This window comes from Pseudophryne corroboree, chromosome 7 (assembly GCF_028390025.1).
Source record: "Pseudophryne corroboree isolate aPseCor3 chromosome 7, aPseCor3.hap2, whole genome shotgun sequence".
In the NCBI taxonomy this organism is placed as follows: domain Eukaryota; kingdom Metazoa; phylum Chordata; class Amphibia; order Anura; family Myobatrachidae; genus Pseudophryne; species Pseudophryne corroboree.
In genome coordinates this window covers 207,694,062-207,766,150 of record NC_086450.1, presented here as the reverse complement: position 1 = coordinate 207,766,150, position 72,089 = coordinate 207,694,062, and positions in this window count along the sequence as shown.

The following is a 72,089-nucleotide window of genomic DNA, read 5'->3' as shown; positions in this document are numbered from 1 at the left end:
CACTTATATATAGCAACAGATGTGGTGCATTTTGATAATACGGCATTGAGTAGCACCGCAGGCAGGGGCACAATGCACACATGCAACTTGGTGCAGGTTGATGGAACCGGGACCCATCTTCTTACCCCAAGTTGCATGTGTGCATTGTGCCCCTGCCTGCGGTGCCACTCAACGTTGTAGTATCAAAATGCACCACATCTGTTGCAGTATATATAGCATTTTTCTTTTCATTTAATACATGTAATGATGCACATGTTGTGCATCATGAAAACTTAATATTTGCTGACATCTAGCCATGTCGGCCACATATGTCTTGAAATAAAAAGAACATATTTTTTCAAAGCAATTTCATGCGCTTCATCATGAAAAATTTATACTGTTTGCAAAAGTTCAGCCATGTTGGCTGCATATTTTAAAAAAGGTATAGGCATTTTTAGACATTTCTCAAATGGGAATGCTGACCTTGATATATATTGCAACAGATGTGGTGCATTTTGATACTACAACGTTGAGTGGCACCGCAGGCAGGGGCACAATGCACACATGCAACTTGGTGCAGGTTGATGGAACCGGGGACCCATCTTCCTACCTCAAGTTGCATGTGTGCATTGTGCCCCTCCTGGCGGTGCCACTCAATGTTGTAGTATCAAAATGTACCACATTAGTTGGTTATATATATAGCATTTTTTTTCTTTTAATACATGTAATGGTGCACATGTGGTGCATCATGAAAACTTAATAATATTTGCTGACGTTGGCATGTTGACCACATACAAATATGTCTTGAAATAAAAAGAACATATATTTTCAAAGCCATTTCATGTGCTTCATCATGAAAACTTTATACTGTTTGCAAAAGTTCAGCCATGTTGGCTGCATATTTAAAATAAAGTTATAGGCATTTTTATACGTTTCTCAAATGGGAATGCTGACCTTGATATATATAGCAACAGATGTGGTGCATTGTGAGGGGCACAATGCACACATGCAACTTGGGGTAGGAAGATGGGTCCCCGGTTCCATCAACCTGCACCAAGTTGCATGTGTGCATTGTGCCCCTGCCTACGGTGCCACTCAGCGGTGTAGTATCACAATGCACCACATCTGTTGCTATATATGGCATTTTGTTATCATGTCCGAATGCATAATGCATGATGCATAATGAAACCTTTATTTTGTTGTTAAAAAGTTCAGCCATGTTGGCTGCATATACAAATCAGTAGCGGATCTTGCCACGGGCAAGCAGGACTTTTGCCCGGGGCGCCGCCTTCCGGAGGGTGCAGGGCGCCATCCGGAGGGCGCAGCACCAGGGCAAGATCCGCTGCTGCTGTGTGCCCCCCGCTCCTGCTGGCCACTGCCCACCTGCAGCCGCTGTGGAGGGAAACTAGACGCGTACGCGTCTAGTTTCCCTTCGTGGAGAGGTCCTTTACTGAGCGGTGCGCGATGACGTCATCGCGCACCGCACATCATTTCAGTCTGTACAGGGGGCGTAAATGACCACGCCCCCTGTATGAAGCCACGCCCCCTATTGCCGCCCGGGGCGCATAGAGCCCCAGAACCGGCCCTGATACAAATAAAATATTTTGTTATATGACAAGCAATGTGTGGTGTCATTTTCTTACCTTGCAGTACTTATACTGAAGCACTTTGATAATAGCCTTGCAGGTTTCAGGTATGATGTGTTCCAAAGCCTGCGCAGAGATACGGGTCCCAAACTTCAGCTCCTCAAACGACTGTCCAGTAGCAAGGAACCGCAGGGTTGCCCTGAGCATCTCCTCAGCAGGGATAGGAACCCGCCATTTGGTATCCCGCTTCTGTATGAGGGGGGTCACCAGGCGCAGCAACTCCTGGAAGGTGTCGTCATCCATGCGCAGGAAGTTGCGGTAGTCATCCTGGTTGTTCGCCCTGATCTCATCCAGGAGGGGCATGTAGGAGCGAGTAGGCCGCTTAAGCAGCAACTCCTTGGTCCAGCAAGGTCTCTCCTTCTGCCTTTGCTGGGCCCTCTCCCTGTCTGCCCTCACCTTCAGCACAGAGTAGCACATGAGAGCCTGATAGTGAGTAGAATCCATCTCTACACACACACACAGCAGTATAGAAACACTTTGTAATGCAAGGCAGAACAAAGCAGTGCACGGTAGCTAGCAATGTGGAACGAGCAGCAGGTATAAACCAAACTTCTCTAGTCACAGAGCAAACAGGAGTGCACAGACTAGAAAATGGCTGCTTGTTTATATATCCCCCATATAGGCCAGCCCACTATTTAAATTTTTCCTTATCTGGCAGATAAATCTGGTGTGCTTTTAGTCAGCATGAGATGCGCTCGAATTCGATCATCCGATACCACCCGATTTCCGGTCATAAGGGGCATGAGATAAATCTCAGGATTGTATGCATATCGAATGCACTAAAAATGCACTTTCGATGAGATTTGTCTCAAGGTGAGCTTCAATGGAATCGGGACCGATCTCGCGCCAAAAGCAATCGCACAAGTGTATGGGTAGCATAACAGTGACGTGCGGTGGGGTGAGGCAGGTGAGGCAGAGCCTTTCTTGTCATACTTACGTTTAAACCAGAGTTTTGACTGAATAAAGTATATGAAAAAATAAGATTTTACTTACCGGTAAATCTATTTCTCATAGTCCGTAGTGGATGCTGGGGACTCCGTAAGGACCATGGGGAATAGACGGGCTCCGCAGGAGACATGGGCACTTTAAGAAAGAATTTAGATTCTGGTGTGCTCTGGCTCCTCCCTCTATGTCCCTCCTCCAGACCTCAGTTAGAGAAGTGCCCAGAAGAGCTGACAGTACAAGGAAAGGATTTTGGTAATCCAGGGCAAGATTCATACCAGTCACACCGTATAACTTGAGATAAACATACCCAGTCAACAGTATGAACAAGTGTGAGAGGTGCGGCTGCGGGGTGCGTGTGGTGCCTGCTGCCGTGCAGGTGTAGACTCTGTACTCACCAGGCACCGCTCTCTCTCACCTTCAGGTACCGGAACATTCAACGGACCTGGCAACTCTTCCGTCGGACCCGGACACGACGACCTAGGAGGAAAGAGATTGCTGAGTGCCGTCCTCCTACCTGTGGACCGAAACTAGAGATGAGCGCCGGAAATTTTTCGGGTTTTGTGTTTTGGTTTTGGGTTCGGTTCCGCGGCCGTGTTTTGGGTTCGACCGCGTTTTGGCAAAACCTCACCGAATTTTTTTTGTCGGATTCGGGTGTGTTTTGGATTCGGGTGTTTTTTTCAAAAAACCCTAAAAAACAGCTTAAATCATAGAATTTGGGGGTCATTTTGATCCCAAAGTATTATTAACCTCAAAAACCATAATTTACACTCATTTTCAGTCTATTCTGAATACCTCACACCTCACAATATTATTTTTAGTCCTAAAATTTGCACCGAGGTCGCTGTGTGAGTAAGATAAGCGACCCTAGTGGCCGACACAAACACCGGGCCCATCTAGGAGTGGCACTGCAGTGTCACGCAGGATGTCCCTTCCAAAAAACCCTCCCCAAACAGCACATGACGCAAAGAAAAAAAGAGGCGCAATGAGGTAGCTGTGTGAGTAAGATAAGCGACCCTAGTGGCCGACACAAACACCGGGCCCATCTAGGAGTGGCACTGCAGTGTCACGCAGGATGGCCCTTCCAAAAAACCCTCCCCAAACAGCACATGACGCAAAGAAAAAAAGAGGCGCAATGAGGTAGCTGACTGTGTGAGTAAGATAAGCGACCCTAGTGGCCGACACAAACACCGGGCCCATCTAGGAGTGGCACTGCAGTGTCACGCAGGATGGCCCTTCCAAAAAACCCTCCCCAAACAGCACATGACGCAAAGAAAAAAAGAGGCGCAATGAGGTAGCTGACTGTGTGAGTAAGATAAGCGACCCTAGTGGCCGACACAAACACCGGGCCCATCTAGGAGTGGCACTGCAGTGTCACGCAGGATGGCCCTTCCAAAAAACCCTCCCCAAACAGCACATGACGCAAAGAAAAAAAGAGGCGCAATGAGGTAGCTGTGTGAGTAAGATAAGCGACCCTAGTGGCCGACACAAACACCGGGCCCATCTAGGAGTGGCACTGCAGTGTCACGCAGGATGGCCCTTCCAAAAAACACTCCCCAAACAGCACATGACGCAAAGAAAAATTAAAGAAAAAAGAGGTGCAAGATGGAATTGTCCTTAGGCCCTCCCACCCACCCTTATGTTGTATAAACAGGACATGCACACTTTAACCAACCCATCATTTCAGTGACAGGGTCTGCCACACGACTGTGACTGATATGACGGGTTGGTTTGGACCCCCCCCAAAAAAGAAGCAATTAATCTCTCCTTGCACAAACTGGCTCTACAGAGGCAAGATGTCCACCTCATCATCATCCTCCGATATATCACCGTGTACATCCCCCTCCTCACAGATTATCAATTCGTCCCCACTGGAATCCACCATCTCAGCTCCCTGTGTACTTTGTGGAGGCAATTGCTGCTGGTCAATGTCTCCGCGGAGGAATTGATTATAATTCATTTTAATGAACATCATCTTCTCCACATTTTCTGGATGTAACCTCGTACGCCGATTGCTGACAAGGTGAGCGGCGGCACTAAACACTCTTTCGGAGTACACACTTGTGGGAGGGCAACTTAGGTAGAATAAAGCCAGTTTGTGCAAGGGCCTCCAAATTGCCTCTTTTTCCTGCCAGTATAAGTACGGACTGTGTGACGTGCCTACTTGGATGCGGTCACTCATATAATCCTCCACCATTCTTTCAATGTTGAGAGAATCATATGCAGTGACAGTAGACGACATGTCCGTAATCGTTGTCAGGTCCTTCAGTCCGGACCAGATGTCAGCATCAGCAGTCGCTCCAGACTGCCCTGCATCACCGCCAGCGGGTGGGCTCGGAATTCTGAGCCTTTTCCTCGCACCCCCAGTTGCGGGAGAATGTGAAGGAGGAGATGTTGACAGGTCGCGTTCCGCTTGACTTGACAATTTTCTCACCAGCAGGTCTTTCAACCCCAGCAGACTTGTGTCTGCCGGAAAGAGAGATCCAAGGTAGGTTTTAAATCTAGGATCGAGCACGGTGGCCAAAATGTAGTGCTCTGATTTCAACAGATTGACCACCCGTGAATCCTTGTTAAGCGAATTAAGGGCTCCATCCACAAGTCCCACATGCCTAGCGGAATCGCTCCGTGTTAGCTCCTCCTTCAATGTCTCCAGCTTCTTCTGCAAAAGCCTGATGAGGGGAATGACCTGACTCAGGCTGGCAGTGTCTGAACTGACTTCACGTGTGGCAAGTTCAAAGGGCATCAGAACCTTGCACAACGTTGAAATCATTCTCCACTGCACTTGAGACAGGTGCATTCCACCTCCTATATCGTGCTCAATTGTATAGGCTTGAATGGCCTTTTGCTGCTCCTCCAACCTCTGAAGCATATAGAGGGTTGAATTCCACCTCGTTACCACTTCTTGCTTCAGATGATGGCAGGGCAGGTTCAGTAGTTTTTGGTGGTGCTCCAGTCTTCTGTACGTGGTGCCTGTACGCCGAAAGTGTCCCGCAATTCTTCTGGCCACCGACAGCATCTCTTGCACGCCCCTGTCGTTTTTAAAAAAATTCTGCACCACCAAATTCAAGGTATGTGCAAAACATGGGACGTGCTGGAATTTGCCCATATTTAATGCACACACAATATTGCTGGCGTTGTCCGATGCCTCAAATCCACAGGAGAGTCCAATTGGGGTAAGCCATTCTGCGATGATCTTCCTCAGTTGCCGTAAGAGGTTTTTAGCTGTGTGCGTATTCTGGAAAGCGGTGATACAAAGCGTAGCCTGCCTAGGAAAGAGTTGGCGTTTGCGAGATGCTGCTACTGGTGCCGCCGCTGCTGTTCTTGCGGCGGGAGTCCATACATCTACCCAGTGGGCTGTCACAGTCATATAGTCCTGACCCTGCCCTGCTCCACTTGTCCACATGTCCGTGGTTAAGTGGACATTGGGTACAACTGCATTTTTTAGGACACTGGTGAGTCTTTTTCTGACGTCCGTGTACATTCTCGGTATCGCCTGCCTACAGAAGTGGAACCTAGATGGTATTTGGTAACGGGGGCACACTGCCTCAATAAATTGTCTAGTTCCCTGTGAACTAACGGCGGATACCGGACGCACGTCTAACACCAACATAGTTGTCAAGGCCTCAGTTATCCGCTTTGCAGCAGGATGACTGCTGTGATATTTCATCTTCCTCGCAAAGGACTGTTGGACAGTCAATTGCTTACTGGAAGTAGTACAAGTGGGCTTACGACTTCCCCTCTGGGATGACCATCGACTCCCAGCAGCAACAACAGCAGCGCCAGCAGCAGTAGGCGTTACACGCAAGGATGCATCGGAGGAATCCCAGGCAGGAGAGGACTCGTCAGAATTGCCAGTGACATGGCCTGCAGGACTATTGGCATTCCTGGGGAAGGAGGAAATTGACACTGAGGGAGTTGGTGGTAGAGATGAGCGGGTTCGGTTCCTCGGAATCCGAACCCGCCCGAACTTCATGTTTTTTTTCACGGGTCCGAGCGACTCGGATCTTCCCGCCTTGCTCGGTTAACCCGAGCGCGCCCGAACGTCATCATGACGCTGTCGGATTCTCGCGAGACTCGGATTCTATATAAGGAGCCGCGCGTCGCCGCCATTTTCACACGTGCATTGAGATTGATAGGGAGAGGACGTGGCTGGCGTCCTCTCCATTTAGATTAGAAGAGAGAGAGTGAGATTGATTTGAGACAGAGACACTTGATTTACTGGAGCTTAGGAGTACTGTAGAGAGTGCAGAGTTTAGTAGTGACTGACCACAGTGACCACCAGACAGTGCAGTTTTATTTAATATAATCCGTTCTCTGCCTGAAAAAAACGATACACAGTGACTCAGTCACATACCATATCTGTGTGCACTGCTCAGCCCAGTGTGCTGCATCATCTATGTATATATCTGACTGTGCTCACACAGCTTATAATTGTGGGGGAGACTGGGGAGCAGTGCCAGTTATAGGTTATAGCAGGAGCCAGGAGTACATATTATTAAAATTAAACAGTGCACACTTTTGCTGCAGGAGTGCCACTGCCAGTGTGACTGACCAGTGACCTGACCACACTGACCACCAGTATAGTTAGTAGTATACTATATTGTGATTGCCTGAAAAAGTTAAACACTCGTCGTGTGACTTGTGTGGTGTTTTTTTTTTTATTCTATAAAAAACTCATTCTGCTGACAGACAGTGTCCAGCAGGTCCGTCATTATATAATATATACCTGTCCGGCTGCAGTAGTGATATATATATATTTTTTATATCATTATTTATCATCCAGTCGCAGCAGACACAGTACGGTAGTTCACGGCTGTAGCTACCTCTGTGTCGGCACTCGGCAGTCCATCCATAATTGTATACCACCTACCCGTGGTTTTTTTTTCTTTCTTCTTTATACATACATACTACATCTCTTTATCAACCAGTCTATATTAGCAGCAGACACAGTACAGTAGTCCACGGCTGTAGCTACCTCTGTGTCGGCACTCGGCAGTCCATCCATAATTGTATACCACCTACCCGTGGTTTTTTTTTCTTTCTTCTTTATACATACATACTACATCTCTTTATCAACCAGTCTATATTAGCAGCAGACACAGTACAGTACGGTAGTCCACGGCTGTAGCTACCTCTGTGTCGGCACTCGGCAGTCCGTCCATAATTGTATACCACCTACCCGTGGTTTTTTTTCTTTCTTCTTTATACATACATACTACATCTCTTTATCAACCAGTCTATATTAGCAGCAGACACAGTACAGTAGTCCACGGCTGTAGCTACCTCTGTGTCGGCACTCGGCAGTCCATCCATAATTGTATACCACCTACCCGTGGTTTTTTTTTTCTTTCTTCTTTATACATACATACTACATCTCTTTATCAACCAGTCTATATTAGCAGCAGACACAGTACAGTACGGTAGTCCACGGCTGTAGCTACCTCTGTGTCGGCACTCGGCAGTCCGTCCATAATTGTATACCACCTACCCGTGGTTTTTTTTTCTTTCTTCTTTATACATACATACTACATCTCTTTATCATCCAGTCTATATTAGCAGCAGACACAGTACAGTAGTCCACGGCTGTAGCTACCTCTGTGTCGGCACTCGGCAGTCCATCCATAATTGTATACCACCTACCCGTGGTTTTTTTTTCTTTCTTCTTTATACATACATACTACATCTCTTTATCAACCAGTCTATATTAGCAGCAGACACAGTACAGTACGGTAGTCCACGGCTGTAGCTACCTCTGTGTCGGCACTCGGCAGTCCGTCCATAATTGTATACCACCTACCCGTGGTTTTTTTTTCTTTCTTCTTTATACATACATACTACATCTCTTTATCAACCAGTCTATATTAGCAGCAGACACAGTACAGTAGTCCACGGCTGTAGCTACCTCTGTGTCGGCACTCGGCAGTCCATCCATAATTGTATACCACCTACCCGTGGTTTTTTTTTTCTTTCTTCTTTATACATACTACATCTCATTATCAACCAGTCTATATTAGCAGCAGACACAGTACGGTAGTCCACGGCTGTAGCTACCTCTGTGTCGGCACTCGGCAGTCCGTCCATAATTGTATACCACCTACCCGTGGTTTTTCTTTCTTTCTTCTTTATACATACTACATCTCATTATCAACCAGTCTATATTAGCAGCAGACACAGTACGGTAGTCCACGGCTGTAGCTACCTCTGTGTCGGCACTCGGCAGTCCATCCATAATTGTATACCACCTACCCGTGGTTTTTTTTTCTTTCTTCTTTATACATACTACATCTCATTATCATCCAGTCTATATTAGCAGCAGACACAGTACAGTACGGTAGTCCACGGCTGTAGCTACCTCTGTGTCGGCACCCGGCAGTCCGTCCATAATTGTATACCACCTACCCGTGGTTTTTTTTCTTTCTTCTTTATACATACTACATCTCATTATCAACCAGTCTATATTAGCAGCAGACACAGTACGGTAGTCCACGGCTGTAGCTACCTCTGTGTCGGCACTCGGCAGTCCATCCATAATTGTATACCACCTACCCGTGGTTTTTTTTCTTTCTTCTTTATACATACATACTACATCTCTTTATCAACCAGTCTATATTAGCAGCAGACACAGTACAGTAGTCCACGGCTGTAGCTACCTCTGTGTCGGCACTCGGCAGTCCATCCATAATTGTATACCACCTACCCGTGGTTTTTTTTTCTTTCTTCTTTATACATACATACTACATCTCATTATCATCCAGTCTATATTAGCAGCAGACACAGTACAGTACAATAGTCCACGGCTGTAGCTACCTCTGTGTCGGCACTCGGCAGTCCATCCATAATTGTATACTAGTATCCATCCATCTCCATTGTTTACCTGAGGTGCCTTTTAGTTGTGCCTATTAAAATATGGAGAACAAAAATGTTGAGGTTCCAAAATTAGGGAAAGATCAAGATCCACTTCCACCTCGTGCTGAAGCTGCTGCCACTAGTCATGGCCGAGACGATGAAATGCCAGCAACGTCGTCTGCCAAGGCCGATGCCCAATGTCATAGTACAGAGCATGTCAAATCCAAAACACCAAATATCAGTAAAAAAAGGACTCCAAAACCTAAAATAAAATTGTCGGAGGAGAAGCGTAAACTTGCCAATATGCCATTTACCACACGGAGTGGCAAGGAACGGCTGAGGCCCTGGCCTATGTTCATGGCTAGTGGTTCAGCTTCACATGAGGATGGAAGCACTCAGCCTCTCGCTAGAAAACTGAAAAGACTCAAGGTGGCAAAAGCACCGCAAAGAACTGTGCGTTCTTCGAAATCCCAAATCCACAAGGAGAGTCCAATTGTGTCGGTTGCGATGCCTGACCTTCCCAACACTGGACGTGAAGAGCCTGCGCCTTCCACCATTTGCACGCCCCCTGCAAGTGCTGGAAGGAGCACCCGCAGTCCAGTTCCTGATAGTCAGATTGAAGATGTCAGTGTTGAAGTACACCAGGATGAGGAGGATATGGGTGTTGCTGGCGCTGGGGAGGAAATTGACCAGGAGGATTCTGATGGTGAGGTGGTTTGTTTAAGTCAGGCACCCGGGGAGACACCTGTTGTCCGTGGGAGGAATATGGCCGTTGACATGCCTGGTGAAAATACCAAAAAAATCAGCTCTTCAGTGTGGAAGTATTTCACCAGAAATGCGGACAACATTTGTCAAGCCGTGTGTTCCCTTTGTCAAGCTGTAATAAGTAGGGGTAAGGACGTTAACCACCTCGGAACATCCTCCCTTATACGTCACCTGCAGCGCATTCATAATAAGTCAGTGACAAGTTCAAAAACTTTGGGCGACAGCGGAAGCAGTCCACTGACCAGTAAATCCCTTCCTCTTGTAACCAAGCTCACGCAAACCACCCCACCAACTCCCTCAGTGTCAATTTCCTCCTTCCCCAGGAATGCCAATAGTCCTGCAGGCCATGTCACTGGCAATTCTGACGAGTCCTCTCCTGCCTGGGATTCCTCCGATGCATCCTTGCGTGTAACGCCTACTGCTGCTGGCGCTGCTGTTGTTGCTGCTGGGAGTCGATGGTCATCCCAGAGGGGAAGTCGTAAGCCCACTTGTACTACTTCCAGTAAGCAATTGACTGTCCAACAGTCCTTTGCGAGGAAGATGAAATATCACAGCAGTCATCCTGCTGCAAAGCGGATAACTGAGGCCTTGACAACTATGTTGGTGTTAGACGTGCGTCCGGTATCCGCCGTTAGTTCACAGGGAACTAGACAATTTATTGAGGCAGTGTGCCCCCGTTACCAAATACCATCTAGGTTCCACTTCTGTAGGCAGGCGATACCGAGAATGTACACGGACGTCAGAAAAAGACTCACCAGTGTCCTAAAAAATGCAGTTGTACCCAATGTCCACTTAACCACGGACATGTGGACAAGTGGAGCAGGGCAGGGTCAGGACTATATGACTGTGACAGCCCACTGGGTAGATGTATGGACTCCCGCCGCAAGAACAGCAGCGGCGGCACCAGTAGCAGCATCTCGCAAACGCCAACTCTTTCCTAGGCAGGCTACGCTTTGTATCACCGCTTTCCAGAATACGCACACAGCTAAAAACCTCTTACGGCAACTGAGGAAGATCATCGCAGAATGGCTTACCCCAATTGGACTCTCCTGTGGATTTGTGGCATCGGACAACGCCAGCAATATTGTGTGTGCATTAAATATGGGCAAATTCCAGCACGTCCCATGTTTTGCACATACCTTGAATTTGGTGGTGCAGAATTTTTTAAAAAATGACAGGGGCGTGCAAGAGATGCTGTCGGTGGCCAGAAGAATTGCGGGACACTTTCGGCGTACAGGCACCACGTACAGAAGACTGGAGCACCACCAAAAACTACTGAACCTGCCCTGCCATCATCTGAAGCAAGAAGTGGTAACGAGGTGGAATTCAACCCTCTATATGCTTCAGAGGTTGGAGGAGCAGCAAAAGGCCATTCAAGCCTATACAATTGAGCACGATATAGGAGGTGGAATGCACCTGTCTCAAGTGCAGTGGAGAATGATTTCAACGTTGTGCAAGGTTCTGATGCCCTTTGAACTTGCCACACGTGAAGTCAGTTCAGACACTGCCAGCCTGAGTCAGGTCATTCCCCTCATCAGGCTTTTGCAGAAGAAGCTGGAGACATTGAAGGAGGAGCTAACACGGAGCGATTCCGCTAGGCATGTGGGACTTGTGGATGGAGCCCTTAATTCGCTTAACAAGGATTCACGGGTGGTCAATCTGTTGAAATCAGAGCACTACATTTTGGCCACCGTGCTCGATCCTAGATTTAAAACCTACCTTGGATCTCTCTTTCCGGCAGACACAAGTCTGCTGGGGTTGAAAGACCTGCTGGTGAGAAAATTGTCAAGTCAAGCGGAACGCGACCTGTCAACATCTCCTCCTTCACATTCTCCCGCAACTGGGGGTGCGAGGAAAAGGCTCAGAATTCTGAGCCCACCCGCTGGCGGTGATGCAGGGCAGTCTGGAGCGACTGCTGATGCTGACATCTGGTCCGGACTGAAGGACCTGACAACGATTACGGACATGTCGTCTACTGTCACTGCATATGATTCTCTCAACATTGAAAGAATGGTGGAGGATTATATGAGTGACCGCATCCAAGTAGGCACGTCACACAGTCCGTACTTATACTGGCAGGAAAAAGAGGCAATTTGGAGGCCCTTGCACAAACTGGCTTTATTCTACCTAAGTTGCCCTCCCACAAGTGTGTACTCCGAAAGAGTGTTTAGTGCCGCCGCTCACCTTGTCAGCAATCGGCGTACGAGGTTACATCCAGAAAATGTGGAGAAGATGATGTTCATTAAAATGAATTATAATCAATTCCTCCGCGGAGACATTGACCAGCAGCAATTGCCTCCACAAAGTACACAGGGAGCTGAGATGGTGGATTCCAGTGGGGACGAATTGATAATCTGTGAGGAGGGGGATGTACACGGTGATATATCGGAGGATGATGATGAGGTGGACATCTTGCCTCTGTAGAGCCAGTTTGTGCAAGGAGAGATTAATTGCTTCTTTTTTTGGGGGGGTCCAAACCAACCCGTCATATCAGTCACAGTCGTGTGGCAGACCCTGTCACTGAAATGATGGGTTGGTTAAAGTGTGCATGTCCTGTTTATACAACATAAGGGTGGGTGGGAGGGCCCAAGGACAATTCCATCTTGCACCTCTTTTTTCTTTTATTTTTCTTTGCGTCATGTGCTGTTTGGGGAGGGTTTTTTGGAAGGGCCATCCTGCGTGACACTGCAGTGCCACTCCTAGATGGGCCCGGTGTTTGTGTCGGCCACTAGGGTCGCTTATCTTACTCACACAGTCAGCTACCTCATTGCGCCTCTTTTTTTCTTTGCGTCATGTGCTGTTTGGGGAGGGTTTTTTGGAAGGGCCATCCTGCGTGACACTGCAGTGCCACTCCTAGATGGGCCCAGTGTTTGTGTCGGCCACTAGGGTCGCTTATCTTACTCACACAGTCAGCTACCTCATTGCGCCTCTTTTTTTCTTTGCGTCATGTGCTGTTTGGGGAGGGTTTTTTGGAAGGGCCATCCTGCGTGACACTGCAGTGCCACTCCTAGATGGGCCCGGTGTTTGTGTCGGCCACTAGGGTCGCTTATCTTACTCACACAGTCAGCTACCTCATTGCGCCTCTTTTTTTCTTTGCGTCATGTGCTGTTTGGGGGTTTTTTTTTGGAAGGGCCATCCTGCGTGACACTGCAGTGCCACTCCTAGATGGGCCCGGTGTTTGTGTCGGCCACTAGGGTCGCTTATCTTACTCACACAGTCAGCTACCTCATTGCGCCTCTTTTTTTCTTTGCGTCATGTGCTGTTTGGGGAGGGTTTTTTGGAAGGGACATCCTGCGTGACACTGCAGTGCCACTCCTAGATGGGCCCGGTGTTTGTGTCGGCCACTAGGGTCGCTTATCTTACTCACACAGCTACCTCATTGCGCCTCTTTTTTTCTTTGCGTCATGTGCTGTTTGGGGAGGGTTTTTTGGAAGGGACATCCTGCGTGACACTGCAGTGCCACTCCTAGATGGGCCCGGTGTTTGTGTCGGCCACTAGGGTCGCTTATCTTACTCACACAGCGACCTCGGTGCAAATTTTAGGACTAAAAATAATATTGTGAGGTGTGAGGTATTCAGAATAGACTGAAAATGAGTGTAAATTATGGTTTTTGAGGTTAATAATACTTTGGGATCAAAATGACCCCCAAATTCTATGATTTAAGCTGTTTTTTAGGGTTTTTTGAAAAAAACACCCGAATCCAAAACACACCCGAATCCGACAAAAAAAATTTGGTGAGGTTTTGCCAAAACGCGGTCGAACCCAAAACACGGCCGCGGAACCGAACCCAAAACCAAAACACAAAACCCGAAAAATTTCCGGCCCTCATCTCTAGTTGGTGGGGTGGTTTGCGTGAGCTTGGTTACAAGAGGAAGGGATTTACTGGTCAGTGGACTGCTTCCGCTGTCGCCCAAAGTTTTTTAGCTTGTCACTGACTTATTATGAATGCGCTGCAGGTGACGTATAAGGGAGGATGTTCCGAGGTGGTTAACGTCCTTACCCCTACTTATTACAGCTTGACAAAGGGAACACACGGCTTGACAAATGTTGTCCGCATTTCTGGTGAAATACTTCCACACCGAAGAGCTGATTTTTTTGGTATTTTCACCAGGCATGTCAACGGCCATATTCCTCCCACGGACAACAGGTGTCTCCCCGGGTGCCTGACTTAAACAAACCACCTCACCATCAGAATCCTCCTGGTCAATTTCCTCCCCAGCGCCAGCAACACCCATATCCTCCTCATCCTGGTGTACTTCAACACTGACATCTTCAATCTGACTATCAGGAACTGGACTGCGGGTGCTCCTTCCAGCACTTGCAGGGGGCGTGCAAATGGTGGAAGGCGCAGGCTCTTCACGTCCAGTCTTGGGAAGGTCAGGCATTGCAACCGACACAATTGGACTCTCCTTGTGGATTTGGGATTTCGAAGAACGCACAGTTCTTTGCGGTGCTTTTGCCAGCTTGAGTCTTTTCAGTTTTCTAGCGAGAGGCTGAGTGCTTCCATCCTCATGTGAAGCTGAACCACTAGCCATGAACATAGGCCAGGGCCTCAGCCGTTCCTTGCCACTCCGTGTGGTAAATGGCATATTGGCAAGTTTACGCTTCTCCTCCGACAATTTTATTTTAGGTTTTGGAGTCCTTTTTTTACTGATATTTGGTGTTTTGGATTTGACATGCTCTGTACTATGACATTGGGCATCGGCCTTGGCAGACGACGTTGCTGGCATTTCATCGTCTCGGCCATGACTAGTGGCAGCAGCTTCAGCACGAGGTGGAAGTGGATCTTGATCTTTCCCTAATTTTGGAACCTCAACATTTTTGTTCTCCATATTTTAATAGGCACAACTAAAAGGCACCTCAGGTAAACAATGGAGATGGATGGATACTAGTATACAATTATGGATGGACTGCCGAGTGCCGACACAGAGGTAGCTACAGCCGTGGACTATTGTACTGTACTGTGTCTGCTGCTAATATAGACTGGATGATAATGAGATGTAGTATGTATGTGTAAAGAAGAAAGAAAAAAAACCACGGGTAGGTGGTATACAATTATGGATGGACTGCCGAGTGCCGACACAGAGGTAGCTACAGCCGTGGACTACTGTACTGTGTCTGCTGCTAATATAGACTGGTTGATAAAGAGATGTAGTATGTATGTATAAAGAAGAAAGAAAAAAAAACCACGGGTAGGTGGTATACAATTATGGATGGACTGCCGAGTGCCGACACAGAGGTAGCTACAGCCGTGGACTACCGTACTGTGTCTGCTGCTAATATAGACTGGTTGATAATGAGATGTAGTATGTATAAAGAAGAAAGAAAAAAAAAACCACGGGTAGGTGGTATACAATTATGGACGGACTGCCGAGTGCCGACACAGAGGTAGCTACAGCCGTGGACTACCGTACTGTACTGTGTCTGCTGCTAATATAGACTGGATGATAATGAGATGTAGTATGTATAAAGAAGAAAGAAAAAAAAACCACGGGTAGGTGGTATACAATTATGGATGGACTGCCGAGTGCTGACACAGAGGTAGCTACAGCCGTGGACTACTGTACTGTGTCTGCTGCTAATATAGACTGGTTGATAAAGAGATGTAGTATGTATGTATAAAGAAGAAAGAAAAAAAAAACACGGGTAGGTGGTATACAATTATGGACGGACTGCCGAGTGCCGACACAGAGGTAGCTACAGCCGTGGACTACCGTACTGTACTGTGTCTGCTGCTAATATAGACTGGTTGATAAAGAGATGTAGTATGTATGTATAAAGAAGAAAGAAAAAAAAAACACGGGTAGGTGGTATACAATTATGGATGGACTGCCGAGTGCCGACACAGAGGTAGCTACAGCCGTGGACTACTGTACTGTGTCTGCTGCTAATATAGACTGGTTGATAAAGAGATGTAGTATGTATGTATAAAGAAGAAAGAAAAAAAAACCACGGGTAGGTGGTATACAATTATGGACGGACTGCCGAGTGCCGACACAGAGGTAGCTACAGCCGTGGACTACCGTACTGTACTGTGTCTGCTGCTAATATAGACTGGTTGATAAAGAGATGTAGTATGTATGTATAAAGAAGAAAGAAAAAAAAACCACTGGTAGGTGGTATACAATTATGGATGGACTGCCGAGTGCCGACACAGAGGTAGCTACAGCCGTGGACTACTGTACTGTGTCTGCTGCTAATATAGACTGGTTGATAAAGAGATGTAGTATGTATGTATAAAGAAGAAAGAAAAAAAAACCACGGGTAGGTGGTATACAATTATGGACGGACTGCCGAGTGCCGACACAGAGGTAGCTACAGCCGTGGACTACCGTACTGTACTGTGTCTGCTGCTAATATAGACTGGTTGATAAAGAGATGTAGTATGTATGTATAAAGAAGAAAGAAAAAAAAACCACGGGTAGGTGGTATACAATTATGGATGGACTGCCGAGTGCCGACACAGAGGTAGCTACAGCCGTGGACTACTGTACTGTGTCTGCTGCTAATATAGACTGGTTGATAAAGAGATGTAGTATGTATGTATAAAGAAGAAAGAAAAAAAAACCACGGGTAGGTGGTATACAATTATGGATGGACTGCCGAGTGCCGACACAGAGGTAGCTACAGCCGTGAACTACCGTACTGTGTCTGCTGCGACTGGATGATAAATAATGATATAAAAAATATATATATATCACTACTGCAGCCGGACAGGTATATATTATATAATGACGGACCTGCTGGACACTGTCTGTCAGCAGAATGAGTTTTTTATAGAATAAAAAAAAAAACACCACACAAGTCACACGACGAGTGTTTAACTTTTTCAGGCAATCACAATATAGTATACTACTAACTATACTGGTGGTCAGTGTGGTCAGGTCACTGGTCAGTCACACTGGCAGTGGCACTCCTGCAGCAAAAGTGTGCACTGTTTAATTTTAATAATATGTACTCCTGGCTCCTGCTATAACCTATAACTGGCACTGCTCCCCAGTCTCCCCCACAATTATAAGCTGTGTGAGCACAGTCAGATATATACATAGATGATGCAGCACACTGGGCTGAGCAGTGCACACAGATATGGTATGTGACTGAGTCACTGTGTATCGTTTTTTTCAGGCAGAGAACGGATTATATTAAATAAAACTGCACTGTCTGGTGGTCACTTTGGTCAGTCACTACTAAACTCTGCACTCTCTACAGTACTCCTAAGCTCCAGTAAATCAAGTGTCTCTGTCTCAAATCAATCTCACTCTCTCTCTTCTAATCTAAATGGAGAGGACGCCAGCCACGTCCTCTCCCTATCAATCTCAATGCACGTGTGAAAATGGCGGCAACGCGCGGCTCCTTATATAGAATCCGAGCCTCGCGAGAATCCGACAGCGTCATGATGACGTTCGGGCGCGCTCGGGTTAACCGAGCAAGGCGGGAAGATCCGAGTCGCTCGGACCCGTGAAAAAAAACATGAAGTTCGGGCGGGTTCGGATTCCGAGGAACCGAACCCGCTCATCTCTAACCGAAACGCCCTCCGACCTCTAGAAAAATAGTGCTTTCGGGCTAGGTGGGGGTCATCATTGGCGTCCGCCTCAGAGCCCGAATTTCACCTATCGGCACTTTCGCACCAGGTGGAAATTCCGCCTTGCACAGCGGTGCAAGGCTCACCGTTGCCCTGAAGGAAGGGAGATAGAAAGAAACACAACCAAACACTCAGACCGTGGTTACTCACCGTCTTACACTCCGGTACTCCGATCTTCTCCAGTACAGGTCCCTGTAAGGAGGCAAAAGAAAGAAACAGCCGTGCAGGGCCTAACTAGACCTAGTGTCACACCTTATACTAACTATAACGGCAGAGCCCTCAAACTAGCTCTGTGGGTGTGGTGCGACATAACTATGCACAACTTAAACAACACATACACTTTGCCCTGCACGGTAACAACATACATCACACTATCGGAATACAAGACCACACGGTGTTGTCCCTTTAAGTCCCTACCTGCCGCTGGAAGGGGGTGGGCACCGCACGGCCTACCCACCTCCTGCGCCTTCCCTCATGTGGGCCTCAGCTCTGCCTTCCTAAATACCTCGGGGTGGCCTGGGCCTAGTGCCCAGGGCCACCTGTACTCACCTCGGGGGCTCTTATTCACTGGGCCTAGCGCCCCCTAACTGCACACAGGCTGGAGGCCTGACTTCGCCCACGGGCCTAGCGCCCGCCTAACTTGCCGCCCGTTGGGTGACCTGGGCCTTGTGCCCAGGGTCACCTTAATACTCCCTAATTGGCCAAAATAAACTAGGTCCTAATGCCCTCTAACGTCCCCACAGGCCTAATACCTGAACTGCCCCCCCTGGCCTAGTGCCCGCCTACTGCGGCGCTTTGAGGTGGCTTGGGCCTAATGCCCAAACCCCCTATCAATGTGGTCGGGTCTGGGTACCTGGGCCACGGGCCGGGTGGAACCCCGGCTGCACGTGGCCTTGGACCCAGAGAGCCGACCACGCTTGTGCCCACGGGCCGGGAGGGCCCGACTGAATGCCCACAGGCCGAGAGGGCCTGACTCTGCCCACGGGCCTAATGCCCGAACACCCGGTGGTCTAGGGAGGAGAGAAGGGGGCACCTTAGAAGGGCCTACCTGCGGTGGAGAAGGCTGCAGTGGGGAACTGCACAGCTCAATTGCTTCCCACCACTGCAGCCTTCTCGGCCTGGATGCATTCTTCTGCCGCTGGCCCATCCTGGCCAGCGGCGCCGCCGTCTCTTCGCCGCGTCCAGCCGCCGCTGGACATCTTCCCGGAGCCCGACGTCTTCCGGCCTCTTCAGCGGCCACCGGAGCTCTTCTTCCCACGGCCGTCGTCTTCTCCTCCGCGCCGGACTATCTTCTGCGCTCCTGCGCACCGACGATCTCCGCTGCTCCCGCCCGTCTCCTTCGCCGCTCTTCGGCACGGCCTTTTCTTCAGGCTCCCGCCCGGCGTCGCCGCGTCACTCTCCGATTGGCTGCCGCTCCGGGAGCCGCGATTGGCTCCCGGAGGGCGCCAAGATTTGAATCCTCCTGCAGCCTCCTGTCCGGTGCAGGGAAAAGGGTAATCCCTGCACCGGATACCCGCCGCCACGCACCCAGCGCTGGGGACAGACAAGCTGCCCCAGCGCTGCCCCCAGCTAGGGACAGCAACACAGATGTGCCCACAGGGCACATCTTTACATTTCCCCCCCCTTTTTCCTTTGTAGTCCCTACAAAGTTCCTCACGACGTCCATTGTCCGCGGGTCAGGGAATTCCGAGGTCCCTCCGGCGAGGTTGTATTCGAGGGCCCAGCCTGGACCGGCCGTGACCCCACACCCTTCCTCCTCCAGCTCCGGGTTCCTCTTACGTCCTGACCTCCATCGGCGGATCCTCTGGGGGAGTGGCATCTCCTCACGGTCGCTTGACGTTGGCCACCAAGGGGAATCTTCCTCCACGGGGACAACAGTCACCCACTCTTGGCCTCCGATATCGTCTGTGGCTTCGTCCCTGTCTTCCGGGTGTGGTATCGACCACCACCCAACAGCGGAATCCTCCGGGGCATCCGTTTCCTCCCGGGCAACAGCCACCACATGTCGAATTTCCTCGTGGGGCATCTCCAAAGGTCCTGTGTCTTCCTCTGGAACGGGTCCTCCCACGGCATCACAGTCCTGTCCCCGTACGTCGGTCCATTTCGGCACTCCTGGCAGGTATTCTTGCTCCAGGACTATCTCCTCCTCTTCACGGAGGGCATTCAACTGGGAGCATGACTCCACCCGATCCTGCCAGTCACTCTCGTCGGCGCTTCCGATGCCAGAGTCGTCCTCCATCTGTTCTGGGAGGGATTCGTCGGCGGACAGCTCACCGTAGTCCGAGTCCTCCTCCGATATCTGGACTGGGGTATTACTTTCCTCCTCAGCGTACTTCTTTGCTTCCGCTGGCACCTCTGCTTCCTCAGCGTACTCCTTCGCTTCCGCTGGCATCGTTACTTCCTCAGCGTACTCCTTCGCTTCCGCTGGCATCGTTACTTCCTCAGCGTACTCCTTTGCTTCCGCTGGCATCTCTTGGTACCCAGGACACTCCTGTTCCGCACGTCCTGGTCGTGGACGGTTCCATCGTGGAGAGATTCCAGACGTCTCAGTCACTGGGTCTTCACGCTTTCCTTGGCAGCGTGGTCTCTCCACCTCCCAGTCGTCCACCTCCGCCTCATGCGGGAAAGGATTCTGCCTTACTGGGGTCACTTTCCTGGGACAGAGTAAGTCCGCGGCATCTTCCCAGGGGCACTCACTGGCCGCATGTCCTGGTCGCCGACACTTCCAACACGGGAGGGCCACTGCCACCTTCTCCAAGACGGGTTCCTGGTCCACCTCCTTCACTGGGGAATCTTCACCCGTTGGTTCCGGCTCAGAGGAAATGGGCACCTGCAAATTAACTTCAAGCAAGGCCTTCCGCTCCATTTCCCTGGTTTCCTCCTCCCATCTCTGGGCGCGACCATCCGCAATCATCCGGTCTTCATTCCACGGACAATCGGGAAGCGCATGTCCTCTCGCCTCGCAGAGCGCACACACAGGCTCTGCAGCCACCCGGTCCCAAAGCTGCTGACGAGACTCCGTCATCTGCTTCACCGTGGCCTCGTAGTCCGTCCTGTCTTCCGTCCATGGACATTCCAGGAGCCGATATCGGGGATCTCCACAGCTTTCACACCAGGAATCAACCTCGTCTTCGCTCAACTCTTCGTCCCAAGGACAACTGTTGTGCTCATGCCCGTAGTTTCCGCAGAGCAAACACCAGGACTCCTTCTTCGCTTGGCCCTTCTGACGTCTTCGGCCCGCTTCCTGGACCACCTTCTTTAGGGACGTCTCTCGCCAAGTACACTCGCCGGCAAAGTGCCCTGTTTGCCGACATTTCTTGCAGGGCGTCACAGCGGCCTTCTTGCGCCCCTTCTGCCGGCGCTCTTCTTTTCCACGCTTGACCGACCGCTGCACCATCTTCAGGATGTCTGCCCCAGACACCGTCACCCAGTCGCTCTGGTCCGCACACATCCGGGGGTGAGTCTTCTCCGGAGCCGTCCGCAGGGAGGTCTTCTTGGTGGCGTTCCACATCGTGTCCGTGATCCGGTCTCTTTGATCCTGCCGACTACGCCAAGTGTGAGAGGTGCGGCTGCGGGGTGCGTGTGGTGCCTGCTGCCGTGCAGGTGTAGACTCTGTACTCACCAGGCACCGCTCTCTCTCACCTTCAGGTACCGGAACATTCAACGGACCTGGCAACTCTTCCGTCGGACCCGGACACGACGACCTAGGAGGAAAGAGATTGCTGAGTGCCGTCCTCCTACCTGTGGACCGAAATGCCCTCCGACCTCTAGAAAAATAGTGCTTTCGGGCTAGGTGGGGGTCATCATTGGCGTCCGCCTCAGAGCCCGAATTTCACCTATCGGCACTTTCGCACCAGGTGGAAATTCCGCCTTGCACAGCCGTGCAAGGCTCACCGTTGCCCTGAAGGAAGGGAGATAGAAAGAAACACAACCAAACACTCAGACCGTGGTTACTCACCGTCTTACACTCCGGTACTCCGATCTTCTCCAGTACAGGTCCCTGTAAGGAGGCAAAAGAAAGAAACAGCCGTGCAGGGCCTAACTAGACCTAGTGTCACACCTTATACTAACTATAACGGCAGAGCCCTCAAACTAGCTCTGTGGGTGTGGTGCGACATAACTATGCACAACTTAAACAACACATACACTTTGCCCTGCACGGTAACAACATACATCACACTATCGGAATACAAGACCACACGGTGTTGTCCCTTTAAGTCCCTACCTGCCGCTGGAAGGGGGTGGGCACCGCACGGCCTACCCACCTCCTGCGCCTTCCCTCATGTGGGCCTCAGCTCTGCCTTCCTAAATACCTCGGGGTGGCCTGGGCCTAGTGCCCAGGGCCACCTGTACTCACCTCGGGGGCTCTTATTCACTGGGCCTAGCGCCCCCTAACTGCACACAGGCTGGAGGCCTGACTTCGCCCACGGGCCTAGCGCCCGCCTAACTTGCCGCCCGTTGGGTGACCTGGGCCTTGTGCCCAGGGTCACCTTAATACTCCCTAATTGGCCAAAATAAACTAGGGCCTAATGCCCTCTAACGTCCCCACAGGCCTAATACCTGAACTGCCCCCCCGGGCCTAGTGCCCGCCTACTGCGGCGCTTTAAGGTGGCTTGGGCCTAATGCCCAAACCCCCTATCAATGTGGTCGGGTCTGGGTACCTGGGCCACGGGCCGGGTGGAACCCCGGCTGCACGTGGCCTTGGACCCAGAGAGCCGACCACGCTTGTGCCCACGGGCCGGGAGGGCCCGACTGAATGCCCACAGGCCGAGAGGGCCTGACTCTGCCCACGGGCCTAATGCCCGAACACCCGGTGGTCTAGGGAGGAGAGAAGGGGGCACCTTAGAAGGGCCTACCTGCGGTGGAGAAGGCTGCAGTGGGGAACTGCACAGCTCAATTGCTTCCCACCACTGCAGCCTTCTCGGCCTGGATGCATTCTTCTGCCGCTGGCCCATCCTGGCCAGCGGCGCCGCCGTCTCTTCGCCGCGTCCAGCCGCCGCTGGACATCTTCCCGGAGCCCGACATCTTCCGGCCTCTTCAGCGGCCACCGGAGCTCTTCTTCCCACGGCCGTCGTCTTCTCCTCCGCGCCGGACTATCTTCTGCGCTCCTGCGCGCCGACGATCTCCGCTGCTCCCGCCCGTCTCCTTCGCTGCTCTTCGGCGCGGCCTTTTCTTCAGGCTCCCGCCCGGCGTCTGACGTCAGATGCCGGGGGCGGGGCCTATGACGCGGCGAGCGCCGATTGGCTCGCCGCGTCACTCTCCGATTGGCTGCCGCTCCGGGAGCCGCGATTGGCTCCCGGAGGGCGCCAAGATTTGAATCCTCCTGCAGCCTCCTGTCCGGTGCAGGGAAAAGGGTAATCCCTGCACCGGACACCCGCCGCCACGCACCCAGCGCTGGGGACAGACAAGCTGCCCCAGCGCTGCCCCCAGCTAGGGACAGCAACACAGATGTGCCCACAGGGCACATCTTTACACAACAACAGAGCAACAGGTCAACCCTGATGCAACCATAACATAACCCTTATTTAAGCAATAACTATGGGGGTCATTCCGAGTTGTTCGCTCGCAAGTGAATTTTAGCAGATTTGCTCATGCTAAGCCGCCGCATACTGGGAGTGAATCTTAGCATCTTAAAATTGCGAACGATGTATTCGCAATATTGCGATTACACACCTCGTAGCAGTTTCTGAGTAGCTTCAGACTTACTCGGCATCTGCGATCATTTCACTGCTTGTCGTTCCTGGTTTGACGTCACAAACACATCCAGCGTTCGCCCAGACACTCCCCCGTTTCTCCAGCCACTCCCGCGTTTTTTCCGGAAACGGTAGCGTTTTTCCCCACACGCCCATAAAACGGCCTGTTTCCGCCCAGTAACACCCATTTCCTGTCAATCACATTACGATCGCCAGAACGATGAAAATGCCGTGAGTAAAATTCCTAAGTGCATAGCAAATTTACTTGGCGCAGTCGCAGTGCGGACATTGCGCATGCGCATTAAGCGGAAAATCGCTGCGATGCGAAGATTTTTACAGAGTGAACAACTCGGAATGACCCCCAATATACAAGCATTGCAGAAGAAGTCCGCACTTGGGATGGGCGCCCAGCATCCACTACGGACTACGAGAAATAGATTTACCGGTAAGTAAAATCTTATTTTCTCTAACGTCCTAGTGGATGCTGGGGACTCCGTAAGGACCATGGGGATTATACCAAAGCTCCCAAACGGGCGGGAGAGTGCGGATGACTCTGCAGCACCGATTGAGCAAACACAAGGTCCTCCTCGGCCAGGGTATCAAACTTGTAGAACTTTGCAAAAGTGTTCGAACCTGACCAAGTAGCCTCTCGGCAAAGCTGTAATGCCGAGACCCCTCGGGCAGCCGCCCAAGAAGAGCCCACCTTCCTAGTGGAATGGGCCATAACTGATCTTGGCAGCGGCAATCCAGCCGCAGAATGAGCCTGCTGAATCGTGTTACAGATCCAGCGAGCAATAGTCTGCTTTGAAGCAGGAGCACCAAGCTTGTTGGAAGCTTACAGGATAAACAAAGACTCTGTTTTCCTGACCCTAGCCGTTCTGGCTACATAATCCTTCAAAGCCCTTACTACATCGAGCAACTCGGAATCCTCCAAGTCAGTAGTAGCCACAGGCACCACAATAGGTTGGTTTATATGAAAGGATGAAACCACTTTCGGCAGAAATTGTGGACGGGTCCGCAATTCTGCTCTATCCGCATGGAAAACCAGATAGGGGCTTTTATGTGACAAAGCCGCCAACTCTGACACCCGCCTAGCCGAAGCCAAGGCTAATAACATGACCACCTTCCACGTGAGATATTTGAACTCCACCGTTTTGAGTTGTTAAAACCAGTGGGATTTCAGGAAACGCAACACCACGTTAAGATCCCAAGGTGCCACTGGAGGCACAAAAGGGGGCTGAATATGCAGCACTCCCTTTACAAACGTCTGAACTTCAGGTAGAGAAGTCAACTCCTTTTGAAAGAAAATGGATAGGGCCGAAATCTGGACCTTAATGGAACTCAATTTTAGGCCCAAAGTCACTCCTGACTGTAGGAAGTGAAGGAAACGACCCAGCTGGAATTCCTCCGTAGGGGCATTCCTGGCCTCACACCAAGCAACATATTTTCGCCATATACGGTGATAATGTTGAGCTGTCACGTCCTTCCTAGCCTTTATCAGCGTAGGAATGACCTCATCCGGAATGCCTTTCTCCGCTAGGATCCGGCGTTCAACCGCCATGCCGTCAAACGCAGCCGCGGTAAGTCTTGGAACAGACAGGGCCCCTGTTGCAACAAGTCCTGTCTTAGAGGAAGAGGCCACGGGTCCTCTGTGAGCATTTCTTGCAGATCTGGATACCAAGTCCTTCGTGGCCAATCTGGAACAATGAGTATCGTTCTCACTCCTCTTTTTCTTATTATTCTCAGCACCTTGGGTATGAGAGGAAGAGGAGGAAATACATAGACCGACTGGAACACCCACGGTGTCACCAGGGCGTCTACAGCTATCGCCTGAGGGTCTCTTGACCTGGCGCAATACCTCTGTAGCTTTTTTGCTGAGGCGGGATGCCATCATGTCCATCTGTGGCAGTACCCACTGACTTGCAGTCTGTGCGAAGACTTCCTGATGAAGTCCCCACTCTCCCGGGTGGAGGTCGTGTATGCTGAGGAAGTCTGCTTCCCAGTTGTCCACTCCCGGGATGAACACTGCTGACAGTGCGCTTACGTGATTTTCCGCCCAGCGAAGAATTCTGGTGGCTTCCGCCATCGCTACCCTGCTCCTTGTGCCGCCTTGTCGGTTTACATGAGCCACTGCGGTGATGGTGTCTGACTGAATCAGAACCGGTTGGTCGCGAAGCAGGGTCTCCGCTTGACGTAGGGCGTTGTATACGGCCCTCAGTTCCAGGATGTTGATGTGAAGGCAAGTCTCCTGACTTGACCACAGACCTTGGAAATTTCTTCCCTGTGTGACTGCTCCCCACCCTCGGAGGCTTGCATCCATGGTCACCAGGACCCAGTCCTGAATGCCGAATCTGCGGCCCTCGAGAAGGTGAGCACTCTGCAGCCACCACAGGAGAGACACCCTGGCCCTGGGGGATAGGGTGATTAACCAATGCATCTGAAGATGTGATCCGGACCACTTGTCCAGTAAGTCCCATTGAAAGGTCCTCGCATGGAACCTGCCGAAGGGAATGGCCTCGTATGATGCCACCATCCTTCCCAGGACTCGAGTGCAGTGATGCACTGACACCTGTTTTGGTTTTAATAGGTTCCTGACCAGTGTCATGAGCTCCTGAGCTCTCTCTATCGGGAGATAAACCCTTTTCTGGTCTGTGTCTAGAATCATGCCTAGGAAAGGCAGACGAGCCGTAGGAACCAACTGCGACATTGGAATATTTAGAATCCAGCCGTGTTGCCATTACACTTCCAGAGAAAGTGCTACGCTGATCAGCAACTGCTCTCTTGATCCCGCTTTTATGAGGAGATCGTCCAAGTATGGGATAATTGCGACCCCTTGCTTCCGCAGGAGTACCATCATTTCCGCCATTAACTTGGTAAATATTCTCGGTGCCGTGGAGAGACCAAACGGCAACGTCTGAAATTGGTAATGACAATCCTGTACCACAAATCTGAGGTACGCCTGATGAGGTGGATAAATGGGGACATGAAGGTATGCATCCTTTATGTCCAGAGACACCATAAAATCCCCCCCTTCAAGGCTTGCGATGACCGCTCTCAGCGATTCCATCTTGAACTTGAACCTTTTCAGGTATATGTTCAGGGATTTTAAATTCAATATGGGTCTGACCGAACCGTCCGGTTTCGGGACTACAACATGGTCGAATAATAACCCCCTCCTTGTTGAAGGAGGGGAACCTTGACCATCACCTGTTGAAGATACAATTTGTGAATTGCAGTTAACACTGTTTCCCTCTCGTGGGGGGAAGCCGGCAGGGCCGTCGGTGAGGGGGCATCTCCTCGAAGTCCAGCTTGTATCCCTGAGACACAATATCTATTGCCCAGGGATCCAACAGGGAGTGAACCCACTTGTGGATGAAATTTCGAAGACGTGCTCCCACCGGGCCTAGCTCCGCCTGTGGAGCCCCAGCGACATGCGGTGGATTTTGTAGAGACCGGGGAGGACTTCTGTTCCTGGGAACTAGCTGTGTTGTGCAGCTTCTTTCCTCTGCCCCTGCCTCTGGCAAGAAAGGACGCACCTCGGACTTTCTTGTTTCTTTGTGATCGAAAGGACTGCATTTGATAATGTCGTGCTTTCCTAGGCTGTGCTGGAATATAAGGCAAAAGATCAGAATTACCAGCTATAGCTGTGGAGACCAGGTCCGTGACTGACCACGCCCCCATATTAAGCCACACCCCCAACTTTTGCCCCGGACGCCACAAGGGCAAGAACCGGCCCTGGTTGTATGAGACAATTCTACAGTAATATCTACACCTATTTAACAGGGATGTGCAGTGAGGTAAATGGCTGAGGAGGCACTGGCTAGTACCAGAGCCAGATTTACACACAATATATGAGCCCAAGGGTTCATGTGGGCATTATACACAGATACAGCAGTATATACTGCTGGAAATTTGGTGAGTTTTGATCAGAGATGTGTGGAAAAGATAGGCAGGGGAGGCACGGTCTCACCTGTCATAGACTTTTTACTCCAGAGTTTTGACTATAAAAGTGATTAGAATAATACAAAAAGATATGTCAAATATATATTTTGTATTTTTCAGATACTTTATATAATGAAAACTCTGGTGTATATGTTAGTATGACAGGAAAGGCTCTGCCTCACCTCACCACATGTACATGCTATTTAAGAGGGTAATTCAGACCTGATCGCTGCTGTGCATTTTCGCACAGCTTGCGATCAGATATGAACTGCGCATGTGTATACACCGCAATGCGCAGGCGTGATGGACTGCAGCAACGGGGATCGGCGGTCAGCGATGGGATTGTGAAAAGGATCCATTCGCACGAGCATTCGCAAGGAGATTGACAGGAAGAGGGCGTTTGTGGGTGTCAACTGACCATTTTCAGGGAGTGTCCGGAAATACGTAGGCGTGTCCAAGTGTTTGAAGGGAGGGTGTCTGACGTCATATCCGGCCCTGATCAGCAGAAAACAATCGCAGTGGCTGAGTAAGTCCTGGGCTGCGCAGAGAGAGACTGCACAAAATCAGTCTGTGCAGCTCTGCTACACATCCGAACGCACACTTGCACATCTATGTAATCCTTCCCCTGTAGGCGGCGACTATCTGATCGCAGGGCAGCAAAAAACGAAGCCCAGCGATCAGGTCTGCATTAGAGATGAGCGGGTTCGGTTCCTCTGAATCCGAACCCGCCCGAACTTCATGTTTTTTTACACGGGTCCGAGCGACTCGGATCTTCCCGCCTTGCTCGGTTAACCCGAGCGCGCCCGAACGTCATCATCACGCTGTCGGATTCTCGCGAGGCTCGGATTCTATCGCGAGACTCGGATTCTATATAAGGAGCCGCGCGTCGCCGCCATTTTCACACGTGCATTGAGATTGATAGGGAGAGGACGTGGCTGGCGTCCTCTCCGTTTAGAAATAGATAGGAGAGTGAGAGTGAGACACTTCATTTACTGGAGCTTAGGAGGAGTACTCAGAGAGTGCAGAATTTTGCTGATAGTAGTTAGTTAGTTATACTAGTGACTGACCAGTGAGACCACCAGTGCAGTTTTATTATTATTTAATATAATCCGTTCTCTGCCTGAAAAAAACGATACACAGTGACTCAGTCACATACCATATCTGTGCTCAGCCCAGTGTGCTGCATCATCTATGTATAATATCTGACTGTGCTCACACAGCTTAATTGTGGGGGAGACTGGGGAGCAGTTATAGGTTATAGCAGGAGCCAGGAGTACATATTAAACAGTGCACACTTTTGCTGCCAGAGTGCCACTGCCAGTGTGACTGACCAGTGACCTGACCACACTGACCACCAGTATATTGTGATTGTCTGCCTGAAAAAGTTAAACACTCGTCGTGTGACTTGTGTGGTGTTTTTTTATTCTATAAAAAACTCATTCTGCTGACAGACAGTGTCCAGCAGGTCCGTCATTATATAATATATACCTGTCCGGCTGCAGTAGTGATATATATATATATATTTTTTATATCATTATTTATCATCCAGTCTATACTAGCAGCAGACACAGTACGATAGTTCACGGCTGTAGCTACCTCTGTGTCGGCACTCGGCAGTCCATCCATAATTGTATACCACCTACCCGTGGTTTTTTTTTTCTTTCTTCTTTATACATACTACATCTCATTATCATCCAGTCTATATTAGCAGCAGACACAGTACAGTACGGTAGTCCACGGCTGTAGCTATCTCTGTGTCGGCACTCGGCAGTCCATCCATAATTGTATACCACCACCTACCCGTGGTTTTTTTTTCTTTCTTCTTTATACATACTACATCTCATTATCATCCAGTCTATATTAGCAGCAGACACAGTACGGTAGTCCACGGCTGTAGCTACCTCTGTGTCGGCACTCGGCAGTCCATCCATAATTGTATACCACCTACCCGTGGTTTTTTTTTCTTTCTTCTTTATACATACTACATCTCATTATCAACCAGTCTATATTAGCAGCAGACACAGTACGGTAGTCCACGGCTGTAGCTACCTCTGTGTCGGCACTCGGCAGTCCATCCATAATTGTATACCACCTACCCGTGGTTTTTTTTTCTTTCTTCTTTATACATACTACATCTCATTATCATCCAGTCTATATTAGCAGCAGACACAGTACGGTAGTCCATGGCTGTAGCTACCTCTGTGTCGGCACTCGGCAGTCCATCCATAATTGTATACCACCTACCTGTGTTTTTTTTTTCTTTCTTCTTTATACATACTACATCTCATTATCATCCAGTCTATATTAGCAGCAGACACAGTACGGTAGTCCACGGCTGTAGCTACCTCTGTGTCGGCACTCGGCAGTCCATCCATAATTGTATACCACCTACCCGTGGTTTTTTTTTCTTTCTTCTTTATACATACTACATCTCATTATCATCCAGTCTATATTAGCAGCAGACACAGTACGGTAGTCCACGGCTGTAGCTACCTCTGTGTCGGCACTCGGCAGTCCATCCATAATTGTATACCACCTACCCGTGGTTTTTTTTTTCTTTCTTCTTTATACATACTACATCTCATTATCAACCAGTCTATATTAGCAGCAGACACAGTACGGTAGTCCACGGCTGTAGCTACCTCTGTGTCGGCACTCGGCAGTCCATCCATAATTGTATACCACCTACCCGTGTTTTTTTCTTTTCTTTCTTCTTTATACATACTACATCTCATTATCAACCAGTCTATATTAGCAGCAGACACAGTACGGTAGTCCACGGCTGTAGCTACCTCTGTGTCGGCACTCGGCAGTCCATCCATAATTGTATACCACCTACCCGTAGTTTTTTTTTCTTTCTTCTTTATACATACTACATCTCATTATCAACCAGTCTATATTAGCAGCAGACACAGTACGGTAGTCCACGGCTGTAGCTACCTCTGTGTCGGCACTCGGCAGTCCATCCATAATTGTATACTAGTATCCATCCATCTCCATTGTTTACCTGAGGTGCCTTTTAGTTGTGCCTATTAAAATATGGAGAACAAAAATGTTGAGGTTCCAAAATTAGGGAAAGATCAAGATCCACTTCCACCTCGTGCTGAAGCTGCTGCCACTAGTCATGGCCGAGACGATGAAATGCCAGCAACGTCGTCTGCCAAGGCCGATGCCCAATGTCATAGTACAGAGCATGTCAAATCGAAAACACCAAATATCAGTAAAAAAAGGACTCCAAAACCTAAAATAAAATTGTCGGAGGAGAAGCATAAACTTGCCAATATGCCATTTACCACACGGAGTGGCAAGGAATGGCTGAGGCCCTGGCCTATGTTCATGGCTAGTGGTTCAGCTTCACATGAGGATGGAAGCACTCAGCCTCTCGCTAGAAAAATGAAAAGACTCAAGCTGGCAAAAGCAGTAGCACTGCAAAGAACTGTGCGTTCTTCGAAATCCCAAATCCACAAGGAGAGTCCAATTGTGTCGGTTGCGATGCCTGACCTTCCCAACACTGGACGTGAAGAGCATGCGCCTTCCACCATTTGCACGCCCCCTGCAAGTGCTGGAAGGAGCACCCGCAGTCCAGTTCCTGATAGTCAGATTGAAGATGTCAGTGTTGAAGTACACCAGGATGAGGGGGATATGGGTGTTGCTGGCGCTGGGGAGGAAATTGACCAGGAGGATTCTGATGGTGAGGTGGTTTGTTTAAGTCAGGCACCCGGGGAGACACCTGTTGTCCGTGGGAGGAATATGGCCGTTGACATGCCTGGTGAAAATACCCAAAAAATCAGCTCTTCGGTGTGGAAGTATTTCAACAGAAATGCGGACAACAGGTGTCAAGCCATGTGTTGCCTTTGTCAAGCTGTAATAAGTAGGGGTAAGGACGTTAACCACCTCGGAACATCCTCCCTTATACGTCACCTGCAGCGCATTCATAATAAGTCAGTGACAAGTTCAAAAACTTTGGGCGACAGCGGAAGCAGTCCACTGACCAGTAAATCCCTTCCTCTTGTAACCAAGCTCACGCAAACCACCCCACCAACTCCCTCAGTGTCAATTTCCTCCTTCCCCAGGAATGCCAATAGTCCTGCAGGCCATGTCACTGGCAATTCTGATGATTCCTCTCCTGCCTGGGATTCCTCCGATGCATCCTTGCGTGTAACGCCTACTGCTGCTGGCGCTGCTGTTGTTGCTGCTGGGAGTCGATGGTCATCCCAGAGGGGAAGTCGTAAGCCCACTTGTACTACTTCCAGTAAGCAATTGACTGTTCAACAGTCCTTTGCGAGGAAGATGAAATATCACAGCAGTCATCCTGCTGCAAAGCGGATAACTGAGGCCTTGACAACTATGTTGGTGTTAGACGTGCGTCCGGTATCCGCCGTTAGTTCACAGGGAACTAGACAATTTATTGAGGCAGTGTGCCCCCGTTACCAAATACCATCTAGGTTCTACTTCTCTAGGCAGGCGATACCGAGAATGTACACGGACGTCAGAAAAAGACTCACCAGTGTCCTAAAAAATGCAGTTGTACCCAATGTCCACTTAACCACGGACATGTGGACAAGTGGAGCAGGGCAGGGTCAGGACTATATGACTGTGACAGCCCACTGGGTAGATGTATGGACTCCCGCCGCAAGAACAGCAGCGGCGGCACCAGTAGCAGCATCTCGCAAACGCCAACTCTTTCCTAGGCAGGCTACGCTTTGTATCACCGGTTTCCAGAATACGCACACAGCTGAAAACCTCTTACGGCAACTGAGGAAGATCATCGCGGAATGGCTTACCCCAATTGGACTCTCCTGTGGATTTGTGGCATCGGACAACGCCAGCAATATTGTGTGTGCATTAAATATGGGCAAATTCCAGCACGTCCCATGTTTTGCACATACATTGAATTTGGTGGTGCAGAATTTTTAAAAAAACGACAGGAGCGTGCAAGAGATGCTGTCGTGGCCAGAAGAATTGCAGGACACTTTCGGCATACAGGCACCACGTACAGAAGACTGGAGCACCACCAAAAACTACTGAACCTGCCCTGCCATCATCTGAAGCAAGAAGTGGTAACGAGGTGGAATTCAACCCTCTATATGCTTCAGAGGTTGGAGGAGCAGCAAAAGGCCATTCAAGCCTATACAATTGAGCACGATATAGGAGGTGGAATGCACCTGTCTCAAGCGCAGTGGAGAATGATTTCAACGTTGTGCAAGGTTCTGATGCCCTTTGAACTTGCCACACGTGAAGTCAGTTCAGACACTGCCAGCCTGAGTCAGGTAATTCCCCTCATCAGGCTTTTGCAGAAGAAGCTGGAGACATTGAAGGAGGAGCTAACACGGAGCGATTCCGCTAGGCATGTGGGACTTGTGGATGGAGCCCTTAATTCGCTTAACAAGGATTCACGGGTTGTCAATCTGTTGAAATCAGAGCACTACATTTTGGCCACCGTGCTCGATCCTAGATTTAAAGCCTACCTTGGATCTCTCTTTCCGGCAGACACAAGTCTGCTGGGGTTGAAAGACCTGCTGGTGAGAAAATTGTCAAGTCAAGCGGAACGCGACCTGTCAACATCTCCTCCTTCACATTCTCCCGCAACTGGGGGTGCGAGGAAAAGGCTCAGAATTCCGAGCCCACCCGCTGGCGGTGATGCAGGGCAGTCTGGAGCGACTGCTGATGCTGACATCTGGTCCGGACTGAAGGACCTGACAACGATTACGGACATGTCGTCTACTGTCACTGCATATGATTCTCTCAACATTGAAAGAATGGTGGAGGATTATATGAGTGACCGCATCCAAGTAGGCACGTCACACAAGTGTGTACTCCGAAAGAGTGTTTAGTGCCGCCGCTCACCTTGTCAGCAATCGGCGTACGAGGTTACATCCAGAAAATGTGGAGAAGATGATGTTCATTAAAATGAATTATAATCAATTCCTCCGCGGAGACATTGACCAGCAGCAATTGCCTCCACAAAGTACACAGGGAGCTGAGATGGTGGATTCCAGTGGGGACGAATTGATAATCTGTGAGGAGGGGGATGTACACGGTGATATATCGGAGGATGATGATGAGGTGGACATCTTGCCTCTGTAGAGCCAGTTTGTGCAAGGAGAGATTAATTGCTTCTTTTTTGGTGGGGGTCCAAACCAACCCGTCATATCAGTCACAGTCGTGTGGCAGACCCTGTCACTGAAATGATGGGTTGGTTAAAGTGTGCATGTCCTGTTTATACAACATAAGGGTGGGTGGGAGGGCCCAAGGACAATTCCATCTTGCACCTCTTTTTTCTTTAATTTTTCTTTGCGTCATGTGCTGTTTGGGGAGTGTTTTTTGGAAGGGCCATCCTGCGTGACACTGCAGTGCCACTCCTAGATGGGCCCGGTGTTTGTGTCGGCCACTAGGGTCGCTTATCTTACTCACACAGCTACCTCATTGCGCCTCTTTTTTTCTTTGCGTCATGTGCTGTTTGGGGAGGGTTTTTTGGAAGGGACATCCTGCGTGACACTGCAGTGCCACTCCTAGATGGGCCCGGTGTTTGTGTCGGCCACTAGGGTCGCTTATCTTACTCACACAGCTACCTCATTGCGCCTCTTTTTTTCTTTGCGTCATGTGCTGTTTGGGGAGGGTTTTTTGGAAGGGACATCCTGCGTGACACTGCAGTGCCACTCCTAGATGGGCCCGGTGTTTGTGTCGGCCACTAGGGTCGCTTATCTTACTCACACAGCTACCTCATTGCGCCTCTTTTTTTCTTTGCGTCATGTGCTGTTTGGGGAGGGTTTTTTGGAAGGGACATCCTGCGTGACACGTCAGTGCCACTCCTAGATGGGCCCGGTGTTTGTGTCGGCCACTAGGGTCGCTTATCTTACTCACACAGCTACCTCATTGCGCCTCTTTTTTTCTTTGCGTCATGTGCTGTTTGGGGAGGGTTTTTTGGAAGGGACATCCTGCGTGACACTGCAGTGCCACTCCTAGATGGGCCCGGTGTTTGTGTCGGCCACTAGGGTCGCTTATCTTACTCACACAGATACCTCATTGCGCCTCTTTTTTTCTTTGCGTCATGTGCTGTTTGGGGAGGTTTTTTTGGAAGGGACATCCTGCGTGACACTGCAGTGCCACTCCTAGATGGGCCAGGTGTTTGTGTCGGCCACTAGGGTCGCTTAGCTTAGTCATCCAGCGACCTCGGTGCAAATTTTAGGACTAAAAATAATATTGTGAGGTGTGAGGTATTCAGAATAGACTGAAAATGAGTGGAAATGATGGTTTTTGAGGTTAATAATACTTTGGGATCAAAATGACCCCCAAATTCTATGATTTAAGCTGTTTTTTAGGTTTTTTGGAAAAAAACACCCGAATCCAAAACACACCCGAATCCGACAAAAAAAATTCGGTTAGGTTTTGCCAAAACGCGGTCGAACCCAAAACACGGCCGCGGAACCGAACCCAAAACCAAAACACAAAACCCGAAAAATTTCCGGCGCTCATCTCTAGTCTGCATTACCCCCTAAATGCTGTAGATGGATCCAGTGCAAAAATGCTTCCATTATCATTATCTTATTGCAAGCCTGCACCAGGCCCATGGGTCGAGAAAATTTATGCTTCATGTCCCTTTAAGCAAAAATAAGATTCCTCTGTAAGGGGCGTGGATCACTTGTGTCTCTGCCCTTTTATTATAATGAATATATACAAGAATATGCTACCATGCTTCTTCAAGCATAAGTGGCATAATATATAGGACCCAAGACATTGACAATGCAAGTCACATTTTTACATGGCACAAATTGACTTGCATCTGTAAACTGAGCCTTTTGGGTTTAAAAAGGTAGCAAATCAATAAACATAAGGGAAACCCAGGCCATAAACCCTAGATAGTGCCCTACCAGGACGTGAAAAAATATGGGGGTATGTTACTTCTATATTTGTGTGGCTTACACTTGCTATGAATGCCTACCGTGGCCTTGTGCTTACAGAACCCACTTGCTGAGTGCTTTGCCTATAACAGACCCTTTCCCAAAACTACAATTGTTCCCTGGTACTCATATATTTAAAGGGACAGAAAACCTCAGAGATTACTAAAACTATGGCCCTCATTCTGAGTTGATCGGTCGCAAGGCGAATTTAGCAGAGTTACACACGCTAAGCCTACGCCTACTGGGAGTGTATCTTAGCTTCTTAAAATTGCGACCGATGTAATCGCAATATTGCGATTACAAACTACTTTGCAGTTTCTGAGTAACTTCAACCTTACTCTGCCTGTGCGATCAGTTCAGTGCTTGTCGTTCCTGGTTTGACGTCACAAACACACCCAGCGTTCGCTCAGACACTCCCCCGTTTCTCCAGCCACTCCTGCGTTTTTTCCGGAAACGGTAGCGTTTTCAACCACACGCCCATAAAACGCCGTGTTTCCGCCCAGTAACACCCATTTCCTGTCAATCACATTACGATCGCCGGAGCGATGAAAAAGCCGTGAGTAAAAATACTATCTTCATTGTTAAATTACTTGGCGCAGTCGCAGTGCGAATATTGCGCATGCGTACTAAGCGGATTTTCATTGCGATGCGATGAAAAATACCGAGCGAACGACTCGGAATGAGGGCCTATATACAGAAAACAGTATGCCAGATCAGTTCAGTATACTGCAGCACGGGCAATCTTCACTGAATAGTATGCTCACTAATATTCCAAATAGCACTAATAAATGTTTTGCTGGATGATTCTCTCAAATAATACAAGTCTTTTCCACAAAAGAGAATTAATGAGAAGTAACAGTGAGTTTTTGCATGTATAGATACATTATATAGAAATATATAAGTTCTTTCAGTTAGCTATTATTTTACTGGACAATTCTCTCAAAAAACAAGTATTTTCCACAATATTGATTCATTAAAAGTAACAGGTTTTCTGACTGCATACTATAAGTAAATGCTTTGTATAGAAATACTGCACAGTTCTTTCCAATAGCACAAGTATATTCTACATTAGATATTAGCTAACAGCTAATGGATTTCCTCAACAGCACAAGTAATTTGCACAGCAGCAAGCTAATGAGTAGATCTTCAGAATACTCCAGATTAATTGCATTTTAATGAAGCTTTTAGAAAAATATTAGCAGGTAGCAGGCTATCCAAATGATACAGGCAGATGAACTCACTGAGCAGCTCAGCACGAATCCATGTATGCAACAGGACAAACAGGATCAAACTGACTACAACCCACAACAGAGTATCCAAAGAGACTCCCTACAAGGAATTATGCAGCTATTAGCAGTCAGAACGAAGGCCAGCAACAGACAGACCTATTCTGCACACCTGACTTATTACCAGAAGACTGATTGGAGCTCACAGAACTAACCTGACCATAGTCTATTGAGCTGTGGTTATTACAGATTCTAATAATTATAACATGAGGCTTGGAAGACTCCAGATGTATAGCATGGAAGAATCTTCCAAAAGTAACAAGTCAAACACCCAGAATGTTGAGATATCTGGTGCAGGGGCATAACTTTCAGAGGCAATAGAGTCACCTGCCTCTGGGCACCAAGCCCTGAAGGGGCAACTGCATGTACAGCAGTACCTGTGTTGTTCACAGCGGGATCCAAATGTGACTGCTGCTCTTCCAGTGGAGCTCTGTGGTGCACCCACTGCTGCTGAAAAGTAAATTGACTCTGTTCCAGAAGCCCTGCTAACACCTGCAATAGGGGACAGGACAGCACCTGCCTGGAACCGCTCAGTCTGTGCTGCAGCAATCAACGGTGTACACACTACTGCAGATGGTTTATGTACTGGAACCCGCCGGAGAATGCTTATTCTGTATGCTGCAGATGGCTGAATCATAGCGTAGCTAGAGCTCATCCAATTCACTGTGTGCTCTGGTCCCTGTAGACCAGCTGAGAGCACTATCTACATAATTCTGTAAGACGTGTGAGTATATATATATATATATATATATATATACTGTACAGGGTGCTTCAAAGGGGGGGACAAACTCCAACTGGCCTCTGGATGATTGGGATTAACTCACACATCTGGTCTGGTGTGTATGTAAATGCAGCCTCTGTTGGACAACTTTTGCATTCATCCAGTCTGAAGTCTCTTTCACTCAACACCCTTTGTTCTTGAGAGTTTTAATTTTCCCCAGGCTCTAGACATGGAGCCTTATTATCTTCAATAAACTGAAAAAAGCTTAGCAGGAAGCTATACTCAATCTTATAAAGGCTTCCAGTGGCCCTTAATAAATGCATTGCTGGTGAGGAAGTGATATTTTATTATCATCTCCAATGGACAGGTAAAGTAAGGGTTTCCTTGCACATTGGGGGTCATTCCGAGTTGTTCGCTCGCAAGCTGCTTTTAGCAGCATTGCACACGCTAAGCCGCCGCCTACTGGGAGTGAATCTTAGCTTCTTAAAATTGCGAACGAAAGATTCGCATTATTGCGAAAAGACATCTCTGTGCAGTTTCTGAGTAACTCGAGACTTACTCGGCATCTGCGATCAGTTCAGTGCTTGTCGTTCCTGGTTTGACGTCACAAACACACCCAGCGTTCGCCCAGACACTCCTCCGTTTCTCCTGTCACTCCCGCGTTTTTCCCAGAAACGGTAGCGTTTTTTTACACACTCCCATAAAACGGCCAGTTTCCGCCCAAAAACACCCACTTCCTGTCAATCACATTACGATCACCAGAACGAGGAAAAAACCGTGAGTAAAATTCCTAACTGCATAGCAAATTTACTTGACGCAGTCGCAGTGTGGACATTGCGCATGCGCACTAAGCGGAAAATCGCTGCGATGCGAAAAAATTTACCGAGCGAACAACTCGGAATGACCCCCATTATCTCTTAATAATATCCTCCTACTTTTTTTTTTCAGTTACTGCTCATTAATTCAGGACAATGAAATACAGTAGTTTGACTGGATTGTTGAACAACCAGGTTTGTATCAAATTTAGCTCCAAAAGTTGACAACCATATCCTGCAGATCTAGTTGTTCAGCAGTCAGACTGAATGAATAGATCCGATGGGCCCAAGTAGTGCAGTTTGACGATGGATTGCCATAATTAGCTAGTGGATTTTTTTTTTAACAAGTTTTTGCCTCTCTTTGGGGCTGGTAAAAGCCGCCAAAAGCAGAAATTATCACTCCCTTAGGAATTTCCTGCAGTTTCCGCACTCCAAAGGTCTTTAGCTCCGCTCTTCAAGCCTTCTTGCTACCTCTCACTGCACCCTTGCTGGTGGCTTCTCTGTTCCGTCTCCCAGGCTGCACTCCAGGAGTCCTGTGACCATAGAGGGGCATTCCGGTCTTCCGCAATGTCATTCATTCTTCAGTCATCATTCTTCAGTGTTCTTTAGCCACGTTTGCAAAGCATTCATTCTTCAGTGTTCTTCACCCACGTTTGCCAAGCATTCATTCTTCAGTGTTCTTCAGCCACGTTTGCCAAGCATTCATTCTTCAGTCTTCATTCTTCACTGTTTTTCAGCCACATTTACCAAGCATTCATTCTTCCGTCTTCATTCTTCAGTATTCTTCAGCCATGTTAGCCAATCATTCATTCTTCAAACTTTAGTCTTTATTCCTCAGTGCTCTTCAGACACGTTTGCCAAACAAACACTCATTAATCTTCAAGTCTACATTCGTCAGACATCTGCAGCCTTACTCACCAGGCATAATTCCCAAGCCTCCCTAGGCTTCATTAGCCTTCATCTAACCACCTCAGTTCCTTTCTGCTGTGGCATCCACTTCTCCAGCAAATGCTCATGTGTCGGATCTTCATCTTCAGCCCGTTGTGACAATTGTGTGACAAACCGGAGTAGTCGGAGGAACCCCACCCAGACAAGGGGACACAGGTAGGGCCCTAGTTGGAATCTAATCCATGACCTCAGCACTGCAAGGCAACAAAGCTAACCATTACACCACGGTGCTGCATGAGCCATAGAATGCACAGTTCTACTTCTGTTCATTTTACGTATAAATGAAGCACTATTTAAAATGAATGGCCCAGCTTCTACTGCAGCCCCAATTTGACTTGTGTTATTGCATTATACATCATGTACATATTTTATGAATGTTAATGCTTTCTAATTTCAATATTCATTGGAAACGTAGAGCTATTAGAGCATAGATATTAGCAAACAAACAAGTATATCTTGTCTCACGGTCATAAATAACATAGTCTCTGGGAGATAGCTTATTAACCGAGTAATTGACAAAAAGCTTTGCATAAGCTGGAATAGTCGTTCATTTTATTGACCCAGCAGAGATGCCAGTTGGCGCAATAGATCTGTCCTCATAATCGCTAGTATACACAGATACATCATGCAATCAGGGAATTGTCTCATATTTATGAATACAAAATGGGGCAATGTGTTTTTTTTAAGATGATTAATCTGAATCTCAGACTCTTATATAATCTCATGAATAAGAAATATAAGAAATCTTCTTTTCATTACTCCAAAACTTTAAGCTTCCTGCTTAAATCCAGAAATGGCATGTTGCTGGGGTAGGTGCAGTACTATTTTTCTGGAAAAATCGGTTCAGGAACTATGGGTCTGGGGATGGAGCTATTAAAAAAACTTATAGATAGTAAGAGTTATGGTAGACTTACCACTGTTAACTCTCTCTGTGGATAGGGTCCACAGGGAAACAGAGATGGATCTGGAACCAGGGCAACAACATGTTAAATATTTAGCTGTCACAGGATGCATTGGGGCCCTCCTCTATAACCCCACCTCCAGGCACTGTGAGCTCAGTTTTGTTAACCAGTCCAAAGCAGGAAGCAGGCAAGAGAAAATAGGACTTTAATTACCTACCGGTAAATCCTTTTCTCATAGTCCGTAGGGATACTGGGAATCCATTTAGTACCATGAGGTATAGACAGGTTCACTAGGAGCCATGGGCACTACAGAAGTTTGATTAGGTGTGCTGGCTCCTCCCTCTATGCCCCTCTTACCAGACTCCATGTAGGAAACTGTGCCAGAGGAGACAGACATACTTTGAGAGAAGGCTATAGAAAAGGAAAGTTGTGAGAATTCGAACCAGCACAACCATAACAAGAGGAAAGCCATGCTAACCAAAACTTGTAAACAGGAACAGCAACAGCTGAACCAAACAACATAACATAACCAAGTAACAGTGCAGGAAGAATGAAGCACTGGGCAGGCACCCAGTATCCCCTACAGACTACGAGAAAAGGATTTACCGGTAGGTAATTAAAATCCTGTTTTCTCTTACGTCCTAGGGGATACTGGGAATCCATTTAGTACCATGGGGAAGTACCAAAGCTCCCAAACCGGGTGGGAGAGTGCTGAGGTTCCTGCTGAACTGACTGACCAAAGTGAAGGGCCTCAGATGCCAGGGTATCGAACTTGTAAAACTTTACAAACGTGTTCGAACCCGACCAAGTAGCTGCTCGGCAGAGCTGTAATGCCGAGACACCCCGGGCAGCCACCCAAGAGGAACCCACCGACCAAGCAGAGTGGGCTTGTACAGATTTTGGAATCAGCAAGCCTGCCATGGAATAAACAATGAATAATGCTGTGCACCTGCACACTGTGCCAATAAGGGTAGACCTGGCTAGCTGCAGCACATAAATAGGTAACCAACCTATGCGTGGACAAATTATAATACAAAAGATGTGCTGCGCTCAGCCTAGTGTGTGAGGATTGTAGTGCTTGTTACCAATAAAACTGATCTAAATTCATGAAATTGTATACTTTACTAAATGAACATAAACCAAGTACTGGATATAATATTACGCAGATAAGCAAAAAATCATGTGTCACTGCTGTGTTCAGCTTAATGCTACAAATGAGAATAATGCGAATTTATATAAATGTATACTTTACTCAGTAAATAGATTAAAAGATGAAAAGACAAATGTTGGGTATAGTATTGAACATATATACGATACATTATGTGTCAATGCTGGCTAGTTCATGTATAAGGAAAATGTAAATATGTAGAAATGACACCCTGATTGTAGGGATGAAGGTGAATTATGTAAAAGGGAACAGAGATTTGAGCTTCGATGGCGAAAGGAAGAAAAAAGGGAAGAAAAAGTGAAGAATGTTAATGAAGAAGCATATTCGTGTGTACTGTGAAATAGGATGAGGAATGTGATCACTTTGAATTGACAGTGTAAAAACAATATTGGTGTATAGTAATACACAGTCCCGAATTGCCTGGTACTTGATACTGCCTCTCTATATTGCTCTGTGGACACTGAATGACTAGAATAAGATGCTGTTCGATGAAGCAATTTGTCTCAAAGGAATATGGTAAAGTCAGTTGGTGCTAACAAACGTGGGTGAGTGGTAGCGTCACGCTCACTCACTTGGGTACCTGGTTCTTGCCACGTCTTGCTGAGTCAGTTTAACCTGCCCCCGGGTGCCTCTGCGCTCTGGACTCGCCGTCATCTGCTCCAGGACCGCCATCTAAGGGGGTGTCCACCGCGTGAACCTACGCTGAGACACGGACCCAGGTGTGGACGGGTGTAGTCGGGGAAGAGTGGTTGGTACAGTCTGGCTTGTTCAGCCTTGCACCGACCAATTCCTCTTCACTACGGAGACTTACCTAGGTGGCCACGGGGACTTGATTTTTTGCTTATCTACGTAATATTATATCCAGTACTTGGTTTATGTTCATTTAGTAAAGTATACAATTTCATGAATTTAGATCAGTTTTATTGGTAACAAGCACTACAATCCTCACACACTAGGCTGAGCGCAGCACATCTTTAGTATTATAATCTGCCGTGGAATAAGTATGCTGGATAGTGAGCCTGATCCAGCGAGCAGAATATTGTCTGCTCTCACACCGAGAGACATATATCTTCTAGATATGATGGTAATGTTTAGACATTACCCCCTTCCTTGCTTGGATCATAGTCGGGATAACCTTGTCAGGAATCCCTCTCCTGGCTAGAATCAGCCATTCAACTTCCATGCCATTAAACGTAGCCGCGGTAAGTCTTGATAGACGAGCGGGCCCTGTTGCAGAAGATCATCTCGAAGAGGCAGAGGCCACGGATCTTCGATCAGCATCTCGAGAAGATCCGCATACCAGGCCCTTCGAGGTCAGTCCGGAGCAATGAGGATTGCTTAAACCTTTTCCCTCTTTATTCTTTTTAGAATCCTTGGGACCAGAGGAAGTGGAGAAAACACGTACACCAGCTGGTAGACCCACGGAGTTGTCAGGGCATCCACCGCCACAGCATCATGTCGATTTGTGGATATCCTCACTGACACGTCAACCACCAGAACACCTCCGGGTGAAGGCCCCACTCCCCCGGGTGCAGGTTGTGTCTGCTGAGGAAGTCTGCTTGCCAATTGTCTACTCCCGGAATGAAGACCGCCAACAACGCGACGGCATATTTTTCCACCCAGAGGAGAATTCTTGACACCTCTGACATTGTGGCTCTGCTTTTCGTTCCGCCCTGTCGGTTTATGTACGTCAGCGCCATCATATTGTCCGACTGGACCTGAATGGCCTGATCCTGAAGAAGAAATGAGGCCTCCAGAAGGGCATTGTAGATATCCCTGAGTTCCAGGATGTTTATTTGAAGGACAACTTCCTGACTTGACCATCTTCCCTGAAACTGAACCCCCTGGGTGACTGCACCCCAACCTCGGTGCCTTGTGTCTGTGGTTAGGCTTTTGGGGACAGACGAATCCTTTGGTGCATGTGAAGATGCGATCCGGACTATTTGTCCAAAAGATCCAGCTGGAAGGGCCTCGTGTGAAACCTTCCATACTGAATCACCTTGTAAGAGGCCACCATTTTTCCCAGAAGGCATATGCAGAGATGCACAGAGATCCAGGTTGGCTTCAGGACAGCCCGAACCATCGACTGGATTATCATTGCCTTTTCCAAGGGAAGGAATACTTTCTGAGACTGTGTCCAGTATCATTCCCAGGAAATGAAGCCTCTGCGTTGGTTCTAGGTGAGATTTTGATAGGTTTAGAATCCACCCATGATCCAGGAGTAGTCTGGTTGAGAGACCAATGTTCTCCAACAACTGCTCCCTGGATGGTGCCTTTATCAGAAGATCGTCCAGGTACAGAATAATGTTCACTCCTTGTTTGTGGAGCAGTAACATCATCTCTGCCATCACTTTGGTGAACACCCTCGGTGCCGTGGAGAGACCAAATGGTAGGGCTTGGAACTGGTAGTGACAGTCCTGCAGTGCAAATCGTAGCTAAGCCTGATGAGGCGGCCAGATCGGAATAGATCGGAATATGAAGGTACGCAGAGACAATAGGAATTCCCCTTCCTCCAGACCTGAGATCACCGCTCTCAGAGACTCCATCTTGAATTTGAACACTCGTAAGTACGGGTTCAACGACTTGAGGTTCAGAATCAGTCTTACCGAACCATCCGGCCTCGGTACTACAAACAAGCTGGAATAGTAAACCTTGTTTTGTAGATGAGGTGGAACTGGAACAATGATCTGGGTCTGTAACAGTTTTTGAATGGCGTCCAGTAAGGTTATTCTTGCCTCTTGTGAAACTGGTAAGCCTGATCTGAAGAATCTGTGAGGTGGGAGCTCCTGGAACTCCAGTCTGTAGCCCTGGGATATAAGGTATATAACCCAGGGATCCTGGCACGATCTTGTCCAGACGTGACTGAAGAATGTTAGCCGGGCTCCCACCTGCCTGTTTTACATTCATCGTGGTCCACCATCATGTGGAAGGTTTTGAGGAAGCAGAGCCTGAGCTCTGTTCCTGTGAACCGGCAGTAGCTGGTTTTCGTGGTTTACCTCTAGCACCTTTGGCAGCGGTAGAAGAACCTCTGGACTTGCCACCAAAAGGACTGTAAATTGGATCCTGAATATGCCTTCTTAGCTTGGGGAGCCGCAGAAGGTTGGTGTGTGGACTTACCCGCAGTAACTTTGAAGATACATTTGTCTAGTTCATCTCCAAATAAGGCATCACCTGTGAAAGGTAGGCCTTCCACGTCTTTCCTGGAGTCCGCGTCTGCAGTCCAATGGCGTACCAATAAGCCCCTGGGTGCCAACTCTGCCATAGCTGTAGTGCGTGCATAGAGCAAGTCTGTCTCTTTTATGGCTTCCACCATAAAGTTTGCGGAGTCCTGTATCTGTTGCAGAAGCAAAATAATCTCCTCTTGAGGTAAGGTGTCTAACCCCTCAATTAGGTTACCTGACCATTTAGCAATGGCTCGCGTAATCCACCCACATGCTATAGTGGGTCTCTGGGCCACCCCAACAGCTGTATGCAAAGATTTGAGCGTAGTCTCAATTTTAAATCATCCGCGTTTTTTAGGGAGGCTGCACCCGGGACAGGCAATACAATTTTTCGTGCTAGCCTGGAGACTGATGCATCCACTATCGGTGGATTTTCCCATTTTTTCCTAACCTCAGGAGGAAAAGGAAAAGATGATAACAACCTTTTAGAGATTTGAAATTTCTTATCTGGATTAACCCACGGTTCTTCAAACAGGGTATTGCGTTCCACTGACACAGGAAAAGTAGCTGAGAATTTTTTCTTAATATTAAAGTAAGTTTCTTCACTCTCCTCTGTCACCTTATCAGGGATATTGAGGACTTCCCTGATAGCATACTGTATATGAGAGCCTTTATTCCCTGGGACAGAGTACCCTCCCCCACCTTTGAGTCCACCTCACCCTCCTGCATTTCTGACTCCTCATTATCAGAGTCAGAGTGCAGGATATGGGCTAAAGAACGTTTTTGCAAACAAATGGCAGGGGACTGAGACGCTGGACTGGGTACGGAGTCCTTTTTTATAAACTCAGCCATAGACTGTCTTAAGTATTGCGTCTCTTTCTCATTCCGAGATAATTTAGTAGAAATGTTGGAAATCATTCCCCTAATGGAGTCCAGCCATGCTGGTTCCACCCCACTTGCCTGGGGAGGGATACTACACTGAGTACACACCAGTGAACCCCCTGGAGAAGAGGAACACTGTGCCTTACATGAAACACACTCTTTGCCTGACATACTGTAGCAGTGACAGCACACACACACAGGAAAAGGTTAAATACACAATTAACCCACAAAGTCAGGGAGACACAGGCCAATATTTACTAAGAATTCGAGTTTGTCCGTTTTGTGTTTTTTTTTTCTAAGTCCCAATCCGGGAATTCACTAAGCACCAATCTCGGCAGTGTTTGGACTATTCGTAATGGTTTGATTTGCAAAGTTCCGAAATACGAATGAATAGACCATCGGTCAAACGCGGCTGTTATTTCATACAATACGGGAATTCACTATTCATTCGCATTTGGGTGTTAGTTTCTGAGTGCTCAATTGCGGTCGTATTTGTTTGCAAATTGGTAAAAAAGGTGGCAAAAAAATAGACCTGCTTTTTTCAATCGTGTTTACATGTGTTGCAACTCAAAAATCAATCACACCTGAATTAGGATGCCTATAAAAGGATGTTAGGCCCATTTCAATACACCTACACTCAGAAATGGCAGCAGGACTGTGGGCCAGTGATCTTTTGTGTGCTGTGGGATTCCTCAGACTCAGACATCAGCCTGTAAGTACCCAGGGCCAAGAAACTGAACATGGTCAACAGGTTGTACAGGTTCCGCGGAGGCTGCGCAGGCCTCGTTTTTTTAGGGGGCGTTTAAACTTGAACGCATTGTCCGATGATAAGGTCATACAGATGTTCCGTCTAAATCGTAACAACATTTTCCGTCTGTATGACCTTGTCAAACTGGGCCTAGACCCTGAGACAGCACGCTCTCACTCTGTCTCAGGCCTGCACAAACTCCTGGCTGTGTTGCACTTTCTGGCTACTGGCAGCTTTCAGGCTGTGTCTGGGGATGTCATAGGAATCTCACAGCCCTCATTTTCCAGAATCTAAACACAGGTGATGTATACCTAACTACCTCTTCAGTTTTTTGTTTGTTTTAATTTCTCGGTGGCCAGTTCTGTCCTAAAATCTCAAGTTTATTGTTCTTTAAAATGTTCACACAGGTGTTGGCTGTTTTGCAGCCCCACATCGAGGCCTCAATCTGCTTCCCTACCCAGGAGTCTCAGTGGCATGCCGTCAGGGTAGATTTCTATGAGCTGGCTGGCATGCACAATGTGCTTGGAGCCATAGATTGCACACACATTCAGCTGAGACCACCTAGGGGCAGGCAGCACATATATACTAATCGCCATTTCGAACACTCCACAAATGTGCAGGTGGTTTGTGATGCAAATCTCAAAATAATGAGTGTTGTTGCTGGTTACCCTGGGGACTGCCATAACTCCTTCATCCTCAGTCAGTCATCCCTCTTTGATAAGTTTGAGGACGGACAAATGCCAGATGGATGGCTGCTGGGTATGTAATTTGATATGTGTAGGCCTGCGTATACTTTGTCCAAATACAGGTGCAGATGTATTAACCTGTAGAAGGCATAAGGAAGTGAGAAACCAGTGATATGTGCAAGGTGATAAAGGCACCAGCCAATCAGCTCCAATATGTAAATGAACATTTAGGAACAGATTGTCTGCTGCCTTTATTACCTTGCACATATCACTGGTTTATCACTTCCTTATGCCTTCTACAGGTTAATACATCTGCCCCACACTGTGTTACTTATGTGTTGCTGTATGTTAACATGAATCACGTTACTATATCTGTCTTTTAGGTGATGGAGGATATGGCTCTTTCTCTTGGCTTCTAACTCCATTGTCCCGACCTGATACCCCTGCTGAACACAATTACAATCATGCACATAAGTTCACGCGGAATGTGATAGAAAGATGTTTTGGTGTGCTGAAATCTAGGTTTCGGTGTCTGGATAAGTCTGGTGGCCTGTTGTTGTATAGTCCCTCCAAGGTGACTCAAATTGTGTTCTGCTGCTGCTTTCTTCATAACATGTGTTTGCAACAACATCTACCACATGTTGAGGAGGAGGAGGAGGAAGAAAGCAGCCAGCAAGCAGAGGAATTAAAGACATCTGGTGATACTTGGAGTACAGATGTAGGGAGGCAGGTTAGGCAAGAGCTCATCACTCGCTATTTCTAAGGTAAGTTTGGTTTGCTTATTTCATTTGTTGTGTAATCATAAATAGATGTGTTGCCATTTTTATTGGCAAAACCATTACTCAGAATGTGTCTGTCTCCTTGACACATACAAACATACCCTCGCTTTATGCAAAACAAATGTCGCATGTGTATTGTGTGTATTTTTAAACTCAAAACAACAGATTATGAGTGGCATGCATTAAGTCTGGATAAGTGATCGTAAAACTTGCAGTGCTAATTTATTACAAGCACACATAATCCATTTAGTATTTTACTTTATCATTGTGTGTAACGTCCTAATGCACAGGTTCACAAACTCGGCCCTCAGGACCACACACAGTGCATGTTTTTCACGTAACCCAGTAGAAGCACAGGTGTATGAATTACTCACAGACATATGTTAAAAGGTTCACAGGTGGAGCTAATTATGTCACTTGTGATTCTGTGAGTAGACCTGCAAAACATGCACTGTGTGGGGTCCTGAGGGCCGAGTTTGAGAACCTGTGTTCCCAAAAAACACTCCTCAACATATAATATGTTAGCCTTGAGGAATACATGTGTCCCTATGTGTGATGCACCATCATATTTAAGGGACACAAACTTACTGTAATCAGAAATAATTTATTTCCTAATGTTTGATGCAGTAAACTTGCTGATGTGTAAGTAAATACACAGTTTGCCACATATATACATTATTATACACATTCTTTGTTTTTTGGTTAAAAAGTTCTTATTTGTTGGTTTCTGCATCATGTGTAATAACATTCTTACTAATTTTTAACACACACAAACATGTCCCAACAATACTGACATTCATTTTGTCAATGTTTTTATAAAAATTCAATGCCAACATATTAAAAGCTTTTTACGCAACTCAATTGTGTTCTTCTTGTAATGTTGTATAGAGAAGAAAGGTAAAATAGTTATCAATAACATTGTAATTTGGATTGTCTGCAGGAAATGAGAATGATTGGAATCTAGAAAGAGTAATGATTAGAAAAAAATCAAGTGGTCTGTTTACTTCCTGCTAAAGACATTCTGCCTGGCTGCCAATTATTGTGTCTGCAGGATATGAGAATGATTGGAATCTAGAAAGAGTAATGATTAGAAAAAAAACAAGTGGTCTGTTTACTTCCTGCTAACATGTATGTGCGGCTCCTTCAACATTTCCCTCCTCCAATACAAAAAAATTGGTAAAGAATAAATGTGCGTACAAATTTTATGTTGTTGTTTGTACCACTTATAATTAATGATGTTGTATAAATTGTCAAGGAGCTAAGTGTTATATATTTTTTGCCAAACATACACTTACTAACTATTTTGAGTTACTTATCACAAATGTCTAACTTGTATTTTTTTCGCATTTTTTTTGGTGGCTGCTTGTCCTGCCCTTTGCCTTTAGCACTGTCATGTTGTCGTGCTCTGGGGGAGCATCTTGGTGGTGATGAGACTGGCGTGATATTTGGAGTAGTCGTACCAGAACTGCTGCTTGTTTGCTGTTGGTGCATGCATCTGAGTGTTTCATTCAGGTTAGTGAGGGTGGCATTGAGTTCACGTGTAGCAGCATTTTGATTGTCTACAATTCGGAATAAACTTTCATTAATCTTTTGATTGTTTTGAAAAATGTTCATATAACTTTGCTGTTGTCTGTGCTGTTCTTCCATTAGTCTGTGCTGTTCTTCCATTAAGCGCTGTAAGTTGCCCATGACCTGTGTAATGTCTGTACTCATGAGTTCCATGGTATTGCCAATTCTGGTTGTTTGTTCATTTTGTCTACTCAGATTTCTTGATATTCTTCTGAGGTGAGATGGTTGGCTTGCAAACATTTGTGTCTGCCTACGCAGGCAATCTTCATTAGTGGCCTGCTGTCTAGCCCAAATGGTCCAAAACACCTGATCAGGGACTTGTGTTACTGGTGTTGTTGGGCTGTGTTGTGATGGTGGTGTGCTTTGCTGTGGTGGTGTACTCACAGGTGCTGGGGGGGCTCATTCCTTGCCTTAATGGCTGCATTTCTAAGATGTTTGTCTCCTCCATGTCACTGTGGTGCTGTTGTTGCGGAGGGATGCTGTTCCCAGGACTAGAAGCTGGAATGTTAAACAAATCTCCGTTAGCTATCCATATGTTTGAGAAATGTAAACAAATCACTACACATGGAACACATGTCATTCACTGTTGCTTTCAACTATTCTGCCTAGCAACATCATCACTCATAACTTAAATACATACATATGCCTGTTTGTGGCAAATGTGTGTTGTTACATAATTGTGAAAGCAAAAACTTTAGTTTTATTGTAGCTCACACATACTCCACCATAAAAACACATTGGAATCCATAATGTGTTACCTTATAGCTTTGATCAAACAAACATAGTAATGTTTTTATATGTATTTTGCAATGTTACCTCAAACACACATGTGAAATTTGGAAAAACAACCTTACTTTTTTCAATAAAAAAACATGCTTTTTTGTTGCAGCATCTTACACACAATGTCATACTGTATGGTTCAAGTGGACATACATATCTTTACTGGATGTGGACAAGGCCATTTAGCTTGGATTCCATTTCAGGTTTTACTTACTGCGGTAAGTATCTAAGTTTTTGATGTGTTTTCACTTAATGCGGTTAAGAAAAATTTTGATTACGTTCTGAAATTTTTTACATTTATTTCAGTTTGATACTCACAATCAAGATGAGGGGAGTGTGGATGACGTCTTGGAGGTGTGCCCAAAATTTGGAGTGGGGGGACAGAACATACGGACGATAATTTTCGTGGCGGGGTAGCCTGCTGTGGTTGGCCCGGGACATACGACCTTGCTTTCTTTTCAGCCACAGGTTTTTTGTGGTGATGTCTTACAGAAGTCCCACTTCTGCTGCTCCATACTTCTTTTGATGGACCTTTTAATGAAAGTGCAATTTTGTTATGGCCATTCCTTCACAAACATACCCAATACTTCAATGGACACTTTACCTGCTTCCGCAGCGTCATCATCATCAGATGTGATAGGAGTTACTGGCCGACGAGTAGTACTGCTTTTTTCAAACACTGTATAATAATAAAAAAATAAAAAAATATTCATGCTATTGTTGATACATGCACCCATTATGCTTATAAACATTTATTCTTTAAGAAATGCTTGCTTTATTTCTTAAAAAAACATAAGGACCGGAAAAAAAATACAATACATAAAACAATAAACATTGTCCAATAGACATATGCACTATGGAAAAATCAACACAGGAAAACATGTACAGGACACTGACATAGGCCACAAGTAAAAAAAAAAAAACATTACCAACCAAAAACACACACATCTTCATTTTGTAATGAAAGGAAAAATATTACAGATGCAATATATAAATTGCTCTGTGATGTGGCACTCCAAACACACATTACCACTATATGAGCCAAACCAAGATGTATAAATCTTTTTAAAACTACACTGCAGTGTGGTGTCACGGTACAAATATAAGCTAAAAATTAACAAAGAAATAGTGTTATTTTGTTTAAAAATATTTAATTATCTAATAATGACATTACACATGTAAGTGGTTTCCAAACCACTTTCCACTACTCCAGCCTCTAACATGACAACCACTGTTTTTTAAACATTGCACATGGATCACATAAATATAAAACATAGTCACAATTATTTAAAAAAAAGGAAAACATTATTGCAGGAATTAGAGACACACCAAGTCCAAACTACACATGCAAAATATCTTTCAAAAAAACACATGACATACAATAAAGTAAGATGTTACATTGGCTTTTGTATAAAACATTAACCAAAACAATGTATTTGCTGACACACACTTGAAGATGGGAGTAATATGCAACGTCACATGACACACATTTAAAAAAAAAAAAAAAAAAAGGTCATAGACTGTAAATGCAAATACACATGCTCACCATTCTTCCAGGGCCTATCTGAATCCCGGACATGGGTTGCAGAGACAACTTCAGGAGGTATTACACTCCGCATGGGCTCCTCATACTCCAGATATCTTGCAATATAGGGCTGCCCACCACCGGTTTTTCGAGCCGACTTGGCCTCCTTTGCCATTTTGGACTTGACACGTCGCTTTATGTCATAGTACCGTTTGCGGCACGTGTCCTGCGTCCGCTTCATTACCCCCTCACTATTGACAGCAGCAACAACTTTCGCCCACAACACTGTCTTCCTCTGTGTTTGCACCTTGGCGGACTCAGGGCCAAATAGCTGCCTCTGATACTTCATCAGCTCACGCACCAATGCCACATTTCTTGCAAAACTAAACTTTACATTCCACCCAGTCTTAGTAGTGGTGCGTGGCTGCGGAGCACTCTTACTGTCACTATCACTTGAGGCTGCTGCAGCAACCTCACCCACCTCCTCCACCTCACTAACCTCACTAACACTCACCTCCTCCACCTGACCAACCTCCTCCCCCTCACTCACACCCTCCACCTCACCCACCTCTGAGTCACACATAATTGTGTGTGTAAACAGTTAACACAGAAAAAAAATGTCACGATCCGGGTATCTGGACGCCATTTCTTACCTATCAGATGCCTCCTAAGGCTGGCTCAGCGCTCCAGGACCGGATCCCATCTGTTATCCTGATGTGCACATTCCCGCATCCTCTCCTGTCTCTCTGGACGCAGTCACAGTAACGCCTTATACATCTGGCATGACGTCTCCCGCGGCCTCCGCCGCCGTCCCTGAGCTTCTGCATTCAGAGTGGCGATTACGTCAGCCGCGGCCTCCGCTGTGTCCGCGTGGTCGGATGTGCATCTGTCAGCCTGGCGTCTCCTGTCTCCGGTGGCCGGCGCCGCCATTACTGTTTTCCAGACCACATGGATTACAATCCAAACTTCCCTCCAAGTGTCTGCATGGGCGCAGCCATCTTGGATTCTGTCAGCTGATCTTTCCTACCAATCCGTTGTCAGTATTATTAATTTGCATAATTGCCTAGCCAATGCCTTCCTTGCTGCAGGTATAAATAGGTTGTGCCTGAGCAAGGAAGGCGTCAGTGCTTTGGTTGTCAAACCTAGTTCCAGTTTGTCTCTCTCCTGTGATTGTCTTCCAGGTTCCAGCTCCTGTCTCCAGACTTCTGCTATAGAGACCCGCACCAGCATTCCATCTGCGGTGTAGCCTGACTCTCCGATCCATTCTGGACTCACCTGTTTCCAGCTACAACATCACCTGCTTCCAGCTCAGCTTCCAGCAGTGTACAGCTTCTCTTAAAGGGCCGGTGTCCTTTCTGCAGTTTACCACTCTCCACCGGTATTATTATTTCTCCGCTCTCAAATTCTACATTTCATCTATATTGCATCGCTCTCAAGCTTTATTTATTATTTAACTGGTTCCAGCCAGTATCCACTCCGTGCCAACACCTGTCTGGTTCTAACCAGTACCCACAGCAGCATTTTATCTACAGCAGTCCAGCTTTCCCTGGAACACCAGCTGGTACGACCCTGGGCTTTCCTCATTGCTACAGTTGAGCCTGGTAAGGACTTTCCAACTTGCAGATAATAAGAACTGTCTCATACCACCAGAGCTCTGTGGTCCCTGCCACCCTGTAGTACCCAGGAACTGTATTATTATTTCTCTGCTGATTTTTATGTTTCTTTTTACTGCTACTGTGATGCATGGAGTTTGTCATAAATAAATATCATTGACTTTTACTCAAGTTGTCGTGGTCACGCCTTCGGGCGGTTTCTCTTCATGTTACTTACATGTCCAGGGGTCTGATACAACCTCCCAGGTTTCGGTACGTCTCAGCCCCTACAACTGAGGCTGCCTTCCGTCAGCTCAGGCCCTCAGTTGTGACAAAAAAAAAAGACAAACAACACACTCGTCCACTACCACTACACAACTCACACACACACACACACACACACACACACACACACACACACACACACTGACAAGGGACTATAAAGAAAAATAACTTGGACTAAAAATGAAACAATACCACAAAATACAAGACTACAAGAATGACAAGACGACTTTCAAACACAATACCACACTCAGAAATCGCTACCAACACTCCTCACCAAACCACAAATTCACCTACCTCCACAGCACAACCTCCCTCCTCCTCACCACTAACTAAACCCACGAGGTGCGGTCGGTTTGGGGCGTATTTATATGGTTGCGCACAGACACTCCTACCATCTGAAACACAACCATTCATGAACTGGGATGAAAATCGAAACTGAAAGTGAAAATGCGGCCGCGGGAAAAAAAAAACCCTGCCGCGTTTAACTTAGGAAAAAAAACAGCAAATACAACAAAAACACGTACGCAAACGATAATGACGGCCGTAAATGTGCCCCCAAAAAACGACTGCCATCACATCGGAAAACACGAAAACCATAAAGTCGACTGCTTCGTAACTTTGCGTATATGGGCCCTCATTCCGAGTCGTTCGCTCGGTATTTTTCATCGCATCGCAATGAAAATCCGCTTAGTACGCATGCGCAATATTCGCACTGCGACTGCGCCAAGTAATTTAACAATGAAGATAGTATTTTTACTCACGGCTTTTTCATCGCTCCGGCGATCGTAATGTGATTGACAGGAAATCGGTGTTACTGGGCGGAAACACGGCGTTTTATGGGCGTGTGGATGAAAACGCTACCGTTTCCGGAAAAAACGCAGGAGTGGCTGGAGAAACGGGGGAGTGTCTGAGCGAACGCTGGGTGTGTTTGTGACGTCAAACCAGGAACGACAAGCACTGAACTGATCGCACAGGCAGAGTAAGGTTGAAGTTACTCAGAAACTGCTAAGTAGTTTGTAATCGCAATATTGCGAATACATCGGTCGCAATTTTAAGAAGCTAAGATACACTCCCAGTAGGCGTAGGCTTAGCGTGTGTAACTCTGCTAAATTCGCCTTGCGACCGATCAACTCGGAATGAGGGCCATGGATTCAAATAGTTGCATGAAAATGCACCAGATACAAAATGAGTTTAAACACTACACAAACCAAATCAAACACGAATATTAGTAAATATTGCCCACAGAGAGAGTATGGAACCAGCAGACAGCGCCCTTATCGCTAATGCCAATCTTAGCTGGGTTGCAGAATAAGTACCTAGATTAGGGAGTTAGTACACTAATAAGTCGCCCCCCCCCCCCCCCCCCACTATGACCCACAGGTACCGCTGAGGTAATCTGGAGTCTCTCTGTCAGTCAGTGTCTGTGTCAGCTGAGGTAGGGAAAATGGCGCCTGTAAGCTGCTGGATCTACTCATAGTGAAGCCCCGCCGCTTCAATGGCACGCGGTCTTTCCATTCTTCGTTATAGTGGCTGTGTGTGTCTATGTGCATAAAATGGAGTAAACCTCATTTTATGGCTGTGATGCCAGTCTGGGTACTGTGTACGCTGTAGTGTACACAGTCAGGAGATTCAGTCCGCCCCATTTAGAAGCCGTGCGTCTGCGTACCCTCATGCCACCATAATGGCCGGCGACCTGCTAACCGGGACACCGGATTAGTACTCACCACTCTTCATTCATATGGCTGTTAGGGGTGGGGGCGTGCTGCGTGAATGTACTCTCGCCGTGGTTGGACTTGCGAATAGTTCCCTCAGGAGCTAGTGAACTGTCAGTGGGGAACGGGACCATTAACCCTGAAAGAGGTTGGGCCATCCCCGCCCTAAGTCTCACGAAGCAGGCAGGCTGGTGCCATCCAGTCCTGCCTGAAAATAACAAACTTAGAAAATACAGGCAGAAAACTCTTCAGGAGCTTCCAGAGACGTGACTGGCTCCTCCAGGCACATTTTCTACACTGAGTCTCGTAGGAGGGGCATAGAGGGAGGAGTCAGCACACCTAATAAAACTTCTGTAGTGCCCATGGCTCCTAGTGGACCCATCTATACCCCATGGTACTAAATGGATTCCCAGTATCCCCTAGGACGCAAGAGAAAAGGAAGATGTTAGGCACTCAAGAATACATTCTCCTGACAGGAGAGGGTAACCAGAGGCCAATGTCCTACAAACCCAAAGAAGCCAGGTACATCAGGGTGGGCACCCTGTGGACCCTATTTAGTTTGTAAAAATAGAGTTAACAATCGTAAGTCTACCATAACTCTTACTTTTTGCAGCAGGGTACATAGGGTTTCCACAGGGAAACATTGGGGATGTCCTAAAGCAGTACCTGAAGGGCCTATTGTGTGATACCACAGGGGTGTGACTAGCGCTGTGATTGTGTGACTAGTGTAAGAGGGCAACGTCAGGGCGTATAGGGCCTGCTGCCGTGCAGATGTACCACTTACCGGACGCCGCACGCTCTCACTCGCAGGTGCCGGAACACTCGAGAGTCCTGGAAACACTTCTGGACGACCCGGGCCCCAAAAACCTAAGAGGAAGAAGACCGTTGAATATCGTCTCCCCAAACCGTGGATCGCAACACCCTATGTGGCTGAGGAAAATGCGCCTTCGGGCTAGGTGGGGGTCATCACCGGCGTCCGCCTCAGAGCCCGAATTTCACCTATCGGCACTTTCGCACCAGGTGGAAATTCCGCCTTGCACAGCCGTGCAAGGCTCACCGTTGCCCTGAAGGAAGGGAGATAGAAAGAACACAACCAAACACTCAGACCGTGGTTACTCACCGTCTCACACTCCGGTACTCCGATCTTCTCCAGTACAGGTCCCTGTAAGGAGGCAAAAGAAAGAAAACCACCGTGCAGGGCCTAACTAGACCTAGTGTCACACCTTATCCTAACTACAACGGCAGAGCCCTCAAACTAACTCTGTGGGTGTGGTGAAACCAAACTATGCACAAACTTCATAACAGTAACATGCCCTGCACGGTAACAACACACATCGGAATACCACATAACACGGTGCTGTCCTTGTGAATACCTACCCGCCGGATGCAGGGGGTGAGCGCCGCACGGCCTTCTCACCTCCTGTGCCTTCTCCGGTATGGGTCACCGGCCTACCTACCTTACCACCTAAGAGTGGTCTGGGCCTGGTACCCAGTGCCACCTTATTCACCTCAGGGACTTATCCCCTGGGCCTAGCGCCCCCTATCTGCGCCCAGGCCGAGGGCCTGACTTCACCACGAGCCTAGTGCCCGCCTAACGTATCAGTTGGGTGACCTGGGCCTAGTACCCAGAGTCACCTTGATGTACCTCTGGCGGCAACACACACTTGGGCCTAATGCCCCCTAACGTTTCCCCAGGCCTATTGCCTGATTATACCCCCACGGGCCTAATGCCCGCCTACGGTGTCATCGGGGGGAATTCGGGCCTAACGCCCAAATCCCTGGGGGGTAGTGGTCGGGTCTAGGCCGGCGGGCCACGGGCCGAGTGGCACCCCGACTGCGCGTGGCCTCGGCCCAGATTCGCCGACACACTTGCGCCACGGGCCGTGAGGGCCCGACTAAATACCCACAGGCCGGGAGGGCCTGAATGTGCCCACGGGCCTAGTGCCCGAACACCTGGTGGTCTAGGGAGGAGGAGTTACAGGAAGGTAGTACAGGCCCACGGCCTCTTACCAGGACCGGTGGGAGAGGCTGTGGAGGGGAGCTTCGTTAGCTCTTTTGCTTCCCGCTCCACACAGCACTCTCCGCCGATCTCCCATCTCTGCTGGGCCGCCCCCGCCTCCGTCCCGTCTTCTGTCGCTGTCTTCTGCCTCTTCCGGCGCCGCTTTCGTCGTCCGCGCTGGCCTCCTGGCGTCGTCTTCGGGAGCTCCTCTCCGCTCCGTCTCCGGCTCACTAATGACCTCCGCCACTGATATAAGGCGCCGGGAGGAGGCGGGGCCATGACGCGGCGGACTCCCATTGGTCCGCCGCGGCGACTCCTCATTGGGCGCCGGGCCGCGAGCAGCGATTGGCTCGCGTCCGGCGCCCTTTTCAAATCCGGGGCCGCCGATTGGAGGAACTTGGATCCTTTCGGATCCTCGTTCCTCCGGACTCCGCCGCGCGGCCGCCCGCCGTCTGACATTTCCCCCCCGTTTGTCCTTTGTAGTCCCGACAAAGGTAGACTGAGACCAAATATACTCCGGGTCCGTATACCGGGGACCAGGCACACCACGGTTGGAGCGCTGAGATCGCCGAGGCAAAGGAGATAACCCAGGCCGGGGGACCCCAGCATCCAGGGAACTATTGTCACGAGACGGAACCACTGGGGTCCACCAATCTTCCTCCAGGTCAGTCCCTCCGGGCAAGGATGCCAATACAGTATCATCCCCATGCAACGCAGCCGTGTTCCCACCGGGGGCACCTTCAACTTCCACGTCCTCTGGGAACCTACAAGGGCGCAGCATATCCCGGTGAAGGGTTCTCAACCGACCAGACCCATCTGTTGCTTCCACCTGAAACACCGGGCCCTCCTCCGTGAGGCGCCTCCGAACAATATAAGGTGGCACCTCCCACTTCTCCGCTAACTTGCCGCCCGGCCGCGTCTTGCGGACCAGCACCCGCTGTCCCACGTCGAAAGGCTCTGCTCCTCGAGTCCTATGGGGCGTATGAGCGTGGTCGGCTATTCTCTTCCGAGTCACTTCGTGAGCCACTTTTAACCGCTGCTGGTGTTCGGCGACCCAATCGGTTGGCAGCAACCCTCCTTCCTCCCGAAACTCGGTCAAGTGCAAATCCTGTGCTTCCCGCCCTGGACGACCAAACATCAAAAAGAAGGGGGAGTATCCAGTGGTGCTGTGGACCCGGTTGTTATAGGCCCATACCAGCTCGGCTACATGCTCGGGCCACCTCCGTCTTTTGGTGTCCTCCAAGACCCGCAACATCTGGAGCAAAGTCCGATTGAACCGTTCGCAGGCACCATTTCCCTGAGGATGATACGGCGTGGTGCGGGACTTCTGCATCCCGTAAAGTCGACAAAGCTGTTCCATCAACTTCCCCTGTAAGCAAGCCCCTTGATCGGAATGAATCCTCTCAGGGCACCCAAACTGCCGGACAAAATGCTCAACAATGGCTTTGGTTGCAGACTCCGCCGTCTGATCCCGGGTGGGGACCACCACCGTGAACTTAGTGAAATGATCAGTCATGACCAGGGCATACTGATGGCCACTAACGGACTCCCCAATCAGAACGTAATCGATCATCAACAACTCCAGGGGACGACTTGTCTGAATGGTATGTACTGGCGCATGTTGTTCGTTCGGTTTGACCACGCCGCACCTCCGACATTCCCTGCACACCTTCTCCACCAATGTCCATAGCTGAGGGGCGAAAAACTGGCGCTGTATCCACTGAAAGGTCTTGTCTACCCCTAAATGGGCTCCGCCATCGTGCGCCTCCGTCACCAGTGCCTGGAGGGATACTTCCGGCACCACAACCTGTTCCACCCTCCTGAGTTCGTGACGGAGATACACTTGTCGACGCAGCGTTCCGCCGCGGACGAGTAATCGGTCCCAACTCCGCAGGACCTTCCGGCAGTAGGGGGTCAGCCAACTCCTCTCCCACTGGCTAGGCCAATGTTCCTTCTGCTTCCATCGCCGAATGACGTTCAGCCCTGGGTCACTCTGCTGTAGAGAAGCCCACTCTAGTTCAGTATTCTGGAGCAGGGCAGCACATTCAAGTACTCGTGACCCTTCCAGTGTACCTGGACACTCAATCCTGGTCAAGTCGGGGACCTCCGTATCCTCATCCTCACTGTACCTCGAAGTCGGGGACATTGGCACAGGGTGTCGTGACAGCGCATCTGCATTCCCGTTACTCTTCCCTGGGCGATAGTGTATTTTATAGTGGAACTTTGCCAACCGGGCTACCCAACGCTGCTCCAGGGCGCCCAGTTTCGCAGTCTCCAGATAGGCCAGGGGGTTGTTATCCGTGTATATTTCCACATGGGTAGCGGTCAGGTACTCGGCGAACTTCTCAGTCACGGCCCAGACTACAGCCAACAACTCCAACTTGAAGGAACTGTAGTTGTCCGGGTTCCGCTCAGTTTCCCTCAAACTCCGACTCCCATAGGCGATTACTCATTCTCGGCCATCCTGTATTTGGGAGAGAACTGCTCCCAATCCCTGTAGGCTGCCATCGGTATAGAGCAGGAATGGCTTGTCAAAATCCGCATAGCCCAGAACCGGAGCCTCCGTGAGCATCTCCTTCAGGCGGCGAAATGCCTTCTCCTGTGCCTCACCCCAAGCCACTACCTGTGTTTTCTTAGTCGTGGGTAGCCCTCGCAGCAGGGCATGCAGGGGTTCCGCGATTTTTGCGAAGTCCTTGATAAACCACCGATAGTATCCAACCAACCCCAGGAACGCGCGCAGTTCGGTAGTAGTAGTGGGTGTCCCCCAGTCCTGGACTGCCGGCGTCGGGCAGACCCCTTCTCGGGACACCACATGTCCCAGGTATTCCAAACTTGGTTGCAAAAGATGACACTTGCGGGGCTTGAGCCCATATTTCTCCAGGCGCTGCAACACCACATCCAGGCGCGCCAAATGTTCCTCCAGAGTGGGGGCGAATACTATGATATCGTCCAGGTATATCAGCAAGGCTTCGAAGTTCAAATCTCCCAGACACCTCTCCATCATCCGTTGGAATGTAGCCGGGGCATTGGTGAGCCCGAAGGGCATGCGCAGGAATTCAAACAGCCCCATAGGAGTTGTGAAGGCGGTCTTCTCCTGATCCGATGGGCTAACCGCCACCTGCCAATACCCACTGGCCAAGTCCAGCGTGGAGAAATACCGGGCATTCCCCAGGGCCGCCAAAGATTCCTCTATCCTAGTCAACGGGTAAGCATCTCTCACGGTACTGCTATTCAACCGCCGATAATCCACGCAGAACCGAATGGAACCATCCTTCTTCCGCACCAACACGATGGGCGCAGCCCATGGACTTTTGCTCTCCCGAATGACCTGATTATCCAACATCTGCCGCAACATTTTCTTGACCTCCTGGTAGAGTTTGGGGGGAATGGGGCGATATCTCTCACGGATAGGAGGGCTCTCTCCAGTGCGTATCTCATGTTTCACATCTTCCGTATATCCGAAATCTTCTTCATAGCGGGAGAACGCCTTCCGTCGTTCCCACAACATCTGCTCCAACCTCTGCACCATACTGGGGCTACATTCGTCCAAGCAAACATCCATCTGCTCCCTGATAGTCCGACCGCACCAATCTGTACTGGGTTCTTCTTCCTTATCCAGGCTCACTGCCATGGACCAGGACCCGGGTTCGTCCGCATGCAGCAAGACCTGCCGCCCCCCGGACACTCCGTCCCTGGTGACCGCCGTTATGTTGGCAATTGTTGCTCCCGCCGGGATTTTCTTCCTTTCATCCAGAAGATTGCACAGCCGTACCAACACCCGGCCGTCCCTCACTATTGCCAGGGTTCGGGCCAGGATGACCCCCGAATCCATTCCGAAGTATCCATTGGGTTCCACCATGACCTCTAACCCCTCCAGATGTTGGTGAGTCCGCACCTCGAGGGGGAGGACCATCTCCTGGCGGGGAGGTAACTCAATCTGTTGCCGACCACCGGTCCGAATTGCTCCCAGGGACTCCTCTCGATGTTCAGCTTCACAGATTCTCCCTACCTGCTGAAAGGCTTGTTGTACCGGCCGCTGAATACCCATCTCCTTCCAGTATTGCGGACCCTTCTCCCGAAACAAAAGCTGGTTGAGATCCTGGAGGACGTTCATGCCCACAATCACGGGCCCGTGACTCAAGCCCAAGCTCCCCACAACCAGTATTCCCTTCCTTCCCAACGCCTGTCCGCAGATCGAAATCTCCATCCACACAACTCCGACAACCGGAATAGGAAGGTTGTTGGCCGCCGTGAGGGTGACCCAGCTTTCCAACACGGAATCCTTCAAATGGGAATAATGTTCCAGGAAACAAACCTCAGACATGGTGGTGACCTGCGAGCCAGTATCCAGCAGGCATTTCTGCTCCTTTCCCCCAAGACACCCAATCACCACGGGACACTCCCCCACTATGTCGGCGGAATCCACTATAGTGGCTTCTCCCCCGACCACCTCCCCCGCGGGTGGTCCCGCTACCGCGAGGGACTTTAGTTTAACGGAGGATCTTGCCTGGGCTCGTTACATTCCCGGGCAATGTGTCCAAACCGATTGCAGCGGTAACAACGGGGACCCCTACCTTCCCTGGGGCGGGCACCTCCTGCATTGGACCGTGATTCCTTGGGCCGCCGATGCGGTGCCCTATCCTCGGACCCCTCCGAACCTCTCTGCCTGTGCACCTCATCCCGCAACTGGGAGATTTCTGCCTTCATTTCCAGAGTGACCTTGGCGAATGCCGCCTTCAGATCCTGGACACAGGCTTCCATGGGACTGGGTTCTTGGCTGGTCCCCGCGGACACCGGTGCCGACCATTGTGGGGCCATGGCGTAAGGACCGAAATTAGCATTACGGTCTCTAGCGACTGCCTCCACTTGGACCTGACGGAAGGTCATTGTCTTATCACTGGCGATTTTATCCAACAGGATTTGTCGGATGGGAATACTCCGGAGGCCCAGTGCGAACTGATCCCTCAACATCAGGCTGGGGTTGACCAAGGACCCCAGACCTTCCGGATCACGCCGCGTAATTTCGCTCAGCATGTCCTGTAGCGCGTTAGCAAATTGGGGTATGGATTCGTCCTCCCTCTGAAACCGATTGAACAGTTGCTGACGCAAGGTTCCTGCCGACGCAGTGTTCCCATAGGTACCCTCGAGGATTGAGAGTACCTCATCTAACGTCTTACGTTCCTCTTCCGGAACAAGGATCACCGATCGCCAGGCATCTCCATCCAGCGTATTCAACGCCAAGTGTAGCTGCATTTCTGGAGGCACCCCATACAGCTGGATGATTCCCTCCAGTCTCTTCTTCCAGTCTGCCAACGGCATGTTCTGACCATCATACCGAGGGGTATGCGTCAAGGCTGGTCCAAAATTGAATTTCCTCTCTACTCCCGGAGGGGCGTCGTTTCCCGCTCCCGGAGGAGCGACGTTCTCTGCGTTCGACATCCTGCCGACTACGCCAAATGTAAGAGGGCAACGTCAGGGCGTATAGGGCCTGCTGCCGTGCAGATGTACCACTTACCGGACGCCGCACGCTCTCACTCGCAGGTGCCGGAACACTCGAGAGTCCTGGAAACACTTCTGGACGACCCGGGCCCCAAAAACCTAAGAGGAAGAAGACCGTTGAATATCGTCTCCCCAAACCGTGGATCGCAACACCCTATGTGGCTGAGGAAAATGCGCCTTCGGGCTAGGTGGGGGTCATCACCGGCGTCCGCCTCAGAGCCCGAATTTCACCTATCGGCACTTTCGCACCAGGTGGAAATTCCGCCTTGCACAGCCGTGCAAGGCTCACCGTTGCCCTGAAGGAAGGGAGATAGAAAGAACACAACCAAACACTCAGACCGTGGTTACTCACCGTCTCACACTCCGGTACTCCGATCTTCTCCAGTACAGGTCCCTGTAAGGAGTCAAAACAAAAGAAAACCGCCGTGCAGGGCCTAACTAGACCTAGTGTCACACCTTATCCTAACTACAACGGCAGAGCCCTCAAACTAACTCTGTGGGTGTGGTGCAACCAAACTATGCACAAACTTCATAACAGTAACTTGCCCTGCACGGTAACAACACACATCGGAATACCACATAACACGGTGCTGTCCTTGTGAATACCTACCCGCCAGATGCAGGGGGTGAGCGCTGCACGGCCTACTCACCTCCTGTGCCTTCCCCGGTATGGGTCACCGGCCTACCTACCTTACCACCTAAGAGTGGTCTGGGCCTGGTACCCAGTGCCACCTTATTCACCTCAGGGACTTATCCCCTGGGCCTAGCGCCCCCTATCTGCGCCCAGGCCGAGGGCCTGACTTCACCACGAGCCTAGTGCCCGCCTAACGTATCAGTTGGGTGACCTGGGCCTAGTACCCAGAGTCACCTTGATGTACCTCTGGCGGCAACACACACTTGGGCCTAATGCCCCCTAACGTTTCCCCAGGCCTATTGCCTGATTATACCCCCACGGGCCTAATGCCCGCCTACGGTGTCATCGGGGGGAATTCGGGCCTAACGCCCAAATCCCTGGGGGGTAGTGGTCGGGTCTAGGCCGGCGGGCCACGGGCCGAGTGGCACCCCGACTGCGTGTGGCCTCGGCCCAGACTCGCCGACACACTTGCGCCACGGGCCGAGAGGGCCCGACTAAATACCCACAGGCCGGGTGGGCCTGAATGTGCCCACGGGCCTAGTGCCTGAACACCTGGTGGTCTAGGGAGGAGGAGTTACAGGAAGGTAGTACAGGCCCACGGCCTCTTACCAGGACCGGTGGGAGAGGCTGTGGAGGGGAGCTTCGTTAGCTCTTTTGCTTCCCGCTCCACACAGCACTCTCCGCCGATCTCCCGTCTCTGCTGGGCCGCCGCCGCCTCCGTCCCGTCTTCTGTCGCTGTCTTCTGCCTCTTCCGGCGCCGCTTTCGTCGTCCGCGCTGGCCTCCTGGCGTCGTCTTCGGGAGCTCCTCTCCGCTCCGTCTCCGGCTCACTAATGACCTCCGCCGCCGCCTAGCGCCTGATATAAGGCGCCGGGAGGAGGCGGGGCCATGACGCGGCGGACTCCCATTGGTCCGCCGCGGCAACTCCTCATTGGGCGCCGGGCCGCGAGCAGCGATTGGCTCGCGTCCGGCACCCTTTTCAAATCCGGGGCCGCCGATTGGAGGAACTTGGATCCTTTCGGATCCTCGTTCCTCCGGACTCCGCCGCGCGGCCGCCCGCCGTCTGACATTTGTAATGTGGGGATGTGTTCTGTGCCGTGGGTTTAAAGTCATGCTCCTCTATGCTCCTGTATGGGTGGGTACACACTAGAAGATGCACTCTTTGAGCGACATCGCCTAGTGTCTTCCATTACCTGCTGGCGGTCGGTGGCAGTGCGTACACACTGAGCGATATGACAACCATATTGCTCAGTGATGTCATGCCGTGGCCAGGCCGTGCATGCCGTTTTTGGACAATAGTCCAAATTGAGCTTCATGCACGGCCGACTGCAAGGGCTGTTCATGACTCTCGGGGCCGCGCATTGCTCGGCTGCAGAGGCATACACACTTAGCGATAAATGAAACAATGTCGCTCAGGAAGGAACACCTTAAGTCCATATTTGCCTATGCCTGTATGTGCTCCTCTATGTTGGTATGTGCCTATGTCTGTATGTGCTTCTGTCCTATGTCTGTATGTGCTCCTCTATGTCCATATGAGCCTATGTCTGTATGTGCCTCTGTATGTCAGTATGTGCCTATGCATATATGTGGACCTCTATGGGTTGGGAGCGGGATCCCAACAGTGAGGATGCCAGTGGACAGAATCCCGACACTTCTTGGTAAGTAAACTAACTCTACCCCTTACAATCTCCCTAACCCTCCCCTCATACAGCCTAACCCTACGCTTCTCCTCCCGCAACCTAATACTACCCTCACCCTAGTGCCTAACCCTACCCTTCGTTCCCGCAGCCTAATACTAACCTTCCCTGGCATAGTGATGGAAGGAAAAGGGGAGAGAGAAGAGGGGAGACATAGAAAGAGAGAGAGAGTGAGAGAGAGCGAGAGAGAGAGATGGGGGGACACAGAGCGAGAGAGAGAGAAAAGGGAGATACAGAGAGATGGGGGAGTGGAGAAAAAAGGGAGGGGGAGACAAAGAAAGAGAGAAGGGGGGGAGACAGAGATAAGGTGAAGAGAGAGAAGAGGAGACAGAGAAAGAGGGTGGAAAGGGGAGGCGGGAAAGGAGAGAAAGGGGGAAGAGAGAAAGAAACGGGAGAGAGAAGGAGGAGACAGAGAGAATTAGAAGGGGGGACACACAGACAGAGAGAGAAAAGGGGGGAGAGAGAGAACGATGGGAGACACAGGGCGGGATGTACTAAAGGAAAATTATGTTTTGGTGGTTTGCACCGCATTTTCAAATGTTCTAACACCCAGCTGCCCACTTATCGATGGGCATCACCTTCTTTGTATGGTTATACCCTATAGAAGCCTATGGTCATCTTACCATATCCCAGCACCTCCACCGCCCAGTGCTTCTCATGCCAACCCCCCATACCTGTGTGTAGGTAACCTCCCATCGCACTCCCAGATTCCAGCCTCCTCCTCCCCCAACAACACAAACCTTCCAGTTGCAGGGAGGAGGAGCCTGGGACTGGCTGCAGATGTCACCTCCCGTGGCTGGGATGTGATAGAGACAATCGCACACCCTCCCACCATGGACTAGTTGGTAACGAACGGGGCAGCCCTTGCCGCATTGCGATACTAATTGTGATACTCGGGCAGTTCTTGGTCCATCAGTGATTGTAAAGCATTGAAACGCCAGGCCATCTCATCACAAACAGCAAGCAGTTTATTTAAAGTTCACACAGGGTCATCACAGTAATAACATTTAATCCATTGTTCTTCTTCCTCCAGCACAAACTTTGTTTCGATTATATCAGATTACAGCAGTTCAGCATTTCCTTACATTCGCTTCAATGGCAATAACAGCATAAACCATGATGGGACAGCATTACATTACATACCTGCGCAGTCTCTGTGAATCAGTAGTGCGGCGGCCACAAACTGAAGATCTTTTCGGTGTGTTCTCCCCCTATTCACTGGGGGCTCTCTGCAGTCTATCAAAATGGGATCTCTCATGGACTAGTTTCCTACCATTCACCCAGATAGTCCTCTCTCAAAGACTCACACCTCCCGTCCTGCTTCTAGGGTACCCCTCAAGGTGGGGATCCCCCTTGGTTCCTGGTTCCTTTCACTGTACTCTGCATACTGTGGCTCTCACACTGCACTCTCCATCTCTCACTGAAGCTGCTGACTCTCTGTTACACTGCAGATCTGGGCTCTCCCTCTCTTCATAGCAACACCCACATGCTGCTCTTCTCTCCATAATGCCAGGGACCATGGAACTCACTTTCGCCTGTCCACGGTCCCCGGACTGCGTTTCTCCTGGACACTAGCATGTGCCCTCCATCTCTCAGTCCAGCATACTGCTTATCTGCCTCTGTCCTTTATTTTTCTCACTTCCTGCCATATCCCCCTACATGTTGCAGGGTCTGCCAGAACTAGTTTAACTGGTTTGGGGCATAAACTCCACCACTCACTGATAAAAATCAATTGGCTTTTGGAACTTTCCAATATCTCTTGTCTCCTATCATTCCAGTATGCCACATAATCACATATGCCACACATGCAGTTAGTATCAATGCGGAATGTGGCAGTATGTGACCAACGTCTTAGTACATCCTGGCCATGGAGAGAGAGAGAAGTGGGGTGACAGAGAGAGAGAGAGAGAGAGCACGAGAAGGGGAGAAGACACAGAAAAAGAGAGAAATAGGGAGACAGAGAGGAAGAGGTAACAGAGAGAGAGGGGGGGGGCAGAGAGAGAGAGGGGAGAAGTGTGTGAGAGAGAGGGCTGAGAAAAGATTGAGCCAGACCCCCCTAATCTCCAGTACATGCATCACTGTTTACCCCCTCCCCTCGTACAGGCAGCACTGTGTACTGTGTACCTCCTTCCTTCCTCACCCCCCCCCCCCCCCCGTTCAGGCAGTACAGTGTGCCTCCTTCCTCCCTACCCCCAAACAGGAAGCACAGTGTACCTCCTCCCTCCCTACCCCTATACAGGCAGCACAGTGTAACTCCTCCCTCCCTACCCAAATACAGGCAGCACAGTGTACCTCCTTCCTTCCTACTTCCATGCAGGCAGCATAGTGTTCATTCTTCCTCCCCACCCCCATACAGGCAGCAAAGTGTACCTCCTCCCTCCCTACCCCCATACAGGAAGCACAGTGTACCTCCTCCCTCCCTACCCCCATACAGGAAGCACAGTGTACCTCCTCCCTCCCTACACGCATACAGGCAGTACAGTGTAACTCCTCCCTCCCTACCCCCATACAGGAAGCACAGTGTACCTCCTTCCTTCCTACCCCCATACAGTCAGCACAGTGTAACTCCTCTCTCCCTACCCCCATACAGGAAGCACAGGTTACCTCCTCCCTCCCTACCCCCATACAGGCAGCATAGTGTACCTCCTTCCTTCCTCCCTACCCCCATACAGGCAGCATAGTGTACCTCCTCCCTCCCTACCCCCATACAGGCAGCAGTGTACCTCCTTCCTCCCTACCCCCATACAAGCAGCACAGTGTACCTCCTTCCTTCCTCCCTACCCCTATACAGGCAGCATAGTGGACCTCCTTCCTCCCTACCCCCATACAGGCAGCATAGTGTACCTCCTTCCTCCCTACCCCCATACAGGCAGCATAGTGTGCCTCCTTCCTCCCTACCCCCATACAAGCAGCACAGTGTACCTCCTTCCTTCCTCCCTACCCCCATACAGGCAGCATAGTGTACCTCCTTCCTCCCTACTCCCATACAGGCAGCAGTGTGTACCTCCTTCCTCCCTACCCCCATACAAGCAGCACAGTGTACCTCCTTCCTCCCTCCCTACCCCCATACAGGCAGCATAGTGTACCTCCTTCCTCCCTACCCCCATACAGGCAGCATAGTGTACCTCCTCCCTCCCTACCCCCATACAGGCAGCAGTGTGTACCTCCTTCCTCCCTACCCCCATACAAGCAGCACAGTGTACCTCCTTCCTTCCTCCCTACCCCCATACAGGCAGCACAGTGTACCTCCTCCCTCCCTATCCCCATACAGGCAGCACAGTGTACCTTCTTCTTCCCTACCCCCATACAAGCAGCACAGTGTACCTTCAACAGCAGCGGATCCCCCTGTAATTGGAGCAGGCAGCAGTGGATCCCCCTGTCATTGGCACCGGCAGAAGCAGATCCCCCTGTCATTGGCACCAGCAGCAGCAGATCCCCCTGTCATTTGCTTATTAGCAGGCCAGCCCCTCTTGTGAAATCTGAAAAAGATAAAGAGAGCATCAGAACGTCTAATGGAGGCTGTATGGTCCACATAGACACGGAGAGCTCTAACCACATCCAAAGAATGTTCTTCAGCTGACAGATCTGGATAGATAAAGTCCAGGACTACAGTCTCCTGATTGAGGTGGAAGGATGACACCACGTTAGGCAGATAACCAGGCCGAGTATAAAGAACTGCCCTGTCCCGGTGAAATATCAACAAGGGTGGACAACAGGATAATGCTCTTAAGTCCAAAACCTTCCTTGCAGATGCAATAGCCAGCAGGAACAGGACCTTGGCCGTGAGCCATTTAAGGTCCACAGATTCTAGAGGTTCAAATCGAGCTTCTTGAAGAGCCTCCAATACAACAGACAGATCCCTTGGAGCCACTGAAGGGACATAGGGTGACTGAATACGTATCACACCCTGAAGGAATGTATGTACATCAGGAATGGAGGCAAACTTGTGCTGGAACCATACAGACAAGTCCGATATCTGCACCTTGGGAGAGGCCAGATGAAGTCCTACTGTAGATCTAATCCTCAGTGAAAAAAAGCCAAAAGTCTGGAAATTCTGAATTTCGAGGTGGCATATTTCTTAGTAGCACACAAAGGGCCGAATTCAGACCTGATCGTAGCAGCAAAAATGTTCTCTAATGGGCAAAACTATGTGCACTGCAGGGGGGGCAGATATAACATGTGCAGAGAAATTTAGATTTGGGTGGGTTGTATTGTTCTGTGCAGGGTAAATACTGGCTGCTTTATTTTTACACTGCAATTTAGATTTCAGTTTAAACACACCCCAACTAAATCTAACTCTTTCTGCACATGTTATATTTGCCCCACCTGCACTGCACATGGGGGGTCATTCCGAGTTGTTCGCTCATTGCCGATTTTCGCAACGGCGCAATTAAGGCAAAAATGCGCATGCGCATGGTTCGCAGTGCGCATGCGCTAAATATTTTAACACAAAACTTAGTAGATTTACTCACGTCCGAACAAAGAATTTTCATCATTGAAGTGATCGGAGTGTGATTGACAGGAAGTGGGTGTTTCTGGGCAGAAACTGCCCGTTTTCTGGGAGTGTGCGGAAAAACGCAGGCGTGTCAGGGAAAAACGCGGGAGTGTCTGGAGAAACGGGGGAGTGGCTAGCCGAACGCTGGGTGTGTTTGTGACGTCAAACCAGGAACGAAACGGGCTGAGCTGATCGCAGTGTAGGAGTAAGTCTCGAGCTACTCAGAAACTGCTAAGAAATTTCTATTCGCAATTCTGCTAATCTTTCGTTCGCAATTCTGCTAAGCTAAGATACACTCCCAGGGGGCGGCGGCTTAGCGTGTGCAATGCTGCTAAAAGCAGCTAGCGAGCGAACAACTTGGAATTACCCCCATGGTTTTGCCCATTAGCGAACAAATTTGCCGATGAGGGTGGTCATTCCGGGTTGTTCGCTCGTTGCCGATTTTCGCTATGCTGCGATTTGCTGCTAAATGCGCATGCGCATGGTACACAGCGCGCATGCGCTAAGTTATTTAACTTAAAACTTAGCAGTTTTGCTGGTGTTCGTACGGCGCTTTTCAGTCACACTGCCGATCGGTAAATGATTGACAGGAAAGGGGCGTTTCTGGGAGGTAACTGAGCGTTTTCTGGGAGTGTGCTAAAAAACTCAGGCGTGTCAGGAAAAACCGCGGGAGTGTCTGGAGAAACGGGGGAGTGGCTGGCCGAACGCAGGGAGTGTTTATGACGTCAAACCAGGAACTAAACAGACTGAGCTGATCGCAATCTGTGAGTAGGTCTGAAGCTACTCAGAAACTGCAAATAATTATTTAGTAGCAGTTCTGCTAATCTTTCGTTCGCTATTCTGCTAAGCTAAGATACACTCCCAGGGGGCGGCGGCTTAGCGTGTGCAATGCTGCTAAAAGCAGCTAGCGAGCGAACAACTCGGAATCACCCCCATGGTTTTGCCCATTAGCGAGCAAATTTGCTGATGAGGGTGGTCATTCCGGGTTGTTCGCTCGTTGCCGATTTTCGCTATGCTGCGATTTGCTGCTAAATGCGCATGCGCATGGTACACAGCGCGCATGCGCTAAGTTATTTAACTTAAAACTTAGCAGTTTTGCTGGTGTTCGTACGGCGCTTTTCAGTCACACTGCCGATCGGTAAATGATTGACAGGAAAGGGGCGTTTCTGGGAGGTAACTGAGCGTTTTCTGGGAGTGTACTAAAAAACTCAGGCGTGTCAGGGAAAACCGCGGGAGTGTCTGGAGAAACGGGGGAGTGGCTGGCCGAACGCAGGGAGTGTTTATGACGTCAAACCAGGAACTAAACAGACTGAGCTGATCGCAATCTGTGAGTAGGTCTGGAGCTACTCAGAAACTGCAAATAATTTAGTAGCAGTTCTGCTAATCTTTCGTTCGCTATTCTGCTAAGCTAAGATACACTCCCAGAGGGCGGCGGCCTAGCGTGTGCAATGCTGCTAAAAGCAGCTAGCGAGCGAACAACTCGGAATGAGGGCCGAGATCAGGTCTGAATTAGGCCCCAACTGAAGTAAGCATGTCACACTGTGTAATAAATTCTGGCAGAGGCCGGTTTCCGGACCTTCAGCATAGTTTGAATTAGAGATGAGCGGGTTCGGTTCCTCGGAATCCGAACCCGCCCGAACTTCAGCTTTTTTTACACGGATCCGAGCGACTCGGATCTTCCCGCCTTGCTCGGTTAACCCGAGCGCGCCCGATCGTCATCATGACGCTGTCGGATTCTCGCGAGGCTCGGATTCTATCGCGAGACTCGCATTCTATATAAGGAGCCGCGCGTCGCCGCCATTTTCACACGTGCATTGAGATTGATAGGGAGAGGACGTGGCTGGCGTCCTCTCCATTTAGATTAGAAGAGAGAGAGTGAGATTGAGACAGAGACACTTGATTTACTGGAGCTTAGGAGTACTAGAGAGTGCAGAGTTTACTAGTGACTGACCACTGACCAGTGACCACCAGTGCAGTTTTATTTAATATAATCCGTTCTCTGCCTGAAAAAAACGATACACAGTGACTCAGTCACATACCATATCTGTGCTCAGCCCAGTGTGCTGCATCATCTATGTATAATATCTGACTGTGCTCACACAGCTTAATTGTGGGGGAGACTGGGGAGCAGTTATAGGTTATAGCAGAGCCAGGAGTACATATTATTAAAATTAAACAGTGCACACTTTTGCTGCAGGAGTGCCACTGCCAGTGTGACTGACCAGTGACCTGACCACACTGACCACCAGTATAGTATACTATATTGTGATTGCCTGAAAAAGTTAAACACTCGTCGTGTGACTTGTGTGGTGTTTTTTTATTCTATAAAAAACTCATTCTGCTGACAGACAGTGTCCAGCAGGTCCGTCATTATATAATATATACCTGTCCGGCTGCAGTAGTGATATATATATATTTTTTATATCATTATTTATCATCCAGTCGCAGCAGACACAGTACGGTAGTTCACGGCTGTAGCTACCTCTGTGTCGGCACTCGGCAGTCCATCCATAATTGTATACCACCTACCCGTGGTTTTTTTTTTCTTTCTTCTTTATACATACTACATCTCATTATCATCCAGTCTATATTAGCAGCAGACACAGTACAGTACGGTAGTCCACGGCTGTAGCTACCTCTGTGTCGGCACTCGGCAGTCCATCCATAATTGTATACCACCTACCCGTGTTTTTTTTTTTCTTCTTTATGCATACTACATCTCATTATCATCCAGTCTATATTAGCAGCAGACACAGTACAGTACGGTAGTCCACGGCTGTAGCTACCTCTGTGTCGGCACTCGGCAGTCCATCCATAATTGTATACTAGTATCCATCCATCTCCATTGTTTACCTGAGGTGCCTTTTAGTTGTGCCTATTAAAATATGGAGAACAAAAATGTTGAGGTTCCA